Here is a 72,089-nt window from a genome sequence, read left to right as displayed (position 1 = left end):
CTGCTTGGAGCCACCTGTGTCTGATTAAGACTGTCAAGTAACCATAGCATCCAAATACATTCAGATAATAGGATGTTCATGGTTTGTAAATAAAGATGTCAGGTTTTCAGAGAAGAGATCATAACCCCTAGAACTGCAATATTGCCCTTTCTCAATGTTTTACTTTTTATTTTGCTTCCACACTGTTATTAAATTCATATGAACTCGAATGATATTTTTATTTGATGAAAACTTAAATTATAAATGAATTCATGCAGCTGGGAAGAAATCCTCTCATATAAGTGTCACATTTGAAGTATTGAAATATGGGAATTTGACCTCCCTCTCAAATGAGACAAAATTACCGAGAGATGTTCAGTAGTATTTGTAATACATACTAATGCAGAGAGAAAAGACTCACTGGGGCTCAGGCCTTTCTTCATACGGTATTTGAACTTGCTGCTCCTTTATCCTCCAGCCAGCTGAAGAGCTGCTGGTGTCAGGCTCCATACCTGTGTTTGGAAGAGCCTTGCCATTGACTGCTCCCTTGGCTGGACTCCTTGGCTACTGCTCCTGACGTGATTCCCTCTCCCCGGCCTGTCCTCCATCTCATCCTTTGAAAAGAAAGTATTTTCACCTTCATTTGAATGCCCTCATTGCCTTTAAACTTGCCTCATTGCTAAAACTGTCCTAATAACAGCATTTCTCTCCATTGTGCTCATGTGGTCCTTGCTGCCTCGAAATAGCAGGTCACGCAATATAAGGCTTCAACAGCAGGCTTAAGCACATTATGAGTGGACAATTGTGGCTGTCTCCAGACATCATTCAACCCCATAATAACTGTTAACAGTTAAAATGTTGAAGTGACCCATTCCCACCAGCCTAGGAATGGGTTTCAAGGGGAAACACTGAGCACAGACGCAGCAGAAATCTGCTGAAGCTGGTGACTTGGTTTTTTGAGCTGGTCTACAAAGCTCCCCAGCTGCTTGGGGAGAAGCTGGTTTGCCTCTGACAAGTGCAAGAAAAGGTCATGTTTTGTGTCTGTTGCGCTTTGCATATTTCTGCACCTCTCAGAAGCAAGCAAAAATGGGCCTCAATTACAAGTCTCTTGAAGAAGGATTTGAATGCTTTTCTCATATAATAACAGAAGAACTAGAGAGTGGTGTCATGGAAAAAGCATATACAAAGAGACTGCTGTTTCCCAACTTTTCTTTCTCTACTGAAAGACAATGCCAGAAATCACTGACATTTATGCTGCAGAGTCTGGGTAAATGGGTAAAAAAGAGTACTTATGCAAACAGAAGTGTATAGGTAAATAGAGAGAAACAGAAAGAAACAGACAGATGTATGCATGTGTGCATGTATAGTCTTGAACAGCATGTATGAAACAGCCAGATGTTAATCTTGATTTCTAGAAAACTGAGCTGATGACAGAATGGCATTTTTTTTCAGGGTCTGGGGAGAGGGTACTCCCTACATGCCAAATGTAAGACAGGCTAAGCAGGATTACTCAGAGGTGCTGAGCACCCCCATCTTCAGCAGTGACAAAGAGTGCTGTGGTATATCAGCCTCTCTCCTGTGCCTGAAGACCTCCATGCACTGCTCTGTCCTGGCATAGGCATCTGGTCATAGCTGATGTTGTTTGCAGAAGTAGGAGATCCCTCTTGACTCCAGTCTCCATTGAGAGCACAGGGGATGTCTGACAAGGAAAGAGGTGTGGGACCTCCTGTGTGTTTGCAGCAGGATACACACACGGTACCTGGCCATCAGGGACATCTCCAACAGCACATCCAAGCATGATGGGAAAAACACCACCTTTTGGTGTGCAGCCACTGAGTTGGGCAGCCTAACCCAAGAGCTGCATCCCTCTGTTGCTCCTCCTCCTCCCCAGTGAGCCCCTGACAGAACCTCTGGCAGAGACCAAGGCTGTTTCTGCCATTTGAAGGCACCATGAAGGGAGCACAGCCTTAGGTTTGTACAACATAGCAATAGTCTAATACAAGAGTTGATGAATCTGTACCATGGAGCATCCAGCTCTGCTTATGTATATAAGTCTCCTAAAGACAAACAGGTGTTTTCTTACAGCAATGCAATTTCATTTTCTAATCAACTGCAGCAAGTTATTATTTTCTAATCAACTGAAGTTTGTTAATGATACGGAACTTCATTCACTTGAGTCGACCCAAATTCTCCAGCAGCAAAAGTCCAGGTAATGCCATATGGGCCTTGTCACTATGCGCAGAGACATAGCATTATGGCCAAGCATGGTGGAAGTAAATGTGGTAAAGAAAATAAATCATGCTATTTCTACCCCTGTTAAAACATGGGAATTGATCGACTGTGAAAAGCTATCTTGCACGGGCTATATTTTACCCTCATCTTCTGCTCTCTGAATCTTAAACGTCTGTGCTCTCTAACACCTCCCAAAATAAGATTGATTGACTGATAGTCTCAAACACTTAGTTTACACGAGCAAAGATTACCCAGTTCTAAACTTATTCTAAGGAGAGACAGATTCCTACAGATACTAACTGCACTGCTTGCAAGGGCTTGTTACGGATGCCTAAGTCAGGTATAAAACCTGTACAAAATTGTACACAATGAAAAGAGGAAACAAGAAGTTGAATAGTTACTTCAGAAATCCTAAAATTCTTCTCTCAGGAAGAAAAAGCAGCCTATGGGTAATTAGCATTCCAAAAAGCTGAAATAGCAGAAAAGCACCCAGAAGATGCTTTCTCTGGGGCAGTGTCCTGGGTTCAGCAGTAGCAGTCATGTTTGTTTTTTTTTTTCCTTTGTGCTAGCTGGTGCAGTGCTGTGTTTTGACTTCCAGCCTGAGAATAGTGTTGGTGAAGTTGATGTTTTCAGTTGTTGCTGGGTGATGTTTACCCTGACCAAGGACTTTGTGAGGCTCATGCTCTGCCAGGGAGGAGGGGAAGCAGGGAGGAAGCAGAGATGGGGCGCCTGACTCGGGCTAGCCAGGGAGGTATTCCATACCACAGCACGTCATGGCCGGGGTGGGGGGTGACTGGGAGTTACCCGGAAGGACACGGGCTTCCGGGTGCAACTCGTCTTCCCTGCCGGTGGTATCGTATTCTCTTCCCTTGTTATTTTCCCTTATCATTGTTGTAGTTGATAGTAGCGGTGGTGATTTGTGTACATTGGTTGCTGGACTGTTCTTGTCTCAACCCGTGGGAGTTGCACTCTCTCAATCCTCCTCCCCGTTCCTCCGGGAGTGGGGGAGAACCCCGGTGGGGGGGGGACACGGACCTCGATTGTTGTCAGCTCGGCACCACTCACTGGGAGTGAGTGAACAAGTTACCTGACTGGGTTTAAACCACGACAGGCAGACTCAGTGGCACAGAGGATAAAAGTTGTTGCACAACACACAGCACCAGGAAAGGAGGGGGATCTCCATCAACCTGTGCTTCCTGTGCTGCTGCTCCAGGGTGGATGGAAGGGGACAGCTGGGATATGAGTCCTGTGTGTCCCCATTGTGCAAGGGCCAGCAGGGTCCATGATATACTCATGTGCAGCCCCCATAAAGGGCGTTTATTCTTTCTCACTTATTTGCAGCCATATTTCTGCACTTTGATATCCCCATGTAGCTATGAGTAAGCCCTTTACCACAGCTCAGTCCTTATGTATTAATCCCCCCAGCTCCTGCAATAAGGAATCTCTTAGTTTATGCACAGAAAGGCTAGGGGAACTGTAGACCCTCTGAGGGAATCATGGACCCTAATCTGGTCTCCATAGACAAAAGACCAGTGCTTTGCTGATGGGCCAGCTTTCCATGCAGTAAAGGTACATGTACTCACTCCTGATGCTGTGACCCCAGCTCTCAGGGATGGCCACACTGGATCAGAAGGGTGGTTCCTCCATCCCAACACCCTCCATTTGTCAGCATCTGCATCTGAGGCAGTGAACAGAAATTGTTTTTTTCTGCCTGTCGTGGGTTCAGCAGTAGCAGTCATTTTTCCCCTTCTTGGTAGCTGGTGCAGTGCAGTGTTTTGACTTTCGGCCTGGGAACAGAGCTGATAGCTATGTTTTGGTTTGGCCAAGGACTTTGTGAGCCTCATGCTCTGCCAGGGAGGAGGGGAAGCCGGGAGGAAGCAGAGACAGGACACCTGACCCAAACTGACCAAAGAGGTATTCCATACCACAGCATGTCATGCCCAGGATGTAACTGGGAGTGAGCCGGAAGGGCTGGGAGACTGCAGGGTTGGAGGAGGTATCGGTCGGAGCTTGGTCGGGCTTGGGGGGCGAGTTATCGGTCAGCTGGTGCTGAGGTGTTGTATTCTCTTCCCTTGTTATTTCCTTTATCATTATTATTACTGGTGGTAGCAGTAGTGATCTGTGTTATACCTTAGTTACTAAACTGTTCTTATCTCAACCCGTGGGAGTTGCATTCTTTTCGATTCTCCTCTCCGTCCCTCCGGGAGTAGGGGGAGGGAAAGAAGGGGGGGGGGCTGAGTGAACGAATTGCCTGACTGGGTTTAAACCACGACACTGCCTCAAAGTCCTCAGGCTTGGAACTACATGAATTACAGAGAGGAAAAGTTCAATTTTGTACAGTTTCTGCCTGCTGTCGTTACCTGTTGTAAAAAATGAAGGTGGTTTATATTGCTTTGTGGAAGTCTATATGTTTTTCACAAGAGAAGAAGCTACCTTACGCAGCATGGCAAAAGGCAGTCTTTCACCTAGAGAATCATACTAAGCTCACAAAGAAAAATATAAGTATCTGTGAGGAAAGCCAGCTTGTTTATCCACTCTTCACCTTTAAGCAGCTTACAGCCTTCAGTGCGTTCACTCTCCAGCAGAAAATTTAGCACTGTTTTTCTTAGGTTCTAGACTTTTAGAGGGCCTTTTTGTCTGACAGTCAACAAGCATTGCAAAGAAACACTCTCTTCCTCAGCTTGTCATTTTTACAAATCTCTCAAATGAAATGCCTTCACACAGACTTTCTTGATACAGAAGAGAACAATATTTAAAACACACGTGAAACTTTCTTGACGCAGTCTCCTGGTGGATCTTGCAAAAGTACTATTTCATTTTGGGTTTAAAACATGTCCAGTAAAACAAAAGAGTCATTTTTGCCAGTGACACTGGGTATCCCATCTGTGCAAATCCTATCTGTCTAATTAAGATAAAGCAACTTAATATTACTGGCTGCCACACCTTTCAGTTATTTTCTCTGTTCTTCAAAAATGTCAGAGCCTACTGTCAGAGCGCTGAGCAATGGGAGACCCAAAAGTTCTTCCATCATACCAGAGTTTTCAGTCTGACACTAAAGAATAAAGAGGTCTGCATGCAGTAGCATCACAATTGTTATAAATTGTGAACATCTAAGTGTCATGGTTTAACAGCAGCCAGCATCGCCCAGCCACACACTCGCTCCACCCCAACAGGAAAAGTGAGAAAACTTGTGGGTTGAGATAACAACAGTAAAATAGGTAAGAAAAAAGCTGCACACACAAGCAAAGCAAATCAAGGAATTCATTTATCACTCCCCATGGGCAGGCAGATGTTCAGCCATCTCCAGGAAAGCAGGGCTCCATCACACGTAATGGTGACTTGGGAAGACAAATATCATCACTCCAAACATCCCCCATTTTCTTCTTCTTCCACAGCTTTTATTGAATAAATATAAAATATACAACATTTTTTTATAATGGAGCATGACACCATATGGTGTAGAATCTCCCTTTGATCAGTTGGGGTCAGATGCTCTGGCTGTATCCCCTCCCAACTCCTTGTGCACCCCCAGCCTATTCACTGGTGGGTGGGGTGAGGAGCAGGAAAGGTCTTGCTGCTGTGCAAGCATTACTCAGCAATAGCTAAAATATCCCTGTGTTTTCAACATGGTTTCCAGTACAAATCCAAAACACAGCCCCATATTAGCTGCCATGAAGGAAATTAACTATTTCAGCCAAAACCAGCACACCAAGAAATCTCTGATTTGTGCTGACAGACCTCTCAACTTCATGAAAATGCTAGCGTACATGCAAGTGTAATCCTAGTTCTTTTCCAGGCTTGTGGGAAAAGGAGCTGAGAAGCACTAAACCCAGGAGGTTCTACTGCAGTGCTTGAAAATTTCATCACCTGCAAAAATATTTTCCCTTTTGTGGTAGTAAAATGACTATTATATGCAATATCGACATATAATGTTAATAGGTACAGTATTGGTAGAGCTCAAACTTTTTTTTTTTTTTGCATTTATTAAGACTTATGCCTTTTGACTGCTTTTGCTTTTCCCATACAATCAGGTTGCAAAGCAGATCTGATAGTACAGTCCAAATTTGCTTCAGCATGTGTTTGGAAAATTTGCTGTTTTTCACTACAGCAGCAATGGTACGTGCAATGTAGCTGTCTGGAACTGCTCTCTTCTTACAACAGGCACCAGCTTACCAGGCAGAGTAAACCACTTCCTTGTAATGTCAGCCTTGTGTTTTTAAGCTGATATGTTTGAAGATTATCATAACTAGCAATTACAGTGCAATTTACATAAGCCTGATGCAGAGCTATTAGAAAAAAAGATTGCAGGCAAACCCCTGCCTGGTATCTGCAGGGCTCCTCGTTCCACGCAGCCTCCTGCCTCTTGAGTTACAGACACGGTCAGCAAAGAGGTACCTGCTGCAATTTGCCCCTGTCCTCCATGGCAGCCTGCAGTGTGTGTGCCAGCCCTTTACTTCAGCATTAAGTGGCTACTTACAAGCATCCCATGGCTGAGCAACATGTAATAAAAGTGCTTATTATTTTTGTGTCAGGTGTTAGACAATTTAAGTCCATTACATTCAAGAGCCTACAATTATTTTCCACCCCTCCAGAACTCCAGAGTACCACCTTTACCCAGGGTCCTTCAGGTCTAAATCCTAGCAAGGTACTGACTTACACCAATCAAATATTTTCTCTAACTAACTCAATAATATTTTGACTCTATTATCCTCCAGCATTATGTAGCAAAGTATATTGGGAATTGTCTGTCAGCTTCTTCCACAGCTTCTGGAAGAGTGTGCCGTGAGGTTTCAGATACATTCTGAAAGGAAACCCCATGATAAGTAACAGCACAATATATCCCTAGCCCTGAAGAAGATATACATTCCTACCCCAAAGAAGTATGTTTCTAGATCCAGAGTTTGCAACTCATTTTTGATGTTCCAGAACTCTCTACATTTTTCCTTGAGGAGAAATACAGTCAGAAATTTAACTCAACAAATTTAAACTAAAAAAATATTTAATCTTATGCTTCAATATAGAATAAAAAACTTGAAATATCATTTGCTTATAGCTTTGGTCATCAGTTCAAAGAATATGGTTGAGATCAGTTTTTGGTACCAAGTTCTTCACTCAAGAAGAGGGTTGGTTTCAGGCATACATCTCTTTCAACAATTGAGGCTATTTCACACTATATTGATTTTAAAACTGAAAACTCCCATTCATATCAGTAGTTGGGCATAAATAATATCAGTGAAGGCACAACCAGTTCTCATAGTTACTAGTACTTTCTACTATTTTCTTTTTAGCTGAGATAGGTAGAAGACTCCTGTATCAATCCAGTGCTTACAGGTTTTGTGTGACTTGTTTTTCCTTATACACTGCAACCAAAACTGTAGTCCTCTGCAAGCAGGTTTTGTATCTAGTCAGTCTCTTCATTGATATCAGGGAAATACTGACAACTGGTGAGTTGATGACTAAATATTCCCCTATTTCTCTTTTTACTTCTCTTGAGTTCAAGTCACTATTCAGCCTAAAAATTTCCATATACATGTTATAAACGTATGAATGCCATTTTTGCTGGGATGACAGAGCTTTATTTGAAGCACCACTGCACTTCCAGGCTGAAATGTTTTGGGAGACAATACAAAAGCAGCTATCATTCTGGTTAAGCCAGGCTGCATTTTCAGAGCAGCGCAAGACAGGTGTCCTGTTTGCTGGCCCAGACAGGCTGGCAAGAACAGCCCTGGCATTTATGAACATGACTGAAAACAGCTAACATGTATTTTGATTTGAGAGCTGCCAAATCTACCTCAGAGGGCATTCACGTACATCTGACCATCATTACATTCAGGTGACTGATGGGTAACTTTGCTAGTCAAGACAACATTTTCATAGCATGGTTCAAAGCAATTTTCAATTTGGCTACCAAAGCAATTCCCACATATTTTTTTGTGACTACAGCTTTCTGGAAGGTGTTTCATTTGCCCCGGGAGGACAGTGAACTTAATTTATGCTGGCACACAGCAAATTAGAAGGTGTCTGTCACTCCTGTGCCCCACTTGTGCGAATTTGGAGGCCTCTGCCTCAGTCCTGCATGAGGCCATCAGACACGTGGTGCGTACTCCCTGCACAGGAAGCAAACTAGCACATCTGCTATGCGGTGTCTTTTAAATGGAAATTTCACACATGCAGGCAGAATGGTACTTGGAAAAATACCTGTAGACTCGAAGGAAAGTAGGAGTCTCTCTTGCACTGTGCTTAACTCCTCCAACATGTCATTACACACCAGTTACTCAGAGCCTTGCTCTATGCTACTGGAAATGATAGGAAATGGAATCATGTTTCATTTGAGATTTGAAATAAGGCATAATTTCACTTAATATCAGTACTTTCTTATAGGAGAAAGAACTTAAAGTACTATCCCAGGGCAGGTATTAAAATCTGAGTGCCCTGACACTCCCCTCCTTCATCTTTTCAAAGCATGCGGAGCACAGCAAGAAAGGAAAGGATTCAGTACTCCAGACAGCTACCTGCAGTCTGCCCTCAGGGGAGCATATTTCAAACACCTACCCTGGAGTCTGCTATTACAAACTGAGTTAGCATTTTATTTTCTTTGGAGGCTTATCTGTGCACCTTTCTCATTCCTGATGATTCATACGCAGCAATGTAATGCAAAAGACAAGCACATTTCATTAGCAAAAGACTGCAATCCTGTTTTGCTAAAGCATGACTCAGATCTAGAAAACTCTACCAACGAAACAGGTGCTTTGGCAAGAAGATATACATCTCCCCAAATTTCAGCAATGGGAACACTTCAAAAAGAAACTCTGGAAATTTATTTTCTCCTGGTTGAGTAGGCTGTAAGCTAGCCATGAAGTTTTCACCCAAGATACAGCATCTAATCCAACTGGAAGATGACTGCATTATTTCTTTATTCTTTGCAAGTTTAGAAGTACTTAAAAAGAGAAGTTAAAAAGGACCTGAACCACAGCATTGAGTATGACCAATAAATCTGGCCACTATTCAAGGAAGCTGGGAATACTGAGTCACCAACATGTATAAAACCATTTGCCCTGATTCTTAATTCTGCCTGCAAAATTAGAAATCATGTCAATCTGCAATATTTCCCAGAGTGCCAGGGAGTTGAGGGCTGAGAATGGATTTGATGAGGAATGGCATATGATTGACTAGCAATAGCCAAACTAGAAGGTGCTTTTTTGCTGCAAAGTTGGTAATAAGTTTATCAAGATCTTAAAACTCGTCTGTATTTTGCAACTGTAAGAGTCCTAAAAATTCTAATGCCTCAGTTAATAGGGTCCCATCCAACTGAAAATATTCTACAATAACATGCTTCTTGTCTCTGAATCTCCTGCAAACACAGGGTGGCTTTTCCACACATTCTTCAGTTTTCTAGGGATTGACAAAATCAACATTATATTTTCAATTACAGTAAATAATTGTAAGGAGAACTATTAAAAGGAGACATATTCCTGTTTTAAAGTTGCAGATCTGCAAGCTTTGTCATCCATTGGGCCAGAATGCTGTGAGACAGTATCTGCATGATGAAGGAACTCCACGTATATTTCCAAAGTGTAACAGCTAATGGAAGGCAAATCTCACTGAAAATGGAGAGAGCACAAAATCTATTTGTCTACTTTGTTTTTAGAATGTGCAGCTTAGAGCAGACAAAACCAAGATACAGCTCTGTCCTTGGCTACCTTTTTATTTATCATGTAAAACACTTCCAGCAGATGCATCTGCCCAGAGTTATGAAAAGAATTAGATGCTCTTTCTCTGATGCTTTTGCAGTTTCTCCTCAATTTGGGAAATTGCTGGCTTAAATCTACGCCCTCTCTGAAGTCTCAGAGCTCCCCATTTTCCCCACCCATATACCAGTATGGGACCGCCAGCACAGGTCTATTGGAGTATTTTAGTATGGGCTAGAAATAAATGACTTAGCAACTAATCCAAATTCCAACACAGATCCAGTGTGAGGAGTGTGAAGAAGTGTCATATCAATCACAATGTCTGCTAGGATAGCAAGAGCTAGGATTACATATACATCAACATATATTTGTTTATGATTGTATGTAAAATTTGCAACACACTAGCATGAATCCTAAACTGGCTTGGGCTGGAAGGGACCTTAAAGATCATTTAGTTCCAAACCCCCTGCCTTGGGCATGGACACCTTCCACTTAGACCATTGCTCCCAGCTCCGTTCAACCTAGCCTTGAGCACTGCCAGGGATGGGGTAGCCACAGCTCCTCTGTTCCAATGCCTCACCACTCTTGTAGTGAACAAGCATTGTTTTTTTCTGAGGTTTCCCACCTAAATCCAGACTGGACTGAGAAGCTATGTTTTCATATCCACTTTGGAGAACAAAGCCCACTAAACTGAACTCCAGAAGACAATGCTACTTTCTTTCAGAAAGCACTACAAAATCTTTTTGTGAGTCATCACCATCAGCTGTAAGTTTAAATTAAAAAAAAAAAGGGAGAAAGGAAAATATGATAAATGCTACTTGTGTACAAGAAAATTCACTTCAGGGCACGGGGTTTATAGAAATGAAGGTGCCAGTAGGTTAAGCATCAATCTGTAAGTGTTAGTGTACCAGATTAATGAAGCATCTGTGGTGGTTGCCCAGATTTGCTTTTCCTTTCAGGAATTTATCCAGTTTAGCATTCTAGAAAATAAAAGCTTAACAAATGCTGTTTATACTTCTTTTTCACACTACTGATGTAATCTGTATTTATTTAAATGGTGTTCCTCCTTTCTGAATTTTCCCTGGGGCCTGAAGTACAGATGTTCAGATACAGCTAAAAGCTGTCAAAAATGGAGCTGGCAGTGATTTTAACAGATACAGGGCTAGGGAAATACAAGAAAGTTGTAATTTTGAATAATTAAACACCACATAGAATTTGTAAGACTACCTCATATTACTCAGAGGATATCTTAATTCAGATTTCATCATAAACACAAAATGGGATGTTGGCCATGGTGGGACTGATACTGAAGACCTGAATTTGAGTTCTCTTGAATCATTTCTTTGCTAATCTAAGGAATGGATCTGAATCAAAACCTGTCAAGATTCCTTTTGCTTCCACTCCTGGGCCCAGAACTAAGGGAACACTTTTGCTAGAGAGACTGCTTAGCCTGTGGTGGGAAGGGTGCTTCATTATGTAGCATTGCCCCTCCTTACCCTCCTGACTTTCTGGACACAACTGGTATGTGGGATGAATCTTTAGCACTTTCTCATCAGATAGCAATGCTAGTTTGTTGTGTGGCTACTTCACACTATACACATGCATACTGGTATAACAAGAGTAGCTGCAACCTGTTAATTTGTAGTTAGGTCTGTAACAGAAGGTATGTATTCAACTATCTGTTCCTTGTGGTAAGTTTCAATAGGCCAAGTCTTTTGCTCCTCAAGGAGTTAAGTAAGTTTGTGAAGATTTATCTACTGCAAGAGCAAGGTCTGCTCAAAAGTATAGGAAAAAAAATGAGGGACAGTGACTTCATGTTTGGAAAAAAATAAAAATCCTTGAATACTTTCAAGGAAATCACTGCTTCTTGCCAGCTGAATCACCATCAAGTGTTGGCATGTCTCATAGGCTAATCAAGATGAATGAACGCGTAATTTAACACCCTTCCAACAAGATATTTTTAACAGGATGCAAGCCCTCCAAAAATATTTTTGGGAAAACTACCAAGTGACAGTAAAGTAATGAATACATTCTACTGCTGATCAATGAAAATAAAAGATAAATAAACAGAAGTTATTTTTTCCATATTCAGGTTTACGGACATCTCAACCAATTCCTGTACAGTGCTAATATAGCACAACTGGTATTAAAACAATTATAATAGAACAGAGAGGTTATTATTAACAAATCAAGAGACCCTGAACTGGTGGTAGGGAGAATGTAGCAGTCTTTTGGTTGGGCTACTGCTACACTTTGGATCATGGTGAGGACTACAATGACTGGCAACGAAACGTAGTTAGGCCTTTCTTTTTCCCCTAAAAGGCTTTGTTTTTGGACTTCACTATTAACTTCAGCAATACTGTCAGAACGAATTGCCTACTGCAATCTAAAAAACAAGTGCTCTCAGCTGCAATCATACCTCAAAAATCAAGCACTCTACAGCTGTTCGCTCAGTACTTCTTTCACTGTTCAGGAAAACAGAAGTGACTTGAAGCATGCCCGATAGGTAGGCTGATGCACCAGTCTTGCAAATGAAGTAAACCAGGAGCTGAGACGCCTGGTGGAAAAAATCTGGCAGGCTGCTCTTTGCTCATACAGCTCAGAAACTTCAGTATTTCTATGTGGAACTTCACACACTTCCTCTGCAAAGAAGGAAAACCTCTCACCACTGCCATGTTTCTGGAGAGGTGGGCTTTCTGTACTTTTTTTTTTTCAAGTTGCGTCTATGTGCACTACCGTACACATATGAGTGTAGAATGTTTAGTACTGTAAACATTCACCATAAGACTATTAAAAGCAAGAACAGTGAGGTTTGAATTGAAAAGTGGGACTGAAATGCTCAAGAAAACAGAGAAGAAGGTTACACTTCTCACCAGCTACAGGAAACACAGAAGCTGCTGATGCTGAAGCGTGCCCAATAGGCATACTGAATAGCAGCTAATTTGAATAATTAACCTACCATAAGGACATGGAACTGCTGGAACAAGTCTGGAGAAGGGCCACAAGGATGATCAGGGGACTGGAGCACCTCCTGTATGGAGACAGGCTGAGAAAGCTGGGGCTGTTCAGCCTGGAGAAGAGAAGGTTGCATGGAGACCTCATAGCAGCCTTCCAGTATCTGAAGGGGGGCTGTAGGGATGCTTGGGAGGGACTCTTTCATTAAGGACTGTAGCAATGGGACAAGGGGTAATGGGCTCAAATTTACACAAGGGAAATCAGGTTAAATATATGGAGGAAGTTCTTTACTGTGAGGGTGGTGAGTCACTGGGCTGCACAGGGAAGTTGTGAATGCTCCATCCCTGGCAGTGTTCAAGGTCAGGCTGGACAGAGCCTTGGGTGAGATGGTTTAGTGTGAGGTGTCCCTGCCCATGGCAGGGGGGTTGGAACTAGATGATCTTAAGGTCCTTTCCAACCCTAACTATTCTATGATTCTATCAGCATTTACCTGTGTTAACATATACACGTGTAGCAAGTGCCATAATACCGAGCCAGTAATTCCTCAGTGAGCCATCTTCCAGGGAACAGTAAGCCATGTGCTTCAGAAACCGATTTAAGATGCTTTGACCTCAGAAAAGAGCACTCAACCTGCTCTTCCTGGCTAATTAGAAATGATTAGCTGTTCCTAAACTAATACATATATTCCTAATAGACACATCGTGTCTCGAACACAACACCCTACAGAACTACTACAAGGTCTAAACCATGAACTCTTAGAACCACCTGTGATGCGCTTTACAGGACAGTGCTGTTTGATCAAATCAGTTACAACAGGGAATCAGCGATGAAATAGAAAGGTAATTAAACCCCCTGCTCTTGGTCCTATTTGATGCATCCAAATGCTATAACCAAGATTTCCCCCTCCTCCAATTAGACTAATCCCACATTTTTTCCTTAAAATACCTAGGCTTTGCATCTAATTAAAAAAAAAGAAACAATATGATTGCATCCTTATGCAAAAACTCCTGCTGCCACTATTAAAAAATGAAATCTTCCTGTGTAAAATATGCTTTTATCATAGAATTATAGAGTAGTTTGGGTTGGAAGGGACCTTTAGCTCATTTAGTTCGAACCCCCCTGCCATGGGCAGGGATACCTTCCACTAGACAAGGTTGCTCAAAACCCCATCCAACCTAGCCTTGAACACTTTACAGGGATAGGGCTCATTAAGCATTCAAACACACTGTAACATTAAACCACAGTAAATCATTTCAGGATGAACATGAGAGCCAATGTGAATGATGCCACTGGAATGCCTATGGTTCAGAGCTATCCCATAGTATGACTCTGGAAGTAGAGGAAGAGATTATGGACAAAGCACTATCTAGGAAGTCTTAAATTTAATCTTTTGCTTAAATAAAGTAAAAAACTCAACCCAAGAATTAGGCACAAAAATTGCTTGCTAGGAAAAGTGTATGTGTTCTTTTGGAGCAGAAATTGCTAATATTTAGAATTATAGTCATTGCTGCTGCTTAATTGTAAAATCCAAGATTAACTGCCAATCTACAATGAGGGAAAGGAAAATTAAATCTTGTATCTTGATACTGCAATCAAATCCTATTTTGTGAATTGGCAAAGTTCTAAAATGCCCCACATTTATAAACTAAGTCTCATGTATTATGAAAAAAAAAAAACTGGAAAGCAATGTTCTGCTTATTCTCTTAATTTTGGGTATCATATCACATGAATGCTGTGCACTCTGCAACTTCAGTGTGTCAGACACAAAACCTTCCAAAATGGACTGGCTGAAATCTGTGCTTCTAAAGGCTGGCAAACAAAACCTGCAACTACTAACAAGTGAAAACTGGGAAAATACTGATGGATCACCATATGTTTTAGGTGAAAGAAAAAAATTGCACTCTCAGAGAAGAAAAATAAAAAGTAAACTACTATCAATTTCTATTTAAAGTTACTTTACCATTCCTTTTTTCTTTTCTTATATGTATTTTTTCCATTTACTGTGTGATGTTACATAGTAGTTTTACCAAGATATTTATATGTATTTGTATGGTGCATCATTTGTGCCATGGTGGTGTTCACCTGCCAATATCATGTGCCATGTTATTATGTTAGGCACTCTGTGTAAGAATTCATGGATCATCTCTTTTACAGGTGTCTGACAAGTATTATCACAATGTCTATTACTATGAGTCATTACCAGGTTGACCCATCCTTCATCTTAAGTATCTGCAGACTACCAAGAAAACCAAAAGCCTCAGGGCATGCAGCCATTTTTGAAAGACTAAACATTCAAGACTATGTATTTCCTTATATTTATTTCATAACTGTATTTTTCTAAAACATATTAAAATAGAAAAGATGTTCATCTGATTTATCATACAAAGAAAATACCAGCATAGTAATAAAATACTGAAAATATATGAAAGCACCAAAACATTAAAATATTCATATTGGCAAAGACTGTAAGAATATATTTCTTGCAATTTTACAGTAAAGTGCTGTTCAATCCACTCAAATTAAGGAATCGACATTTTAATAGCACGGTCACTATTATTTTAAGGTTACAAATTACTTTGTTACCTTTCTCAACAAGACAACAACCCATTTTGTGGGAAGCTAAGCACATGAAAATAATTTAAACAACAGCCTCAGAGTAAGCAGTGATCAATATAAGCTCCCAACTCATTAAGAAGAAGCAAACTGAACAGAAATGACAACAGTGACAAATGAAGAAAATGCAGATGTGGTAAAACATTGTAGAAAAGAAGTCTGTGCACCAAGCAGCTCTGTAGCCTTGCCTTTTACATGGTAACTTTTTTAGTAAGTGTATCACTGCTTTATTAATGTGTTAATTAATGCATTTTTTTAAACTGCCCTTTGCTCTAGAGATAATACTACATCTACAATGCACCGGAAAGATACTGTAAGAAAAAACAGAAGCAGAGCATGACCTTTATTTTTCCTCAATGATCTCTTCCTCTGCTGTAATCAGCAGACAAAACTAAACAATCTGTTACAAAGCCAATTTGTAGCAAAAATTAATTCTAGTAAAGAAATTATTTTAAATATTTAAACATCATCAAGATGAAAATTTTAAGTGTATGAAAGATACAATCAGTCTCTTTTTAGGTTTATCATTTTAATAAACGTATTTACAGCAATGAGTACAAAGAATCCTTGTTAATAGTTCTCACTAGCTTCATACACCGCTTCCACCAGTTACTGAGAAATGGCAGATATAACACTTTTATGTTGCCTTCAGCAGTATTTAATCTTCCTTGCTTTTTGACTTGACTTGCTTTTTTCATAAATTCATATGTAATTTAAGCATATCGCACATCTCGGGATAAGTTTGTATACTGACTATGCTATTAGCCTTTTATGAACCAATAATAGGTCATCAAAACTCAACTCTCACATTCCTTCCACAATTTGACAGTTGCTTTCAAACAAACAAAAACCAGGAACTGTGTTTTATCATGATGATTTCATTAATATCTTTGGAATCAAACAAGGGCTGTATTCCTGGTCAGTATGACTGTACGTTGTTTGGTAGGAAATATTTACAAGAACTCTGCATCCAGAAAAAGCACAAAAATAAGGAATTTAACCAGTGAAAGAAATAAGCCTGAATTACCAAAATAATCAGTAACAGCAAATATCTTCCTTTACATAGGCATGTATACAGATTATATTAAAAATCTACCTGTAGTCTACATCATTTCTGTAAATTTTCTTGAACAGGTTAACCTTTTGAATACAGTAAGTTGACAGCACCTTCTGTGAGAGCAATTCTTAATGTAAGAATGAATATGATGAAAAAAATTAAATACTGTATTTAAAGTAGTTAAGAAAAAAACAAACCCTAAACAGTCTTAACTTATGTTGTATTTGGTTTTCTCCTTCCAGTTCAGTAGTATTTATTGAGTTGTACAGTGAAAATAGGTCCTAGCTCTAACATCTTCCTAGTGCCATATTCCAAGTGTCAACTTTCAGTAATTTCCTTTGCTGGTTATTAATTTTTTTTTTTTTTTCATTCAGCAAATTGTACCATCATTCATTATTGTGGGCTCACAACCCTCATTTTGGCAGTTCCAGAATCTGAGCGCAGCACTGCAATCTCTTCCACTCCAACCAGTCACGACAGGCAAGCGCATCCAGTGCACAGGAGTTCTTTTTAGCTTCTCTGGGTATACATCAGGTAGAAGCAGAAGGCAACAACAGTAATTGAGAGTAATGATAAAAGAATTGACAACTGCTGGAACCAGAGGCAGCGATCAATCTGCTCTTGAAGTCTTTTATTAATTTGTAGTAAATGAGTTAGCTGAAAACAGAAATAGTTTCACTTAATTAGAATTACTGCACATGAAAGTACTTGTTAGTTATTTAGCCAGTAACTATAAACAGGGGGAGGGGGGAGAGGGAACACACACACACGTGGACACAAAAAGACTTCTCTTTGTGATCACTTAATGATACAGTTTTTATCACTACATATTTCAGGAACCAATTGCACTACAGGAAGTTCAAATTTTAAGTTATGGATAGTCCCTACTGCCTACATCAAGCAGGTGACATCTTTATACTAGGAACCAAAACATACCACTGAGGTTCACCAATACCCCAGATCTGTAATATACACAAGAGGAATGAGCAAACTGCATTGAAAGTAGTGTTTTATTAAAACATAACCAATCACAAAATTATTAAATCATTATCACAGCTTCAGTTACTTTCTGTTGCTGAGCTTTTAAACTAGTGTAATATACATAGCACCAAAGAGATTTAGTACAAATTCTTGTATCTCTATCGTATTCTATAATTTTGTTCAATATTCAAGACAAAGGAATACACTGTTACCTGTATATGTAAATCCTCATTGGTTTTTGCTGGAATACTAAATGCATTCTCTTTCAATGTTAGGGAAAAAGGTTTACTACTTTCTATGACATGACACCTGAGCCTGTGAAGAGGGAAAAAAAAACATGCACCAAGCATAAATTTAATGTAACATTATATCATTAATAGTAAACAGTCCATCTCCAGTTATTATATGTGTTTTATCGTCTGTTCTGGTCAATTAGTTTTCTAAACGACTATTGCAATGATGGTCTGAAAAGACTTCCTCAGTCCACAATTACATTTTGACAGCTTTTGATATAGAAAACAAGATCAAGATTGTCTGCATGATCAGTTACAATGTATTATTTTAAATTCATAGCACAGGATGTGCTGGGCTAGTCAGTCAAATATTTACTACCAATTTATCCAAACCAAAAAAATCTAAGCAAACAAAATCTAAAGGTTTTCTTTACATTTTAAACCTCATCATCAATGTTTTTTTAATAGAGTCCACCTTTTCCACAATTGAAAATGCAGGAACAAAATTTCAAGCCACAGTTGAAGGTAGCGGAATCCTACACAACTTATAAAATACAGCAGAAGCTCCTCTAATAACATGCAAGTCAATCAGGATGGGAATTAATTTATTTGCTAAAGAAACTGTTAAATGGAGGCTGTGGCATTTTTCTATTTTCAGGGAAGAGAAATGCTAAAATTTTCCAGCATGACAAAACAAAAAAGGGAGAAATATGCATAATACAATCTAAGTAGACTCTTCAGATAAAGTACTTGCACATATAATATTACAGAGACAATAATTATATTCTCCACTAATCTTAATCTATGTTTAATCAGCTAAAACAGAGCAGAAGCCTCAGCAATACATTTCAGTCTGCAAGCACACAACTGGGTTTGGAGAATCCTTCACTGATTATGATATGCAAATGCTATAAATCAGCCAAATGATGCTGACTGAAATAAAATTGCTGCCAGTAGAAAACCGTATGCTCACCTATGTTCCATCACTTTGGTCCTAGGGACTTCTTTCCAAAACTGCGTCAGCTCTGGTACACCTGCTCCAGAAGACTGGTCCATTTCTGCTGCCATTATAAGGAAACGATCCTGCAGAGAAGCTGCAAAACCTGCCCTCAAAGACAAAAAAAAAAAAAAAAAAAGGAAAGCAAAAGCGTCCTTAGATAAAATGACATTATTACACAGCTTACAGAAGCATTTTGGGAAAAAAACAAATGAACAACCAACCAACAAACGAAAAACCCAACAAAATGCTTATTGCAGGACATCAGACACTGAAGTAAAAATAAATCATTATGTTAAGCTCAATAATTTTGATTAGTTTCCCCAAATTCTAGTTTAATTTTACAGAATTAGTTTCATCTGAATGATTCAAGCACAACCCAGGATTCTGTAAAAAATACTTTCTCCAGCAAATTTACCCGAACTTGCAACAATTCAGCGAACTGATTTACGACAGATAAACTCCAACTATAACAGAGCACAAGTGAGACACCTGCCACTGTGCCTTTTATTTTTTGAAGACAAGAAACAGAATGGGCTGCCGACAACAGCCGCTTATGCATAAGTGGAGCAGCTAATCAGTACAGGCAGTTACTCAAACGCTGTCTGACACCCATGTTTTTTTTACAAAGAGGAACATTCCCATACAAGAGGCAAGGAGACACAGGTGTCTGTCAGTCTTAAACCCCAGCAAGCACATACAAATGTTAGTATCTAGAGCATCAGCCTGTTAAAACTCGCCTGGACATCTGAAAAAGTCTATTATAAGCTTTTACTTACCACCATGAAGAGAGACTATTATATCCAATGATGTGCCAGGTTCACAGCTGCTGTTACTGGGTTTAACTCTGTATTTTTCAGGAGCAGTTGTTCTCACCTAAAACCAAGAAATACTAAGCAAGCATACAGTAAATGCATGTACAAAGTATTAATGTTTCATTACCTCATTCACTCTGCAACAATTAAAAATCCCCAAAAGCTTAAATATTAAGACAAATATTAAGACAAATCTTTAAAATACTTTCTTCTGTAGGAGTAATCAGATACTGGTATTTCACTTTTTCCTCTCTCAACCACTTCTATATCTTCTTTTCTGACATATACCATTTTTTTCCCCTCTTATATACATATTTAAAAAGAGCCAAGAATATTAAATGCACTATCTGTTAAAATTTTTGATATGAAAGTATGGAAACTTTAGTTATTTGTTTGTGCAGAGAACACAAAAGGTGTGATGGAAAAACAAATCAAGATGCAAGTGAACTCAGTATTTCTGAAGCAAACAAAACTGCATTGATTCCTTTGACAGTGACATCTGCAGATTGATTTGCACTGTTTCAGAGTTTAGACTCTTAGGTTACTAAAGAAGTAACCATTGCCATAGCTCTTTCTCAGTCAGTGCTCCAAACGTTTTTATTACTGATTACTCTCTTCAGGGTGCTACGTAATAGGCATAAATTCAGCCGGATTTCTTTGATCTACTCCAAAAATCACAACAGAATAAAAAATTTAGACTGAAAAATCAATTTTAATAGTATTTTATCCTCCTTACTCAAAACAAGTTACACATTAAGTGAAGTAAATGAGGCCACATATAAAATACTTACCTTAAAAGCCACTACGTTTTTAGTGACATTTGTGAGAACTATCAAACATTTTTTCTCTCCAGTTTCTTTGGATCCAAAATATAGCTCTTCTGCTGGGCTAATAAGACATTTAGGAAGAGTTAGTTTCTTCAAATTATCTATACAACATACCATAGAAAAAATATGACCACAGAGGAAAAAAAAAAACACTTTCAACCCTGCAGCTACAGTCACTATAAACAGTTTTTCACCAAGAAAGCTGTGAAAACAAAATGCAGAAATTCTGTAGTGAAGCTCAGGGTTGACTCATGAGCACTAGCAGATCTAGCTGCCTCATCTGATTGCTGCCCTTGATTTCTTCCATCTGGATGAGCTGTGACCACCTGCAACACCAAGAATAGCTAACAGCTATAAACAGTCAATTCAGCCACTGCATCTTAGAGTGGCATATTAAGGAAAAGCATCATTAATTTTAATTCATGCTAATATTAAAGAGTACAAGGTGTCACAGCCATGGAGTAATTACCATCTCATACATCTATCCTTGTAAGGGATGTAATGCACACATCAGAGGAGCAGGCAGATAGATGTGAGTGGCAATCATTTCAACGCTAAATCTACTTGTACTTATGAGTCAATCTCCACGTACTTCTGGTGACACATGCATAAATAAAAGTTATTGCTTGCTTTTAATATTCTTGTGCAATTAGGAGAGTCATGCATGAAATCTTTTAAACCACATCAAACTAACACAACTCATTTTGGTATAAGCATTCAAATGAATACTATTAGGCAGAAACTAGGGCATGCTCACATACTACAAGTTCAGAGGAAACTCAAGTAACAAGTGAAAAACTGGTTCTTTCCATGTCACATTAGGAGTACACAAAGAACTCCCATACTATACAGTATGAGAACTGCGTATTCTTTTGACAGAAAGCTTTGTCAAAGGTGTTTTTTCCCCTTTCTCCCCTTTCTAGAATGCCAATTTCACATTAGTTTGACCTCCTCCTCAAAATGCCTCATTTTACAGTACCAATTCTTCTTTTCTCTCCCTTAAAGCAGTGTATTACCTGAGAAGAAAAATTGGTGATATAGCGCAAGCCTGAAAGCCCATGCTAGAAGCAGTCTGGCAGTGACTGTATGGGGAGGTTAAGAGGGGTTGTGGAGGGGGTCTGCTTTACAATGCATTAGGCAGTCCACAAGATTTTCTTTCTTAGTGGGGAAGAAAGTGTGCAGAGTCAAAAAGCAGAAACTGATGGGTTTAAAACAGATTAACAGGAGAACTGTATCCCCTTCTCTCAGGTTTGATGCGGCTTTTTGTGTTTTTTGTTTTTTTTTTTTTTTTTTAATTCATTCCCAAATTCTCAACTTAGGTAACTAACATCAGTAAGGAAATGAAGAACTGTTGCTACAAAGTATTTCGGATACCTTAATACTGGGCTACTTCAGTTGCCTGTTACAGCAATTGCAAGATGAACAAAAAAAATGAGGCAGGAAAGCGTAACTAACATCAAAACAAGCCAGAAAAAGAGCTCAGGGAAAGGAATGTTCCACCATAGCCTGATCTTTCTTGTTCCACCACTACCTGCGGCTACTGACAAACAAACGAAATGAGTGAGGCTTGGGGCCACTGCTGTATGCCTGACGTTTATGCAGTCAACCAGTTTCAAGGCATTGGAGGTGGGCGGGATGTTTAAACTTAAATGAACACCGAAGCTTTATAATTTGTCTAGAAACCCTACTTTTTCACTTTGATGCATGTGGAGTAACCATTCCAGCTTGTACTAGAAATTCTTGTCTCAAAACATACCCACAACATGAGCTACACTTTTGCCAGACAGTGCAAGCAGACTGCTGCTTTTTTTTGTCTTACCAAATAAATTCATTTATTGAGGAGGAAAGCCAATAAAGACCAGCCTTTTATAGTACGGTATGCAAAGCAAATACAGTTGTGGTCTAAGTTAGGTAGCCAGCTGATTAGTATGGCTACAAATACAAGAAAAAGAAGACCACAAGTACCACACAGTGACATGTAAAGAGTATTCTTGCAAGGGGTTCAAAGGAGGCCTCACTGCGTCTTCAGCTAGTCACAGAAAGGCTTGCTGGTGATTTCATGGTGCCAGAGCTGCTGTGCCTCAGCTTCCTAGTCATGCTCTAAGCTGCTCCCTTCACAGGACAATGCTGCTATCCAGCAAGGATACAAGCTAATTATACTGGCAGGGTTTACAGTCTCCAAGAGAGGTACATGTGACTAGTCACAAATCATCTGGTCAATAAATTTTGGTTCAGTGAGCTGAAAAAGAGTGAAGGAAAATAAAATCCAGTTCTAGCTTCTACAGAGTTAGAGTATTAATAAAGAGCAACAACTGCACATAATTTCAAGAGCTTACTCAAGAAAAAAATCAACACACCAAACAGCAAGGAAAATGGACACACCAGTATTTTATTTTCCATGATAGCAAGACTAGAAATATTAGCACCTCTAAACTTGACCAAGTTTACTCTTTCATGTAATTTACATTAACTCCAGCACTTCCATTTCAATGGTAGAACTTGAAATACTCTGAGAGAAAAGAAGGTACAGTTCATGTTGGGGTTTTGGGTGTTTGAGATTTTGTTCGTGTTGTTGGTTGGTCATGGGTTTTTTTGGGTTGTTTGTTTTATGCTTGTTTGGGTTTTTCAGAAGTGGATGGAAGATCAAGGATGCTTTTGGCTTTAAACATTCTTCTAAAAACTACAATTATGCAGTCTATGCCTTTGTCCTGCCATAGGAAAAACTAACTCTATACAGAGGAGGTTTTCTGCACAAAGGGGTATAGAGTTTTAGTTTCAAAATCAGGAAAATTTGTCTTTTTTTATGAAATGAGCATGTCATTATTCAAATTCATTCCAAAACTAAGTCAGTACAGCACTTACAAAATTAGCTAAGGAATTACCTACAAATTAGATATTTTCTTCATTCATCTAATAGAAAACTGGAAGTGAAAATGAAAGTTAACACCTAAATCAATCTCTAAAAAATCATTTTACCCTGAAAGGCAGTGAAAAGAAAAAGTGAAATTGTTTAATTGTTCTCCCCCCTCCCCCCAGTTTAATGATAAAAGGCAGATAAACTGCAAGATGTAAGCACCTTGGATGACAAAATCTTCTGAACAGATATGTTATTTATACAGAGCACTTCCCAGGCAAGATAAATTGAACCCTTTCATTAAGTTTAATTGGTGCAAACTACTAGCGTACACATTAAAAGTATTCAGAGATTTAACAGTGAAAGCTGTCTTAGAAAACACAGTGGTTTTTGTTAAGCCAATGCAATCAATGTCAAACCACTGCTCTCATTACAGCTAAGCACAAGTTTAACTAAATCCAACAACAAGCAATTTCTTAATATAAAGGAAACCATGAAATGTTTCTATGATTGTATGAAATGAACACCTACTAAGCACGCCAATGATGACACCAAAAGATTCACTAAAAGCATATAAACCAAAAAATATTCTTTGAGCTTTGTAAAAATAAAATAATTCTTAAATAACTCTTTGAGGGATGTTTGCAACTTGCTTTCCTCTAATAGCCTGAAAAAAAAGCTTATTTTGAAAACCAACTAGTTCAGTACTCAAGTGTCCAAGATACATTAAAAAAAAAAATTATTACCTGATATGCAATAAAGATCCTTTAAAAGTAGTTAATGCTTTCTTTGCATTTTTTGGTTTGATCTCTGTTTTGTCAGTTTCCTCTGATTTGGAAATTTGTTCTACAGAATTCATCTGAGTAAAAATGACAGTTATAATGATTAACTAGAAACTTGGGTTATACAGGTTACAATATCATGCAGGTATTTCAGAGAATCTAGGGAGGTTTATCCCAACAATTTACATACTGCAGGCCAAGCTTAGTAATTATTAATTCCCTGAAGCTGCTTGAAGTCCGCTGAATAAAATGATTTGTTATAGAAGTTACATAATGTATTAAACACGCATGAAACAAAACTACAGTTTTGTTTTTCCATGTATTTTCCTGATGTTCATGTTGGCTATTTTTGAGAACTCCAGACACTTTAAATTACTAGTACTTCAAATATTTAAGATTACAAAGCACTGATGATATCCCACTGCAAAAACTTTTCAATTAAAGCAAACATGCCTGTACAATCACTGTGACACTGAACAGAAAACACAATAACAATTGCAGACTTTATTGCATTGCACAATTCCTAAACATATCTTCACAGCTTTTAGATGGAATTCTGAAGTATTGAAGAACTTGTAAGAAATAATCCTGATTGAATTGGTGAATCCAAAATTGCAGATATTTACATTCCGAGATTCTTCCTCTATTAAACTAAGAAAACAGATGTCAGCAGGCCTGGACATCTTATTATATAAAAAAAAAATAGAGAAGTCTGGAATTACGTGCAAACAGGGCCAGGAAGGAAGAAATACAGGAGACTGAAAAAATTAGTGACATCATAACTCAAAATGAGCTGGCTGAACAGTTTGCTTAGCTTTGGTTTTATTGCACTTAAAATACAAAGAGAAGACATGAAGAGAATTCCATTTATGTAAATTAGAAATATGGGAATGAAAGGAACACAAAATTTTATAGAAAATAGATTTTATAAAAAGAAACCACACAGCAATTTTATTTCCTTTTTATATATCTATAATTATAGTAAAAAGTTAGTGTGTAAATACACTGCACTAGTTATGTGTTGGGTTTAATTCTATATAAATCTAATCAAAATTACCAGAAAAAATATTCCTATAGCCACCAACACATTAAAGTCAGAGGCATTACAGGACAGGCACTTATTAACGAAGTTTATCACTCATGGTTCCCTCTACTCTGTGGAAAGAAGTAAGTCCTTCTGTGGGATATGGGGAAGCACATATATATATGTGCACACACACACACATATATATTTATATGGATATATATCTATAAATATATCTAAAATAAAACGTTAATTCTTAGTGATGACAAGAGTCTGTATATAAAGACTGGTAGTGCAGTAAATAATGAAGACGATATATCACAGATCACTTTAAATCTGCTAGTTTGAAAGCTGGCCTTATTAAACAGTATTTGAATATTTATATTTAGACACAGCGAAGTAAAAAGATAATTAACTTAGAAATAAGAAATGCCAACCATTCAGAGACAATGAGGGAGTACTTCTGAAAAACAATTTTAAAATAGTAAAAAAACAACCCCCAACAAACAAACAACATAGGGCCTTAAGCGTGCCTTATGATAGCTACATGATAAGCATGAATGTCAATGTTAGTTCATTGAAAAGATGATTAGCAGTTTGATTACACTGTATAAAAAAAGAAAACACCATGAACTAAATCAGATTGTTTTTTACATTTTCACTCTTAAAAATAATTGCATAGAAAGCTGAAGTCAGCCAAGCAAATTAAAACACATACTGAGGTTATTAAGCACCAAAGCCAACTTATGCACTGAAAAAGGATTTTCCACACTTCTGTATCCGAGAATCAGAGCTTGGAAGATGTGCTACAACCAAAACAAGCTACTGAGTCTAATTGTCAGGAAGTTGCCATGGTTATGCAATGCTTCCTTTTTACCCTAAGGTCAGTGAAATTACCTTATTTTGGATTGCTGGCCAAGCTGCAAAGAACAACTGGACTAAAAGTGAGCTCTGCGTTTCAAAGTATTCTACTCCACTAAACAGAAGCTTTGCAACGCATATTCCAAAATTAATTATGGCATAAAAGTAGTGTATTTCAGATTTTTCCTACTATTTTTAAGAGTAGTATCCTCACTGACTACCATTACGTAGTCCTAAATAACACTTCATATGGACTTGCATAAAATAATGCCTTTATATTTCTGGACAAACACCACTGCAGGAAGATTATGCTGTAAAACAGAACTGATGGATTGGGGACACAATTTCTCCTAGGACTAAATGAAAACTTTCATATGCTGAGGTTTTATCAATAATTTAAGAGAACAAATTAATATCCAGTATAGTATAAATATTTAAACTGTTAATATTTTCTCATGTACATACTGACTTCAACTTCTAAGAAAGCTGTATGTATTTTAAGATTTACCACTAGATAACCCAAAATTAAAAATAAATCTATTAGACAAACTTTGAAAACAAATCACAGAAAACTTTCAAATTTTACTGAACAATTTGCTGTATTCCAGAGATACATACACTAAATACTTGGTATATATTTTGCTCAGGTCAGAAGCATGAAACTGGTCTTAAAAGAAAACAAGCAAGGTTGAAACTGCAAAGAATAATCTTCAGTTTTAATGGTTCTTTCGACAAAATGAAGAGCAGAAAAAAAGAAGAAAAAAATTCAACACACAAAAGCCAGACAAGAAACAAAATTTGTACGACTCCTGTCCCCCTTTGTAACCTAACCATTTAACTAGGCTTGCCTCAGCCTTCAGAGTTAAGATACCTTTTTCTGATTAAGGTTTTGTGTTTCATTCAGCTCTCCAGTCTCCTTGGTGTCCACATCTATCTCTTCTTTACTTTCATGCTCATCTTCACTAGTAATGGGCCCATTTTCACATAAAGGAGTTTGAAAATCATCGTCAACCAATGGAGGATAACTGTACTTGAAAGAATCCTAAAACATAAGGAGATTTTTACAGGACCAGTTATTTGGGAGGATGAGAAGTACCTTCTCTAGTATTTTTTAAATGAAAATACTATATTTTTTTTTCCTCACATGACTTGTATGTTTCATTTATCCATTCTAAGTTGGACTCCTGTGTAGAAAGGTGACACTACCAATAGTTTTTGTCATCATTAATAGCCAAATAAATAGTCACCCAATGAAGCCACTAAATTTTAACTACTGTTATTTATAGCCACAGCACAACTGCAGAATCTGGTCTTATCAAGAATCAGCATTCAGTCATAATATTCAAGTTTCTTTTTAGCTGTAGGAAACATGGTTTAGATATGACAACTATTTCTAAAGAAGGTTCCAAATGTGACAAAAAACTTTCTTTGTACTGTAATTTTGTAATAACCACAAGAAAAGAAAAAAGTTCCCAAGCTATGCTAACCAGCAAGGAGTTAGAAAATATTTGTTTCAAGAGAGGTCTCCACAAGCGTGTTTTTCTCAAAACAAAGACTAACATGATGTTAGGAAAAATGGAAAAACCTTAGATGGGAAATTTATGAACACTCTTAGAAGACGGGTAACATGGATCCAACGTGGTCAACAATCACTAACTGGCAATGAGACCAAGGCAGGATAAAGAATAACTCTAAAGACTATACTCAGCCAGACACTTCAGGACGATATTTAGCAATGCCAGAAGTTCTTTCTTTAAAGATGTAATTACCTATGAGGCAAGCTGGTCTAAAAAGCAGACAGGAAGTAGCTCTAAGAAGGAGGAAAAGAAACTTCCCCTCTGTTGCAACAGGAGTACAATACTGCGGGAGCTAGTCCCAGAACCCCTACTATACCCCATTCAAATCCTTACTGAAGCCACATCGGACATCATCAGCCCTTCCTTCAATTCCCACTCCTGAAGTTCAGCAATTTCAGCTTTCTTTAAAGTGAGAAAGTTCTTATGTGAGGCTGGGGAGTCTGGGCAGCAATTTTCCATGGAGAAAGAGGGTATCTTTTCTTCAAGAGTCTCATGCAAAAGCACTTTTTAAAGGCTGCTATTTTCAGTAGTAACTTACGTACTTAAGGTAACTTAGTCCTTTACGTTCCCAATACAAGTTACATATTCTGGCTACCCTGAGTTTATATACAAATGAACATGGCCTCTCCTATTATTGCTACTCTATTCTGATGCTCCCTATTATTCTATTAAATTATGAAGATTATGTGAAGTGATTTACCAGCTTTGTGAAAAGTTAAACCTGATGTACAACATGCTTGCACTGTTTTGCTATTTAGATTGCACTGGAATAGGATTCAGGTTCTGTTAGTGGGATACTGGATTGTGGCATAGTCTTTGCAGCAATATTGTACCCTTTTAAAAAGAATCTTCTACAGCCATGTCTTAAAATGCAGCCCTAGAGACAGCAAAGACAAAATAATAGCAATATAATTATCTTTAATGAATAGCAGCTTTGGAGCAGGATCAAAACTGAGGGCCACGAAGCCTATTTTCTGTTCACAGAAAACATTTTATTAAGCAACACAATCTCAAATTCATCAGGTGGGAGGGAAAAAAAAAAAAAGAACAGGAGGAAGAATGACAGTTAAAATGGATTTTTTTTAAAGGTCTAAAAAGCTACATGGTATCCAGTGACTTAGAAGTGGGCAAGTGATTCAGAAAAATTATTTCTGTACTTAAGACTGCCAGATACAAAATTGTCATTAATTACTTTATATTAATATGATTTACAAATTATCATTGGCAGAACAACTTCCAAGAAAATTCACATCCATGAAGCGCCAACTCTCAATCCCACATATGTAATTTATATAGGGTCTCAGTCTACCACAAAAGGACCATGAAATGTTAATATACTTACAGTTCCACCCATGTGAGGTGGCAGATACTCTCCACTAATGTATTCCTGTACATCACTCTTGTTTGTGAACTTTAACATGCTTATTGCATCTGGGCCAAGCCAACCCTTCACAATTTTAAAAGCAGCTTTAAAAAAACAAACAAACAAAAAGGAACACATAAGTTGTCCGGAAGGTTTTTTTTAGTGTTTTTTTTGTTTTTTCTTTTCCAGTGCATTGGTAGACCTTACTGAACACAAGAGAGCTACATCCCATAAGATATGGCAGGACCTGCTGTGAAATTATCTATTACCATAGGGATACACAGTGCAAGGAAAAGAGTATTATTTACAGAGAAAATATTTTATTGACATATACTTTTCCATAGATGAATGTAGTTAGATCACAGGCCCTCACAGAAAGAATATCTGAGTTAGTAACTTGTCTTGGAATTTAGCCCAGGAAGTACTGAGGGAGCAAAACCAATTATATTTCCAAACCTGAGGGACAAGAGATTGAGAACGATACGTATACACTCTTCTTTCTGGATATGTTTTGCTCCTTTAAAGGACAACTGTTTATGTCTACATAGGATTTTCAAACACCACAGTTATTTCAGTGATGGTAAAACATGAATATACAGAAATACATAAAGCCAGCACTTAAATATGTATTCATATAGTAAAAATACAGGAATAACATGTTTCTCATATACATTATAATTAAAGATAGTTATTGAAGTATACACATAAAAACATATGTACTAGTATCTGTACCCCACCTCAGGCATCTATCTTAAATTATGTTTCTACTTTTTGGCTGGTTACAAGTGTACATCATTTGTTGATGACAGTATTCCGACATTATGAACAGACCTAGCTTTGAAAAGAAACAGTTTGAAACATTCAAGGAATAGACTAAATATCAAGATTTCCCAAGCTTTAAAGATAACAGGTTGAATACAGACTCCATTTGAAGTATGATGCAAAATACAATGCTAGAAGGAAAAACAAAAGAAGTATGCAATCTAATAACCGAAAAATTTAAAGGTAAGTGTTTAACAATTCTCATCATTTGGTGGTATCTACACAGAGCAGAAAAGTGCTTCCTATCTATGCAGTAGCATATAAAATAAAAAAATAATCATCAGCATCTAAAACACAAACACCCCAAAACCAAACAACTCACCATTCATGATCCATGGCATTTCAAAGATAACTATCTTTGCTGAAAAGACAAAAAGAGGAAAAAGTCTTGAATACCAAGTGTCATTATTTTCCTGTTTAAGAGAAAGCACAGCAATAATGGTCATGTAAAAAGTGAATACTCATTTTTAGAAACTTCCATGTTCACCTCCCAGTAGAAGCAATTTTGTATAACTGTATAAAATGTATTTCTATTATCATATAAAAACACCTTCCAAGGAAACAGCTAACACTTAATAAAATTCTAAATTATACACAGCTTATACACTTCTCTGGGATACTACTTCTCTGACATACTGTTACTTATAATTAATCTTCCCAAATAAGTCAGAGAGCAGTAGGATTCAGCCTGCCCTTGAAAAGCAACTACTGAATGGAAAAGGAAGTTTGACTCGTATATTCAGCACCCCTTCTTCCTAAACAAATAGGAAGTGTCTTTGTAAATCTACATTTTTTCTAAGCTTTCTTTGTTTTAGCAGAAGCCTGAAAAGTCCTCTGGCTCTTAAGTGTCCCAATATTTCTCCTGAATGTCAAAAAAACATGATGTTGCACTTGTCTTTAAATTTGATATTTGATAAAAGTTTTGAACTTTGATCAGCAAGGTGAAATCTAATATTCAGACTTTAAGCAGCTGCTATACAGATTTTCAAAATTTACAGACACATTTTCACCTAAAATTTATGACTCATTTAAGAAGATAGCGAAAGCTAATTGGTGTTTGCCTATCCACTAAAATAAAATAAAATAAAAAATAGCAGGCAAGTATGCAAGTTTTTCCAAGCACACACACGAACTTGCCTAATTCCTGTCAACAGTAAACAACTGCTCCCTAAAATTTTCTATAGCTGTTCATTCTTTGTTCCCTGAAGACTCATAATGGATACAAACTGTTATGCAAGTTTGCAAAGCCTCTAACCAAGTAATAAGTAGCAAATGAAAAAAACGGCCAAATAAATTCTATTAGATTTTTAATCTGTAAAAACATGTCTTAGATTATTATTTCATGAAAAGCCAGTTGATTCTTTATGAATCTAAGTTTATTTACAATACAAAGTTGTGCTCATGAGCACAAAAATACTCCTTATCTGTAACGTCCATGTATTTTATGTAGTTACCACATAAAGCACATGCAAAAAGATGACACCCCCCCCCCCAAGACTTAGTTTTCCCACCATCATCTGTGATATTATGAAATGCTATTATTACACAAGTCTCCAGTGCTTAAGAGCTAATACATGTTACTTACTGAGAAAGTTTGGGTAATAATCTGTAAAACAGTTGACAATAAACCGAACAAAATCCAAGTCCTAAAATAAATGCAGAGAGTGAATGCAATGTAAATCAGAACATGAAAAGGGCAGGCTTAGTTAAGCTAAGGCATTTACTGAATAGCATAAAATACTTATCTCCTAATCTATATTCAAATTGTACACATACTACAAACATCATCCTAACTCAATGCGATGCTTTTCACTTCATTAAAACACTGCAGGATTGTGGTCAAACTTAGCTTTATGATCTAAGAAAGAAGTTAACAGACTTAATCTCAGTGGAGTAAATTAGGTATCTAAAGTACTGCAATAGTATCAGTGGAATTTAAGCTGTACAGGAAAGATAAAGGAAAAATAAACCATTAGCACTAGAGAAGCCTAACAGATTATCTCAAAGCCTTCCAAGGGAGAGCATTAAACATTTCCCTTCAATAACTTATCTTACATATTGTTACATATTGCATTAGTTTGTGGTATGCAGAAAAACTGTGGCCAGAGGCAGCTCTCAAAAGAGCTGCTTGTATACCACCCATTTTCAGGGTGCTTCCATCCGATGAGCAGCAGCACTGAAAGAGTACAGCCAAGTCTCCATTGCAAAATCCAGGTATAATAGAATTGACTACACAATAAAGGGCAAAAAAAGGAATTTTATGAAACAGATATAAAGAGATGCTTTAAAACAATAAGGTACTTTGGTTAGGTGGGAAGCCTGATATGAGTACTTTCCCCAGTGCTTCTAATAAGAGTGACCGCTACTGTTAACTTTAATAGTACAAAATATATTGTTGACAGAGGATCCAAAGCCTGTCATAACAGTAAAAAATGCTACGGTGAACAGGCTCCTAAAGTGATATAAACAGGCTATTACAGCATTTGCAGACAGAGAGGGGAAAAAAAAAAAACAACACCACACCACCTTGGATAAGAGGATTACCCACAACCTGAAAGGTTTATTAGCAGCTTCATTAACTGAAAACTAGCTGAAAGCTTATCTTTAGAGAGACGGTAGCCTTAATACAAGTATTTATCTCAACTGGCTGTTGCTTTTACTAAATACAGTATCTTTCATTTAACAGCATAAACACAGTGATAGATTCCCAAGAACTGATCAGAATCTCCTGTGCATTAAGAAGAATGCTGCTCTTTATTCCACTGCCTATCCAAAAGCAGCACTATCAGATTTTAGGAGGATGGATCCATTACTGTGATCAAGGACTGAAATTAGAAGTACAGACTTCAGCAGACCATTCAAGAACTGCATCTATTCTAGTTACTTGAACTGGTGCAGCAAGTCTTGAGCTATTAGAATTTACCTGGCTGCAGAACAGTGGTGAAAGCTGACCTACAGAGATCTATGGAACAAATCCAAGTTCTTTCAGGAAAAATTTTTCAACTCTCTACATGGGTACAAACAGCCATTAAAAATATATTTCTGTTCTGTAAGACATGTTCTAACTACACAGCAACACTGTACAATGGGACACTTATGGACAGCACTTGCTGTCTCAGTGTTATCTCTGGGAGTCCCAAAGACATTAGAAAAAAAGTTGCTTCAAGATATGCCCCATAAAACCCAAATCAAGCTGCTTTTTCACATCAAGGAAACTATTAAAATCCTCTACTCCTGTTATATAAACATGGCTCCTGTATCATCTTTAGAACTGTGGATAGTACAGATAAAAGCACCAATCCTGCCTTGCAAAACTGAATTAAACCATATTTATTTGTTAAAATATCTTCTCAAAAGCTTGTGGCCCTGTATTGCATAGCTGCAAGGTCCTAATGCAACATTAATCTTGTCAGAAAAAGGCAGAAAGGGTTTTTTCCTTATATTTAAATGCATTCCCACTACACTACAAAGAAGGAACAACAAACAAGTTTCAGCCATTGCTGTAGAAATGGCAGGATAGCCAAGATTCTGTGGAAATAAGACTAATTTTTTTAATCTATAGACAATCTGGGAGATTTTTAGCTATTAGATTAAATCTATAAATATGTCATGATAGGAAAGATTTCATCTTTTCTAAACCAGCTTAGATTCTTCTTCTTAAAGCGAGTCCTAAAAATGTACTTCTCTATTGAACTCAGCTGAAGAAAATGACAGAACTCTGTAGATTTTCACCTATCTACATTAAAATTACTCAAATGTCACCTCCTGCACTGTTCCCCCAAGTTACAACATGTTCACATAGGATGCAAGAACCACTGAAGCAAAAGCAAATACTGAGTGTCCTCAAACGCCACAAAATTCCAGATGTCACATAAAACCAGATAGTTACATGCTTTGTGAAAGCTTTAGCAAAAATTAAAAGATACTCAACTACTGGCTTTCCAAAGTACGAACATTCCATGGGGAAGACTTTGGGGGATATTTTAACATTTCACAGCATTGTTTTCAGGATCAGTTTATGAAATATTATGGCCAAAGAAGCAATAAATAAAGGTTTTGAAAATTCAAAACCCCACAGATCACATTCTTTAGATCTTCCACTTTTCCATACAGACACAGAACTTAACAGTTCTTAAGACTATCAATTCAGGAAGATTCTTAAATGCATTTTTAAGTTTCATGTAACATACATGAACTTTTTCTAAATTCCAATGAGCATCTAAACTTAAATATTCTCTGAAGTTTACCTCAGGAAAGGTATTACACAAAACCATGTGTGACTACAACAAATCTTTAAGTAATTCCCAAAGCAGACTACTGACTTGACATATGACTAACTGGTATGAAATTATTTTTATACACTTATTCCAAATACCTAGAAGATGGAATTTCATGTTGGTGGAGTTGCATGCAGGGACTTTAGAAATGACCACAATTTAAATATACAGGAACAGCATACATAGCATGGAGGACAGAGAGGCAGGACCAGGATCAGAACTGTTAACTGAAGACGCTGGTTTATCAGAACAGATTATCATTCTCAAAAATTTCAGCCACTGCATCTTTCACCACTATCCCCTTTTTCCATCCTTCACTCGACTGACTGGTTTATCCAGAAAAGAGGATGACAAGGAAAACGAAGCTGTTGAAGAAGCAGCAGCAACTGTACTCACAATAAAAGATGGCTCAGGCTACTGCATTTTGGGTGCTTAGAAAGTAAGTTCTGCTAATATCATATATGACAACCGACAAACCAAGCTGGTAAACTACTATATATAGTTATTTTGGCCTAGCCACCAAACTAAAAACAACTTTGTGATGCACAAGACTTGAAGTTTAATATATAACGAATGATTTTGGAAATTGCTCATGTCATGCGGAAAAAGCCCTATATACCGCTTATGTAAGCAACTCTTATGATATTGTCGCGGTTTAAAACCAGGCAGAGGGCTCGTTCACTCACTCCCCCCCTTCTTTCCTTCCCCTATTCCCGGAGGGACAGAGAATCAAAAAGAATGCAACTCCCACGGAGTTGAGATAAGAACAGTTTAGTAACTAAGGTATAATACAAATCACTGCTGCTACCACCAATAATAACAAAGGAAATAACAAGGGAAGAAAATACAACATCTCACCACCAGCTGACCAATAACTCGCCACCCCCAGCCCAAGCAAGCTCTGACTGATACCTCCTCCAACCCTGCAGTCTCCCAGCCCTTCCGGCTAACTCCCAGTTACCTCCTGGGCACGACGCGCTGTGGTATGGAATACCTCTTTGGCTAGCTTGGGTCAGGTGTCCTGCCTCTGCTTCCTCCCGGCTTCCCCTCCTCCCTGGCAGAGCATGAGGCTCACAAAGTCCTTGGCCATACCAAAACATCATTGCTATCAGCTCTGTTCCCAGGCCGAAAGTCAAAACACTGCACTGCACCAGCTAACAAGAAGGAGAAACATGACTGCTACTGCTGAACCCAGGACAGATATTTAGAGGTCAAGGACTGCACAGCGACTTCTATTTTTCTAGAGACACAGGTTACATAATTCAGAAAGCAATCAGAAAAGTACAATAAAAATACTTACTATGTGACTGATACCAGTTTCGGACATATCAAATACCACTGTTAAGGGCTTTCCATGATCTCTCTTGGCATAATGTTCTAACCAAAAAGCTACCAGTTTCTTTTTCTCAAGCTGCTGTTTAGGATCTCTTACATGATGCTTCACTCTGAACCAAACTTGTGAGAAGAAAAACACATAAAAATTGAAAAAACAGATCCATATTAACAAAAAACACTATGCAAATAACTATACAAGATGCACTGAAATTTGACTCCTCTGAGTTTGCAGTCCACATTTCTACTGATTTTATGGCCACTGAACAGCCAGAGAAGCAACTGCATTTTCCCCACCGTTTCCTTGCTCACATTTTAATAACAGAAATTTTTAAAAATTGAAAATAAAAACAATTACAGCACAAACAGAGTAAAAAAATACTTTTCATGTTTATAAAGGCTACTTTTTTCTGGATTATAATAAGGTAGTCCTAATATTATGTTCTGCATATATTCTAAGTATTGTTGTGGTTGTGAAATCACTCAGCATACTAAGTAGATACTGTAAGTTCAGAATTTCAAACGAATTTCAAACACAGGGCTCTTGTGAAAGTAACTAATAGTTCTTGAAAAACTTATTTATACTTTGAAATGTCTGTTTTATACAGCAGAATGAGAATGGAGAATGCAGACTCAAATGTTAACTAACAAGGAGCTCTTCACTATGACACAATCTGAATTTGCACATCAAGTCAGATATTCTGACCCAAGTAACATTCACAGAAGAAACATTTCAGGTATGGAAAATTGAGACATTAGTTATGTTGCAATGAAAATAAAATTATATAGCCAGCCTTCACATTCTTGTCATGAAATTTTCTCAGCCCAAGCACTGATGCAAGGAACCAATGTTTTTTCCTACTTCTCTTCCCTCCCTATCTCACCAATTGGAACCACCCAGTATAATCACACACAGATTTCCACGTGCTATAAAAAAGGTATCACTACCACTTATCCTTGAACACCCTGGAAGACAAAAGAAAACCATGAAGCGTAACAGAGCAGCCATTTTTCATACAGCACTTATAATGAGAAGAGGCTGTTTGACAAAACACAGTTATAGCATAAAAACTGCATTTTTCTGATTTTTTTTTAATAGAAAATTGTATTGGTGTTTAAAACAGTAATTTCTGTAGAAAACTGGACTGTTAGCGTATTTCGGGAAGTGCACACTAGCCCATGGAAACCAAGGAAAAGCAGAATTTCAGATTTAAATTTTTGGTCTTTTTCAAGGTTCAAGATCACTGCTTGGAAAGCCTCATGAGACATTTGCTTAAAAAGCCTCTTTTGCCTCACAGGATTTAAGCTTAATTAAAAGTAAATATGTAACATATTTTCTATGAATTGATCTGCTGTCATAATATTGACCATCTATTATATATTATTAAATACAAATTTGGGAGTATTTCAGGCAATATTTACTGGTTCCCTATAAATCTAATTTTTTAATTACTAGAAATTAATCATACAACTTGAGACTTGAACAATCCTGAGCTGCCCACGCTGTTACTGAACATTCCAAGGACATCAGAAAAAAAAAAAAAAAGGAAAAAAAACAAAGCCACCGCAAAAATGTGGGCTGCTAGAAAAGCAATGACAATGCACTGTAATGAACACTTATACTAGTCACATATTCACCACAGTAGGAACAGAAACAATGTAAAGGAAAGTTAAAGGTTGCATTATAATTAGGACAGAGTTTCATAATTTCATTCCACTTCTGTAATCCAAAGACATACTAAAAATTACCAATCTTATTTTTACTAAAAATTCTCATTTTTAGTAAAAACCAGTTGTCAATTTGTACCTTCTTCTGGTTTTAAAAAGTTTATTTTTCAGAATAGATGGTAATCTGCTGGAAACAAAAAATAATGCTCAGTGACTGAAAATATTATATTTTGTGTAACTTACATAATTTATAGCCTTCTTTATCATATCCATGCAGAAAGAGAGAACCATTTTCCAATAACCATTTTGGAATGACAGATTCTGTCAAGTCTGCAAAACCAAAAGAAACACTACCTCAGTAACCATATTAGTAATCGCATTGTAACTTAATAGATGTCGCTAAAAACGCAGACGTCTAGCAACAAAACACAAAAATGTCTTTATAACCCACTTTCCAAGGCCATTACTAAACAAATACAAATACTGAACTCTTGAAATCTTTACTATCTTCTTCCTCTCATGCTGTAGAGTAGGATCTATTTAGGAAAAAGCAAGGAAAAAAACACCTGACTTACTATAAAAATACTGCAAATGTATATTTTTGTTCATATCTAAGCCCCTCTTGCTCTAATCTTTAATTCAGATTGTGAAGTCCTGTATATAGAGCTCACCTTCAACATACAACAATATAAAACTCAGACCTATTCTACTTAGGGTGACAGACCAGTGCTACTATGACAACAACAGAACCCTGGTTTCTGTGGAGGGTTTTGTTGTTATTTGCTTTTTTTTAAGGACTCCATTCAGTGCAGATAAACATTAAAAGCAATAGTTCTAATTCCCACCCCCCACACACCCACCCTGTGGTACTTACAAAACTTTAAAAGGCACATTATGAAACTACATAATCAGTTGTCGCTCATTAGAAAAGCAACAAACACCATCAAAATCGTTATTTAGCATAGCTTACCATTAACTGTATACTCCTTCCTCCACTGAAAGCTTTCATCAATCATCTTTAATGTATCATCCACAACATCATGACGCCAAATCAGATAATTTTCAATCCATTTATCATCTTGCTGAAGTCTTTCCACATCTCTAGAATCATATTTATCTGACTTATCTACAAATAAATCAATTATTGTAAGAAGATAGCATTTGCTATGAAAACATTGTCAAGTTTCAATATAAGCATCTGGTACGTACATAGATTCTTTTGGAGTCCCAAACTTAAGCAAAGCACAGCACGAGAAATTGATTAAAAATGTTTGTCTACTGTGGTGACATCTAGGCACACTACAAGATTATTCTCAAAATATTTTTTGTGATTCTTCTTAAAAAAAAACAAACAAGAAGGTGTGTGAAGGGAAAATATAATAAAAAAAAAAACAACAAAAAACCAAACCGACACCCAGGTTTCTATAGTTAACATAAAATTAGTATACAGTCTAAGAATCTGTGTACTGATGAATGTATATTGTATACAATAAGCACCATTAGTTCAAGCTTGACTTCTCAAACTTATAGGCATCAGAAAGCCAGACAACAGATGTTAAAATGACTATTTTTGATCACACACCATACAACACTGCATTAAACAAAATTGTTTTTCTTTAACAGGACTACACATTCTACACTTCTTAGAAATTGTTACCTTATGGACACAAATTACATGCGATGCTAGAGCAGTACAAAATCCCCAAGGTTCAAATTCTTCTTGTATCAGGTTAGCAGCAGGGTAATAGGTTAATGTGCTTTAGGAAGTACTTTGGGTGAAATAGTGCTGCTGCTCCTTACTTTATTTTCTTCTTCTTAACTATTTTTCAAACATAAAAGTTTGAAAAATCAGATGCCTAACTGGTCCTATTTTTTATTGTAGATATCCTTAAACAAAGGTTCAGCTTTTAGATCAATGCTCCTCTCTGTCAGAGAAATCTGCATAATTGGAATGTAAATCAAGTAAGAGCCCATGATAGAAACAGACTTCTGAAAGCAACAGACACTGGTACAAATCTCTTTGCTACCTACTAAAAACCACATAAGCTCTTAAACTACTCACTTAAAATTCTTTGCTATTAGCATTGAAAAAGTTAAGACTGGTCGTTAATAAAAGAGACATTAATTTTAACATACTGGAAAGACTGTTCCCATGTCAGTAGCCATAAATTCAAAATAGCTACTTTCAGAACCATCAAAACCTAACTATTTAGAACCACAACCAAACACTTGTAGGAATGTGCGTTTCAGACTTTGTAACTCTGAGAAAGATGTTAAGAAACAGACACCATTAAGTTTTATTACTATTTTTAGTTTTACTGGCCTACATGCAAAGGTATGACCTATTTTACTTACCTTTCTATTTATACTGTTTCCTGGCACAAATTAGCTAATATAACCGTAAGAATACACCCAGTTTAAATGCATCCATCCACTAGGAGTTATTATAGTTGCACTCCCCCAGTGCATCTCTTCCCATCCAATTGCTTCTCATATACATTACCTACTTGATTCCTTCTTCATTAGGTCTCTAATTTCTCCTTCCCTGGATCCTATTCTACTACCTTACCCTGTACCTTAGCCAAGCCTACAGTCAAATCCCACCTTCCCTAATTTTAGAGTCCTACTTTCTCCTCTCAGGCCCAAAATCTCCAATCCACTAAAACCTCTCACTATTTCAGTCCCTTCTCTCATAACTTCCATATGAGAAATGTCTGCTGCACCAGACAGATCATTCCCTGTATTCTGACAAAGCCCATTAGAGTGAACACTCAGCATAAGACTGAAATGCTGTGGCTCTAAGTCAATCACAGATAGAATAAGTTGCAAAGATTTTGGGCATTAAATTTTGTAAAGTCTCAACTGCCCATTTGAAATTTGATTATCTCCCTTTGAAATTTCATTTACTATCCCCGCCAGTGATTTACTATTTGGACACTTCTGCCTGAGAAATAATAACAATACCTAGTTTCAAATTGGAATCATAAAAAAAAAAAAAAAAAAAAAATAGGAGAGGATTTCTACAGGCCATATCAGTCCCAACTCCTGCCCACAGCAAGGCTAACTGCCAAATTCAAACAGGTTGCTACGTACCTTTTCCAGTCAAGTTTTGAAAACACAAAAGGGCAGAGGGATTCTAGAGCCTCCCCTCATGTAACATGCATTCCAACCCAAATCCTCTTCAAAGATTTTGTCATATACAAGTAACTAAATGGCACATTCACAGTCAATTAAAGGAAGAGAAGTACTTAAGCACTTGCTTCTCTTAGCCATGATATACTAGCTGTTCTATACTATATATTATTCAATACAGTATATTGACTATTAAAGCCACATATTGCTACCCATAGCCACAGTAAACTAGGGCTTTGCAAGAACAAAGACTTACTTTAACATCAGTATTGTATTGTGTCCCAGACTGCGCGCCAATATGGCTGCCTCCAGAAAGAGAGCTTGCAGTAAGGTGACTACAGCAACTCAGACAGAGACCCCGTCCCAGACCGTGGCTGTTCAGGTCTCTGGGTGCAGGGAGTGCCAGAGCCTGCTGCTGCCGGGGGAGGGAGGACAGCATTCCACCTGTGTGAGGTGTGAGCAGGTAGAAGATCTGCTTAGCCTGGTGGCAAGACTTAAGGAGGAGGTTGAGACACTGAGGACCATCAGGGAGTGTGAAAGGGAGATTGACTGGTGGAGTAACTCCCTGGCGGGCCAGTCGAAACGGTTCCAGGGAGATACCCCCCAAAAGGGGAAGGACCCCCTGCCTTCTCACACAGAGGGGGATGGCCCGAGGCAGCCCCTGCCCTGTAGCTGTTGCGCAGAGGTAGGGGACCAAAAAGACAACGAGGGTTGGAAGCGAGTTCCAGTTCGAGGTCGTGGGAAACCCTCCCCCCTTCCTGCCCTGCTTCCCCAGGTGTCCCTCCGTAATAGGTTCGAGGCCCTGGATCTTGAAGGAGAGGTAGGTGAGAATGTGGTGCAAGGCCAGCCCACAAGGCCACATAGGAAAAGGGGGTCGACTTTGCACCTCAAGACTGCCTCTGTTAAGAAAGAAAGAAGGGTCATTGTAGTAGGGGATTCCCTTCTGAGAGGAACAGAGGGCCCGATATGCAGAGTTGACCCTCATCATAGGGAAGTGTGTAGTCTGCCTGGAGCCCCGATCAGGGATATCACCAGGGCGCTCCCCAACCTGGTGCACCCGACAGACTACTACCCGCTGCTGGTCTTCCAGACAGGTGGGGAGGAAGCTGCTTCCCGCAGTCTGAGGGGGATGAAGAAAGACTACAGGGCCTTGGGGCGGATGGTGAAAGAGTCTGGGGCTCAAGTGATCTTCTCCTCTCTCCTTCCATCTTCCACTGATGTGGGAAGGAATGGGAAGATTCAGTTCATGAACAATTGGCTTCGAGACTGGTGCTACAGGCAGGGCTTTGGATTCTTTGATAACGGCTGGTTTTATAGGGCACCAGTCTGGACAATGACAAGTGAGAAAGGTTTGTCTCACAGAGGGAAAAGGATGCTGGGGCACGAATTAGCAGGGCTCATTTGGAGAGCTTTAAACTAGATTCAAAGGGGGATGGGGTTGTAGCTGGGCTTGCCCCAGTGGGGCAGCGCTCCAGAATTAATGAAGACTGGGAGGCCTCCTACAATCCTAGGGTGAAATCGGTGTGCTCAGCTCGCTCCCTGAAATGCCTGTACACCAATGCGCGCAGCATGGGAAATAAGCAGGAGGAGTTGGAAACCTGTGTTAAGTCAGGAGATTATGATCTGGTGGCAATTACAGAGACGTGGTGGGACAGCTCACATGACTGGAATATAGTCATGGAAGGCTATGTCCTTTTCAGGAAAGACAGGCCAGCCAGGCGGGGTGGTGGGGTTGCTCTTTATATGCGGGAGGAACTACAATGCACCGAGTTCTGTCCAGGGACAGATGATGAGCGAGTTGAGAGTCTGTGGGTGAGAATTAAGGGGCAGGCTGGCAGGGGGGATACTGTTGTAGGTGTCTGTTACAGACCACCGGATCAGGGTGAGGAAGTTGACGAGGCCTTCTACAGGCAGCTGAGAGCGGCCTCACAGTCACAGGCCGTGGTCGTCGTGGGGGATTTTAACTTCCCTGATGTTTGCTGGAAGGACCACTCGGCAACCCAGCCACAGTCCAGGAGGTTCCTCCAGTGTATGGATGATAACTTCCTCCTGCAAATGGTGGATGAGCCGACCAGGAGAGGAGCGCTGCTGGATCTCATCCTCACTAACAAGGAGGATCTGGTCGAAGCAGTAAGGGTTGAGGGCTGCCTTGGTTGCAGCAACCACGAGATGGTGGAGTTCAGGATCTTGTGTGGCAGGACTAGTAGAGTAGCAAGTAGAATTGCAACCCTGGACTTTAGCAGGGCAAACTTTGGCCTTTTCAAGCAATTGCTAGGGGAAATCCCATGGGCAGGGCTGCTTGAAGGTAAAGGGGCCCAAGATAGTTGGTTGACATTCAAGGACTGCTTTTTCCGTGCTCAAGATCGGAGCATCCCGACACGTAGAAAGTCAAGGAAGAGGGCCAAGAGACCTGCGTGGCTAAATAGGGAATTGCTGGGTATGCTCAAGTGGAAGAGGAGAGTTTACAGGTCATGGAAGGAGGGGCTGGCCACTTGGGAGGAATATAAGGTTGCTGCTAGAGGATGTAGGAAGGCAGCTAGGAGGACTAAGGCATCCTTAGAATTAAACCTGGCAAGAAGGGTCAAGGACAGCAAAAAGAGCTTTTTCAAATACATGGCAGACAAAACTAACACCAGAGGCAATGTAGGCCCACTGATGAACGAGATGGGTGCCCTGGTGACAGAAGATAAAGAGATGGCAGAGTTACTGAATGCCTTCTTTGTCTCTGTCTACTCTGCTGCGGGCAGTCCTGAAGAGCCCTGTACCCCTGAGACCTTAGATGAAGTCAGGTCGACAGAGCAGTTTGCCTTAGTCGATGAGGAATGGGTTAGAGAACAGTTGAGCAATCTGGACATCCATAAATCCATGGGTCCAGATGGGATGCACCCGCGGGTGCTGAGGGAACTGGCGGAAGTCATTGCTAGACCACTCTCCATCATCTTTACCAAGTCTTGGGAAACGGGAGAGGTGCCTGAGGACTGGAGGAAAGCAAATGTCACTCCAGTCTTCAAAAAGGGCAAGAAGGAGGACCCGGGTAACTATAGACCGGTCAGCCTCACCTCCATCCCTGGGAAAGTGATGGAACACCTTATCCTTGGTACCATTTTAAGGCATATCAAGGATAAGAAGGTTATGAGGGGCAGTCAACATGGCTTCACCACGGGGAAATCATGTTTGACCAATCTCTTAGCCTTTTATGAGGAAATAACACGGTGGATGGATGATGGCAGAGCGGTGGATGTGGTCTACCTTGACCTCAGCAAAGCATTTGACACAGTCTCCCACAGCATCCTCACGGCTAAAATGAGGAAGTGTGGACTGGATGATCAGGTAGTGAGGTGGACTGCGAACTGGCTGAAGGAGAGAAGCCAGAGAGTTGTAGTCTATGATGATTAGGGGAGTGGAACATCTCCCTTATGAGGAAAGACTGAGGGAGCTGGGTCTCTATAGTTTGGAGAAGAGGAGACTGAGGGGTGACCTTATTAGTGTCTATAAATATATAAAGGGGGAGTGTCACGAGGACGGAGCCAGGCTCTACTCAATGGCAAACAATGATAGGACAAGGGGTAATGGGTACAAACTGGAACACAAGAGGATCCACTTAAACTTGAGAAGAAACTTCTTCTCAGTGAGGGTGACGGAACACTGGAACAGGCTGCCCAGGAAGGTTGTGGAGTCTCCTTCCCTGGAGACATTCAAAACCCGCCTGGACGCATTCCTGTGTAACATTATCTAGGTGTTCCTGCTCCGGCAGGGGGATTGGACTAGATGATCTTTCGAGGTCCCTTCCAATCTCTAACATACTGTGATACTGTGATACTGTAACTCCAGTGCCTGAGCTACCTTACTCCAACTTGGTTTAATAGTATCTAACACACACTAGCTTCCAGCTAAGAGTGACTGCTGTTAACTGATCAGCCAAGTATTTTTCCGAGATTAGTTCCATGTATACCCTATCTGTATAAGGGCTTTGGGCTCTGTGTAATTAAAAAGCCACGCACCAACAGGTAAAAACTAAGAGGATAATATTTCTGGACATTTTCTTTGCTCCCAATATCTCTTTGGGCAGAACTGTCAAAATGACAGAATAGTAGACTTTGTATCAAACAATAACTTAAAAATATTCACACATCATTACATGGAATGTGTCTCAGAACACACGTACCTGGGCCCCTAACAAATGTTCCCAAACTCTCAACTTAGATAATACTAAAAAGTAATAGAAATATAACTTTGTGAATATTTGAAGGAAATGAAAGTGAAAGCTGAACAGAGAAAGCGTTTTATCCAAACTTTCAGCATCAATGAAAAGTAAGCTGTATCCACACATAGGAACAGCTGAAAAAAAAAATAAAATTTTCCTTTATTCAGCAACTAAATTCTCAAGAAGATGACACACATAATCTAAATTTACATATATACTACAACACACGCTAAGTCAGGAACACCTAGTCAAAATCTACCTCCTAAAAGAAAGGTGTTTTATCTCACACATATAAAGCAGAGTGACATGAAATTGCTGGAGTCCTACCAATAATCCAGTCATTGAAAATAGGCTAATTCAAAGAAGGAATTCCTCTTCAAAATTGTGCATTTCCCATAATTCTGCAGGCATCTGGAAACTTTTTTTCAAACAATGAAAATTTGAGTGAGCAAGAAGATTGACCAGATCTCAGACATAATTTTAGAGGTATCAAAGTTTATAGTTTTATTTAACCTTAATTTAAAAACAGCTACTTAAAGTTACTTTCATTTCCTCATTAAACATTTGAGGTCAAGGGAGAAGACTGGGAGAAGACAAAAAAAGTTCTGTTTGAATGCAGCTTCTTCCTATTAGTTGCCTGCCTTCTTTCTTGCTTAAGAGAGAAGTTCAGTTCTTTCTTGCTTAAGAGAGAAGTTCAGTCCTTTCTATGACCACATTCTCCCCTTCCAATAGTTGTCTTCAAGCTGTGAAACTTCCAGTGGAACTCTATGACTTAATTACTATCTTCCAACATAAAGTATCCTGTATAACACAAGACAACAGCTCTGAAAAGAGCTATAGAATCATGCAGAACTAAATGAAAACAAGTTTCACTGCCACAGCTTCACTGGAAGAATTAATTAAATTCTTTGACACACAAGTTGTAACATCCCTTCACATTTTTTTTAAGCGCTATCTACATTACGAGGAGACCAATGCTGCACTGCTGTGCTTTCTTCTGGCACTCATGCATTAGGAAAGCTAATAGAAATTTGAGAATATTCAACAAGAATAGAATAAAGACTACAAGACTGAAAAGCAGACAGCACAGTTAAGTCCCACACTAAATTAATCCAGAGAAGTTCAGAATTCACAACCTGCAGGAATGACTCCTCCCTTCAGAAAGAACTCTTTTATCTAGAAATGTTATAGAACAAGTCATACACAAAGCTGAGAAGGGATAGCAACTCCATACCTTTGAATAGGGAAAAAAAAACAAACCACTTCATTGTACAAAAAAATTACAGAAAAAGTAAATTAAAGAATGTCAAGTGTTTCAATTACACAAAGCCTCTCAATTTAACTACTCCCTTAAGCTATTTCAACCAACAAGTCTTGGGTCTGAAACAGTCATAATTATTCCTCTGGCCTTGGCTAGAGAAGAGAAACCCATTTTAACTGGCTGTACATGCTTAATATGTTAAGCTAAGCCCTATAGCCATTCAGATATGTGCCTCCAAGTGTTAGATGAGGAAATCAAGAAAGCAATTTAGAGGTCAGTAGCCATACAAGAACAGGGATGAAGAAAACGTAAGTTATTTCCCCCAATAAAGAGTTATTTCAACAAAATCAAGCAGCATTAAACAAAATATCTCCCTCCACAAAACATGATAAATTTAAACTTTTAGCAAGACTGAACACTCTCAGTGACACTAAAGACTAACTTCATTGGAGAGCTCAAGCATATCACATAGCTTTCTACAAAAGTATGCGGTTTATTCTACCTGTGTTTACTATTTTATCCTTCAAGTATTTCTTATCCTGAAAGCCAGGAATTGGGGAAAACAGATTTTTCAGATCACAAATAAACAAGGTATCAAAAATATATCACTATATCATATACAAAAGTCACATCACTATGCTTTTTCAGGATACCCCATGTCTAAAACTATATGCAACCGACCAGGATGATTAACAAAGCACATTTTGCTACCAGCTGAAAGGAAGTCATGATGAAATTTAATCTTTTAAATTGGATTTTGAAACCTCTCTTGCAAAATCTTTTTCTTTTCAATTAAGCTTTGCCTACAAGAGAAAGGAAAGGGATACAAATGGTGAGGGGCAGGGAATACAGGCAATACAAAATAGTAAGTATGCAAATGGATGTATAGATTTTTCCATTCAGGAAGTCTTTTCTACCAAGATTTGATTATAAATAATTTCCACCATAACATTAAAATGGAAAGCCAAAAACCAGAAATAAAAGCTAATTTTAGAAATCCTCTAAGGAATGAAAATGCACTAAAAGACAAGGCTGTTTGCTAGAAAACAGTTAGTACCAGTCAGTACTAGAAAATAATCCTTTTGTTTTCATTGTTCCTGTCACCACCCAAATCATTTACATCACCAACTCTCACAAAGAATCCAAACAGACAAAACAGAAATTAGGCCCCCACACCGCAAAGATAAAATGCTGTCCACCTACCATATCCGATAACATTTGCTGGTCTACTGGACTAACAGGAACTTTTCAGTATTGGAAATACGCCTTTTAAATAAAAGCAACAAGTTTCATTACTAGGGATATACATTCCTCACCTGAACTGGATTTGTCTTTCAAATACAGCTAGAAAATTAACTGAAGAGCAAAAAAACTACCACTGCAAGATCTCAGTTAACATTAAACACTACTTTGCACCTAAGATCTCACAGTGGCCAAGCGTTCGTTCTAGAACTCCTCAATGGCCACACTTGCTGAACAACTTACACAAGAAAGTTCTCATGAAAACTTCATGGAAATGAATCAGTAAGGTTCTCTGACTCCAGGTTTTTCAAACTGTATCTATTAAAACAATTCTTTGATTTAGTCACATAAATGAAATAACTTTATAATTCAGAAAACATTTTTGGTGCTTTCAACTCCTTAAACTTTTCTGATCCTACGCTGAAAACAGTCAAAACTAATGTATTATTTGTTGTAACTTTTATGTTAAATATTCCAACACGTATTAGATGTGGCATTAGATATGATTTAATACTAGACTTTCCTTAACTGGCTATATATATTTCTGCATATTCTACTTCAATCTGAAACATTGTATTCTGCCAATAAATAAACCAAAAATCAGGATTTCAAAGGCCCTCTAAGTTTTCATTTCACAACAAAGTAAACATTACTGAAAGACCATCACAGCATTTGCAATCATTAGCAATCCTTTTTCATGGGAGGGAAACCAGTAACTATATATATATATATATATATATAAAACTATATATATATATATATATATATATATATATATATATGGAAGAATCACTTCATAAGACAAATGCAAAGTTTCTAGAATAATCAGGAATAATCCTTCCTCAGAAGGAAAATAAAACTGTAACAGCTGAAGCCCCCAGAAACAAAAATTCCTGAAAATTTTACTCAAACTTTAATACCTGCAGCTCACCCATAAATGGAATTAGGTTCATTCTGCAGAGACCCAGTTCTATGACCACACTAAACTTTCACAGAAAGTATCAGTTTCTCAGAGTGCCCCAACAGTGGCCCTAGTTTTTAAAGCAAACTAAAATTGCTGGAGATTAAGCATTTCTACCTTTACAACACAGAAAATCACATGTTTGGTAGTGACTATCTTCACATCATTTTTCAAGTAAGAGGAAGCATAAAAGATGTTAGAAGATACATAGCAAAGGCTGAAAGACCACATTAAACTAAAATAGTGTGTTTTTCATACTTGGATTGTGCACGACAATATTAATTTGCTTGAGGCATTCCTAAATTCGAGGGAGGGACTTCAGAATGTAAACTCACAGAAGTCCTAATCCTATTTTCTTGAAAGGGCTAAGAGTCATAAATCATAACCCAAAAATGGGGTTATTGAGAAAATACATTCAAAATACTGCAAATAGGATTATAGTTTACCTTGCAACAGTATTCAATTGTTTTAATGGCTGTAACAAGCAGCCCAACAGATACTTCACTGCAACTACAGAAACTTGCGGAACTCTAAGACTGTAAGGGACAATTAAATTTAAAAGGTAATAAATACTCCCTTTTAGCAGCAAATGTCCCAGAGAAGTTCTAGGCTTTCTGAAGCTACTGTTTACGAGTGCAACTCTCGGATAATAGAATACAAAACAAGATGAATCACCTACCATAGGAAAATATACACATTAGCTGAAAACATGAACAGCCAAAATAATTTATAATTTTAGATGATCCTCCACTCTGCTGAGCCTCAGCTTTAAGAATGCCAAAGACATCTTTATTCACACAGAAATATCAAATGGTAAAATATGCTCTCCCTCCTTCAAGACATTATTCTAATAATTTTGTCATCTTGCTAGACATATAGGTCATCTCTAACCAAGACCAAAGAGATTTCCTTTACAGAAGTTAGCAGAGCAATCATATGAAACAAAGCTGTACCAACCTCAAGATCCTCAAAGTTTGCAAGAAAAATACTACAGCCAATTACAAATAAGTCACAGAAGCATGCAACCCATACATAAAAGGGATAGCTAGGTAACCTCAATAATTCTGATCAGGAACATCAAAGCAAAGTATGTGCTTGCAGGACTGGGGCTTATATTAAAGGAGATATATGCAACTCCTAAACTACCGAGCTCTTACTGTATTTGCATTAAGAATGGATAAAAGCATGTTGTTAACAGATAGCCTTTGGACAGTCATAATGAAGTGTACTCCTTACTGCAGTTGTTAGCATACTCTACTACTCTTCTATCATAACCAATGCAAATAAACCTCGAAATGAAGGACATGCCCACCCCCCCTCCCCCCGGCTTAGCCCCAGGCATACCCAGCAACCTCCCTACCTTCATTTACAAGTTTAAAAGCATTTGCATTTGCGAGTTGGATACGCAGCATATTTTAATTAAGGCTATCATGAATGTGAAGTGAAACTTACTCTTTCCTTGACAAACTGTCCGAAGTCAGAATTTTTTCCTTCACTTCCCCCCGGCTCCAACACCTCATGTTTTATGCTCGAAAAGCCCAAGCATTGCAGCGTGCCATACCCCATACTACAGCCAAGCAAACATGAATCAACAGCACCCGGACCTTTGCCTTAGCATGTCTTGTTGCCCAAGACGGCGATCCAGCCGAGAGCACCAAGAACCCCAAAAGAAAACCTCGGCTTTATACAGCATCCCCACCCGGCAGCTTCGGCCACCAGAAGAAAAGGCTGAAAGATCCACTCACTGAGGAAATGTGGGACACAGGAAGCATTCAGGGGAAAAGCAGCGACACCGGACAAGCCCCTGAGACCACAGCCACAGAGCTCCCATTCCACCCCGACCTCCACCGCCACGGCCGAGGTGCTTACCTGGCAGGTACTCCGCCTCGAAACGCCGCCGAGTCTCGCTTACCAGAGGGGCCTTATCCTGTCGCTGCTGAAAACAAACACGAGACAGAAGGGGTGTAAAAGGAAGAGAAAGGCTGCGGCCCGACATAACCCCGGCACCTCCAGTGTATGGCCCTCACCATCCGACCCCCACCTCTTCCTCTTCACCCCCCAACCTGCTACCGGCGGCCGGGACCGGCTGGGGAAGGGAGGCCAGGCGGGCTGGCAGCCGTTAAGAGGCATCGGAGCGCAGGTACCCACCTCCGCCATACCCCAGCAAAGCCGCCACACCACGGCAGCAAGGCCTACGACTGCCGGGGAAACAGAAACGCGGATCGAGGCGCTGCGTGACCCCAGTAGGGGCAGGGCAAGGGGAGGCACCGGCGCTGCCAACCACCCACAAGTCTCACTCAGCCGGCCCCACTCACTTCCCGGGGCTGAGCCGGTGGCCCCGCCCCCTACCCCTCCCGTCATGCTTCCCGCGGCGGGAGTTTTGGCGCGCGCGCGCTCTCTTCTGATTCCTCCTTCCCTCCGTTTCTCTCTCCCCAGCTAGGATCCGCAGCTGGTGGGAACGGGTTTGGCGGCCGCTGTGCCTCTCGGGCTCGGCTTCCTCCGGTAGGAGATTGTGTGTGGCCCCCGTTGGGCCGGGCAGCTGTCAGCGGCTTTTGGGGGGCGGAAGCTAGGCCGGGGCCCGCTGCTGCCTCGGCCCGGCTGCGGCTGTGAGGACCCGTGGGTGGCCCCTGTGGTGCCTTAGCTGTCCGGGCACCTTAGGGATGTGCCCTTTGCACCCCTGAAGTTGGTGAAACTTGGTGAGAAGGCTGCGGGGCGCTCTGGAACCCGGGGTCTTGTCAGGGGAGAGATTGAAGGGGGAGAGGAAAAGGGAGGGAGCCAACTTGGCAACAAAGTGGCTGGACTCTTCTTCAGAGAACTTTTTGCTTGAAAAAAGTTTATAATTTTAACTAAGAATGAGTTGTGTTTATTAACGAAGCCTGTACCTGAGTGAAAACTCTTAAATTTAAGAGTTCAAAGCACGATTAGTTTCCCTGTGGAGCTGACACTTTCAATTCAGTCACACAAACTGCATACATGGGTTGGGATGGTTTCTTTCAACTTATGGTATGATGTGTACCTGTATCACGCTGTGGTAAATAAATTTATTTATTATATATATATATATTTAAAAAATGTTTCTGCCACTGAAATATCTCAGTATAAAGTTGCTTAACTTCATTTCAAGGTAAAGCACATACTGGAGTCATGTTCTCAAATTAGGCTGTCATTGCTTTGCAGTGTGTAGTTTTTCTAATTCTTAAGGATCTGTTCAGCTCTTCCCAAAATTACATTTTTTTCCTCTTCGTCTTTGTAGGTGGAAAACACTCAGATAAGTTAATTTTTTTCAGAGAGAATCCTGACAAAAATGGAGGTGCATACAATCCTCTTGTAGAGGAATATACATGAATAAAGATGCTTCTGGATGAGCAAGAGCAAATCTTGTCCTACAACGGCGAAGTCCTTCTGTTTCAGCTGTCAAACACAAAACATGTGGAGGGCACTGCTGATAAAACAACAAACTTGTGTGTCAGAAGAATGGCATTCAACAGAGACACTAAGCTGTTTGTTCAGAAGTCTTCTGGAGCATTCAGCATGCGTGCCAGTCACTTAAAAATTGAAATAATTTGTTGTAGCTGCACAACAGATTCCAGAACAGGGATTATTCTTCCCTGCATTTTGATAAAAAAGAGAAAACGAAACAATGTTATCAAATACCTTTTGTTGTTGCTTCACAGCTCAAATCAATTTGAGCAGTCCTTTTATTTTAAATTGGATTATGAGCTGAAAGAAGACATCAGGTTGTTTCCTGGCCCTTCAGTGTTGTGGAGGCATGCCAACAGGCTGTTCTACATCTCTTCTGACACCTGCACAGTTCTAAGTGCTCCTGTTCAGCTTTCTTCTGTTGTGTGGACAGGTGAAATGGAGGATAAAGGCACAGTTGTCTTAGGGATAAGAACTACTTGCCTGCCAGATGATGAAGATGAGGATGAGTTTTCCACTTCAGACAGAGCCATCTGGGGTAGTGAATTCTTTGGCTATGCAATAAAAACACAAAAAATGCTAACTGGCACATGCTTTATGCCTCATGCATACAGCAGAGTGGTATCTTCTGTCTATGTCTGCAAGAATGAGATGCTGAAAAAACAGCTCCAAATATCGCTTGTTGCAATAACCCACAGGAATCAGCTTATTTGGTTCCAGGATGGTCTCCCTAAAGGTGTTTGTGAGCTTCCTTATGAGAAACCATGTTCAGTAAAAACAGCTGTAACCAGTAGCAATGATGTGCTATTTATTGTGTCGTTTGCTTCTGGAAATGTCTGTGTCGTACAGAGGAGAGACAGCTTACAGGTATTTGTGGCTTTAAGCAGCTCCCTTTTACTACTATGTCTTTATTTGTATATATTCTGTTATTAGAAGTTTCTGCAACCAAAAAGCTGCATGTTTTAAGTTTTGAACTTTTTTTTTTTGTTATTGTTGTTTCTGTTAAAATAACCTACCTAAAGTATGAGATTGTTTTGCTTTCACTGCTTGCTTATGTATCTGACAGCAAACCCTGGATTCTGTTATTTAATAATACATTTCATGAATCTGAGCCAAAGCTTCTGTTTCTAATTGAAAAATTCCATAGTATTGGAACCTGAAATTGTAAGATACTTGTGAGTGTGATTGCATAATTTGTGTTAAAGCGAAAGTAAGCTAGCACCATTGCAGAGCATAAACTTCTTGCTGAAATTTAAAAGCGTTTTGAATCTCACTTCCTAGTAACAAGAAGTATTGTTTCACGAAAATGACAAGAGGCCTCTCTTATGTTTTCTAAACTCAGGACAGACAACGTTAACTGTTAGGCTTTTGTGACACTCTTATCAAGACAATTTACATAACTGAAGAAATGTCTTTAGTCTTATTTAGTCCTCAGCATTATTATATATATTTGTCTTTACCTTTCAAACATATTTGAGTGCTTAATGCAACAAAGGTACTTTTGAATATCAAAGGTTATCATGTCTTTAACAGATCTGCAAACATTATTGGTTCTAAATAATGTTACAGCACTCAGCTATTCAGCTGTTTGAGTACACTGAAAAGTTATCATCTTCTCTGTGTTCTGGAAAGTAGCTATTTTTTCCCAGAGTTACATAGACTCTAATGATAGAGTGAGAGCTTGAAGCTTCTTAACATAACTATATTCCACACACTTGAACAGGCTGCCTCTTTATGAAAAGCACGCTTCACCAAAATTAAATTTCAAATTGAAGATTTATTAAAAACTATGTATTTTAAAACCTCTTCTACTGTAGGTGGCTTCCAAATGGCAAAGAGTGAAGTCTGTTCTGGTGGATGATTTTATTGGGTCTGGAAGTGAGCAACTGTTACTGTTTTTTAAGGATGACTCCAATACAGATGTGTTAAGTACATTCAAAATAACAGATCTTGGAGAGGTCGACTATGCAGTAAGTTCAGCTTGCTGTTTCTCAGCTGCTCAGTCTGTGCTTACTAAATTAACAAAACAGCATAAAATCGCTGAAGGATTGGTGCAAAGTGAAATTTGATGTGTGTTGTGAAATGCTCTGAAGTTTGAATCTAACCTTCCTTGCTGTAAACATAAAATAATTTATTGAAGAGATTATTCTATTTCTTTGATAACATCAGCCTAATTTGGGGAAATTAAATTAATGCAGTTGCAAATGCTTGACATATGTATGCTACAATGCTTACTTTTTGTCGAAGAACTCTTAATTAAGGCCATAGTGCTTGTTAATTATCTTCTTATAATTGGTTCGTTCCGTTATGTGCTATCACACTCTAATTGCATTAAGAAGATTTTTCTTGTAAAATGCACACTGTGATTTTGCTGTTTTTTTCTATTTTCCCTAGATTTTTATAATGCTTTGTAATAGCCTATGCCTTACCTTCAGCTTTTTAATTAATTCAGGGGGTTGTTTCTTTTTTTTTTTTTTTTTTTAGAGTGGAATTAATTATAAACATGATGCTCCTGCTGCAGAAGGATTGCAAGAGAATGGTTTGCTTACTGTCCAAGCCCTTGAAACACGATTACAGGTTTGTACTTGATAGTTCTGCCTCTGTTATTTTCTCCAAATTACTTTTCTGTACCATTACATTAGCTGAAGGGAGAGGTTAATGATACTGGTTTTATTGGAGAAGTGTTTCAGGGAGAAGACAACATTGTTAGGTATCCGTTCTTGAATCAATGATAGTTTGTGTTTCAGTTCTCTCAGTTGTTACAAATGCATTTGGGTAATTGGAAGTGCCTAACTGAATTTTAATGAAAATTTTGTAACTATGCTGAAGCTATCCTGTCAAAGCTTCATAACACTCATATTACAGATATTTAACTATCAATTTAGCAAAACCAGAACATTTACTACTTTTGCTCCGCATTACATACTTTGAGATAGTGTAGAGCCAGATCCCCAGTGAGTGCCAATGAGAGTGCCAGTCAATCCGGAAAATAATGAGTGTTATGGTCTGTTTCTTTGTCCACAGACTTCAATCAAATTGATTTTCACTTTTGCCTCTATTAGTGACCATGGTTATTTCACCACCTACTGATGTTTTTCCTCCTGTTACTAGCAATTTTATAAGCATAATTTTGCAGGGATAATTTTGTTAAGTACAGTAGGTAAAGCTAAAATGTATCCTTCTTTTAATTAGCATCATTTATAAAACAAGCTGGGGGGGACGACTTGCCATAGTCCAAGTGATCAATGGGACTATGGCATTGCCTGCCTTTCTACCTAGGGTAGTAAGCACCCAGCATACTCTCAGAGATGTTCTTCTGCAGTGCTGTGTGATGGCCTATACCAAGTAAGTAATAATTGACAAAATTGGAAGATTGATTAAAACAAAAAGTTTTAGGAGGTTAGCGTAAATCTCAAATTGAGCCAATGATGTGAGGCTATTGTTAAGTTTGCTAACAGTGCTTATATCTGAGATAGGACGTAATTGTTCCTGTCATTTGAGAATTAGTGAAACCTTAAGTAGGATATTGTGACAGTTTTATCTACAGTCTTTAAAAATTAATCAAATTAATTGGCGGAAGTTTATTACTGGAAGAAAAGGAGGACTATGGCATATTATGAAAAGTCTAAAAAAGAAAAGATTTTTCTAGGTTTAATTACAAACAAGATGTCTAGTTATTATACAACTTCTAAGAGATAAAAGCCGTTGTTTGGAGAACACTGGATAGTAGTTTATGGTTTTGTTTTTTCTTAATTTTCCTTCAGTTTTTTTCAGAAACTGGAAGGTGTAAGAAAGGAGAAGTTGGTTGAATTTTGGGGACCTCTTGAGGTCCCTTCCAACCCTGCATTTTTACAGTTGGTCAGTTTGCATGTTGTTTTAGTTGTTTCTGGATTCTTTTAGGTAATTATCTATTTTAAAACAGCTGCGTTCTTTCCCTACTGATTACATTATTTTCCTCTCTACAACACAGAAGTTAGTTTGTTGCTCATTTGTTGTTGGTTCCACTGTTGAAAGGAAGATTTTCCATTGCAATTGACAGCTGTATATTTTGTGTAACTATGTTCTGTGACTGTTCTTTTAGTACACCAACTGGCTTTCAGCGGTACAGCTCTGTGAGTGTGTTAAGATCAAATGAATAGTCTGTTTTGTGCATTCTACTGGTTCTGCCAGAAACAAGCACTGGCTGGAAATTTCATGTAGCGTCTGCTGATAAAGTTCTTAGACACAGACTCCTCCATAAGACTTTCATTTGTTTGTTTAGAGATCTTTTTGATCTCTAGTTTTCAATGCACAAGCATTGTAAGCAAGTCGGAAATCTTCCTGTGTTTTAATGCTGTAAATCTTTGCTATTGTTATGCTGATGAATTTCAAAGTATATGCAGATATCTCTTTTTTGACCTTACTCTTGCTTCCTTGTTGAGATCTCCGTTGTTCTGTATGTTTCCCTGAATGATGAAATACTCTTGCTGTTTTTTTTGTCATCTGATATATAATTGAATTTCAGTGATGATTGTTTTGATACCATAGTGCATGGATCCTGCTTAGCTTCCAAAGTTTTTTTTAGCCTTTATCATCAAAATTTAGGTCTTCCAGAAATCTGCAATCAAAACACGTTTTGACAGTCTCTATGGAATCTTTTAGGGCAAAAAGAAATAGGAGATGCAGTCCTTTTTCATATTTTGTTGCTTAACCCTTATTTCACATTTGCATAGCTGTTTTCTAGCCGTGTGAGAACTTCAACAGGGCTGAATTATGGTCCACTGCATTATAAGGAGGTTGCATTTAAGTTGTATGCAGTAATACATGTAAGTTGCATTTTGCAGTAGGGAAATTTAAAAATGTATCAGCCTGTGCATTTTTTAATTGTCCTTTGCCTGCATCCAGCCTTTTCTCCTCTGAAGACTTTTTTTCTTTAACACTCGTTTTAGTACCCTCTGAAGAAGACTTCCCTTTGATAGAGTACTGCAATTATGTTACAAGAGCTGAGGTTACAGGGTTTCTCATGGGTTTGGTTGTTCTGGGACTTATACCAGATATAAAAAGAAGTGTCTTTTTACGTCCACTGGCCTGTTCCCCCCACAAGTACTTAACAGTTGTGTATGGATTGTAAGGCCAGATTCTTTTTCCTGTGATTAACTTGTTTCCTTTGACTTGGTTTGCCTGGTTTTGGGCAGGTATTTTTTCAATCCTTATTGGTGCTAACGTTGAATTGCTGCATTGTCAGGTTGTTCTGTTCTCATTCTAATAATGCTGATTTAGTGGTGGGTAGAAATTTAAGAAATGTTCTATGGTTTAATTTTTATTACTATTTTTAGTGTCAGTTTTAAGTAATTTTTCATCTGTTCTGGATTGGCCTGTTTTTTTGGTGTTTTTACATAAGGGATTTTAGTCACTTGAAAAACACAGACCCAGTTATTTAGTGCATGAGCTGCTTCAGCCTGTAGATTTCTGAATTGCTTCTCTCTGGCTTTTATTTTTTTTTTTCCATTTTACCTTTTTTTTTTCCCTGTATTTTTTAGTCTTAACCATCATGAATGTTCCTTTCCGTTTTCTTTGCTTTCTAGAAGTGCCACAGTTCTTGGCTCAGTGGTTTTAGCTTTGTATGTATGGGTATTAATTTATTTGTTTATGAATGCTGCAACTTTAAATGGAATGTGTCAAAGCACTTGGCTGTTCTGCTTACTACTAAGCCTCTGCCTTAATTTGCTTCACTTTTGGCAGTGATTCATCTCTTCTGCTGTTCATGCTGTTTTACAGCTATATTGTGTTTGGGTCTAGACTGCTTTATTTTTATGCTGATGTTTATTTTATATTTTAAGGTGATCTAGTTTTATTTTCTTAGTTTCCCTGTGCAGAGATTGTGACTTCTACTGGTGCTTTGTTGCATAATATATCTTGGCATATGGCAGAAAGGATGTGCCAGAGGGAGCTGATGGAGGCACTACCCAGTCTTGGTTTGCCATGTGGTAGATTTTGGGTCTTTTTTCTTGTTTGCTTTGTGAGGAAAAAGGGCTAGCAAATGTCAGATTGATAAGCAGGCATACCTCAGTGAATCTTTGGCCATTTTGACAGTCTGTGATTCGCCATTTGCTTTTTGTTTCTCAGTTATTTATTCAGGAGTTGCTCATCAATGGCAGTAAGAAAATAGTTCAATATTCTGATGACCTTGATTAGGAAGGTGTTATAAAAGCATCCTTGTTCTTAAATCTTCCTTTTCTTCTCCTCTCTCAAGTCTGGCATTGTATTATTGCTTGGAATCTCGTACTTGCAATGCATGATTAGATAGATAGCAAATTAATTTTTTTACAGAACTTATAATGATGAGTGCTGCTTTCTGTAAATGGTCTTTACCATTGCACCTTGAGCAGAGGGCATCTCTTTGCTTACATGAAGTGGTCTTTATTCAGGCTTGTCAGTTGCTTATGATTGATCCTGATTATTTGTTCAGGTTTTTTTTTTTTTGGGGGGGGGGGGGGGGGTGGTGAGAATTTTGGGTTTGCATTCCAGTGGTGAGCTTTGTTCTCTCCACTCCTTGGCAGCATAGGACTTCTCAGGATCTTGCTTTCCTGATAATAGCTTTTGAGAGCTTTCTTAAAATCTAAGCAGCTGGTGCTGGCATGCTGCTTTCTTGCTATCTTTTTGAGGTTTTTTTTTTTTTTTCTCAGTTTGTAAAACTGCCAACTGTTCAATATATTTAGTTGACCAGTAATCAGTATGAATCTTGAGAAGAAATTGAAACTCATATCAATGGAAAAGGGAAGTAGGAATAATAATGAAAGGGCTGAATATCTACATAATTAAATAAAATTGACCTTAAAAGTTCATATTAAACTTGAGGTTTCATATCAAGAGGCCAAGATACTCGGATTAATATTCTGGATCTTGATTGCATAAAAATAGAAAGCTGAAGAAATATATTGGTACCTTCAATATTGGTTCTTATTTGCAGTAGACCTAAGCGTAAGTGTAATGATAATTTTTATCTTTTGCAGGCTGGTTACGCTTCTGTCCGAGAGCTACAGCAGCATTTAAGACTCAAAAAGAAGGTTATTCTTGAATCTTGCAGAGCATTAATAGATCTCGTTGAAGAAAGAACTCATATCCTACCAACTGCAAAAGAGGTAAATTGCAGAAGAGATCAATTCTGAATTCTGCCCAGCCATTTGTAGAGGGTGCTTCTCTCAGCCACTTGTTACTTTCATCAGTAGTATTGTCACTATCAAAACTCATTAATCTGCTTTTTAAGTCTGGTTTATTACCTTAACCTGTCAGTGTATGTGCATAAGTTTGGGTTTCTTGAAATTGATTTGCACAATACCAGCTGACAACTGAGTTGCATGGATGAGTAACATCTAACACAGAAGTGGATTGTGCAATCTTAACTGGCACAGTTGCCTAGATATTGAATACCTATCTACGGCTGAACATGTTAGGAAAATTGAGCTGTCATAGATATGTATAAGCAAAGTTCATTTTATAATGGGAACAGAGTGAACTGTGCGCTGAGAAGGCGGTTGAGCTTGGGAAAATGTTATCTTAATGTGTTGCTCAAAAGAAGCATCCTAATTTACTTGAAATGGAGTTGATCTTGTTTACAAGGAGAGAATGAGTTGTACTTTTCGTGGTATAGTGTTTTAAGAAAATGCAATTTTATCTTTTGAATCTATTGTAGAGAATAAAGTAGTGTATATAGACTTCAATTAGGTATTTTAGAAGCACTTCCAGCAATCATTTGTGGTAAAACGAGAAGTAATGCAGTTTAAAAAGAAATAATGTCTCCACTTTATCTAAAAGACCCAACGTTTTTCTGTAAGGAAGGTCTTGTCTCTCTCTGGGATGATGTAGAAAATCCTCCTCATTCTCTTAGTAAAGAGACCTCATTGGCATCCAAAGTCCCAGAGCACTTCACAGAGAAATTGTGGCAGCGTGTTGTTGGTGACAGCTTGATAGTTGGAGTAAAACTAACCGAATCATTTTACTTGTAAGTATATAAATTTATATCATATTTTTGAGTAGTTTTATAGAAACTGAATTTGCAGGTTAAGCTGTGCAGTAGCAAGAGTGCACTTTTGAGCTTTGAACTTTCTCATTTTGAACATCTGTATATAAAATTTTTCAAGTGTGTCTTTGTCAGTGTTGTGGCTGCTGCTTATATCTCTCCAGCTCTGCGCAAAAAAAAAACAAACCAAACATTGTATAGTAAAAAATCAGTTGTGTCAGTATAAACACATCATTACTGGAGGCTTTTACGGAAGAGTTTTCTTCATAGTCCATGTTGACTGACATAGCTATGCTGATACTAGTATGGGGTGTAGATAAAGCTTTGTCTTAGCTATATAGTTCTTGATGCCTTACTGTTAATATCTTGCCATTCCTGAAGAGTGATTTGCTTTAAAGAATCACAAAATAAAGCATTTTAAATTCACTGATCAACTTAATAAATACTCGGCTTTTGAACTGAAGTGTGCTACAGCCAAGTGTCCATTCAAATAAATATTTGCTAGGCTTATGTATTGTGTAACATGTGGAACAATCAGACATACAATACTTAAACCTTCAAAGTTATTTGTTTATTCTTATTATTGTCTTCAAATGTATTCATTTATTCTCTTCATTTTAATTGCTCAGATGTAAATACTGCATGTGTCATTTCCTCCTTGCAGGGAGCAAATTAATTTGGAACACATTTCAGCAAACCAGGATTACATTACACAACGCACACTGTAAATTTCTGTTTTAATGTAAACTGTGGTGGAGTCAGAACTTTCCTTTTGAGCTGTATCTCCACAAGTAGTGTAGCTGATACTGTGTTAGGGTAAGCTTAAAGACTACTGATGCCACTGAAAATCATTCAGGTGGTGGTGAGAGAGCTGACCTGTTATGCCCTTTGGCCATTCTGCTGGAGCTGTGGGTATATTATTTCTCAACCTCCAGACTGCTGTAACTTTACAAGAAAGTTGACTTCATCTTGGTGACAGATTCTGTTAAGAGCCACTGAGGCAAGAGATTGTTTTTGCCTTTCCAGTATTCATTCTTCTAGCTTTGATGATGATGACTTTATTTTTGAAAATGAAATACTTCATTCCTGTATAGCTTCAGAAATTCTCAGAAGATTTGGAACCACCCCTTATAAACTAGCAGCAATATTGCTCTCTCCCCCATTTTTACGGTTGAGAAAAGATTTGTGAAGATGAAGTCATTTGTCAAAGGTTTCCTGGTAGGCTAGTAGCAGAACCTAGGTCTGCTGGGCTCCAGTTCAGTACTGTTCACAAAGACCTGTGTTTACGGGGAAAAAGGGCTTGCTTTCTCTCCATCCCAACACTGTAAGTCTTTATTGATTACTTTTGTGCTTACTAATAAGGCAGGATTGCAGTGAAGCTTTAGATTGCATTACGAGGTGGTGATATTTCTCCCTAAAGAAAAAGATAGTCATAAGACTTTCAGATGACATCTTGAGACTGAATTGATTGACAGAATAAAATATTCATTAAGAGAGTATCTGAAATAGTAATATTTGCATTTCATTGAAAGAACCCTGTGTTAAATAAATCAAGTACTTTGCGTATTTCAGGAAATTACTGCATTTTAAAGGTATTTAAAACCTTTTATTTTACTTCCTACCTTCAATTTTGTTTGGGTATCTATAAAATAGAATATCAGAAAAGCTTTTAGTCCCCAAAAAGGGCAGAAGATACTTTCTGTAATTTTTTTTATTAAAAGTCTTTAAAAATAAATTATAAATGTCATAGAGTATCTGCATGGGCTATGTGGAATTTTCAACATTTTCTGGGTGAATTAGAAATCCAAATTTTTTCAGTTGAAATGAGGCATCTAACTCCTAGAAATTCAGTCTACGTTTTGAAAATCTTTATACTAAGCTTAGATGAAATAGTCATTTGAAGGACTTACACTCTTTGCACAGTCTATGAATTAACCTGGAATGATACTGAGTTTGTGGTAGTCTTAAATGTTTGTGCGTGTGTGTATAGATAGATAGATGCACACACATATATATTTCTGCAAAGTTCTGGTTATTTGTCAGAAAACAAAATACAAACTGGGGGTGCAGTCATCTTATATGGATTTTCACAGGTCACTGAGTGATGTCAGTTTATCTTTAGTGGTGGATCAAAAGTTCTCTTCGATTTCTCCAATTATTGAGTGTCGAAATAAGATCATTAAGCTGAACAAAACCTTCTCAGCATTGACTGTCTCCTCCTGTCAAATTGAGCCTCCTCCAAAAAAGATGAAACTGGACTTGCATGGCAAGTATGATATGAAAAAAGAGTTTCCTCAGCTGAGTGAAGCAAAGTCAGTCATTGCTGTTACCGGCCTTTCACCATTACTGGCGTTTCACCGTGTATGTTGCATAGTTCTTCTACATGCGAAGAAACAAAAACATCAGACTGATAGTTTAGAGGAGAGCAAAAAGATTACTGTACTCTGTGGGAAAATTTCGTTAAGTCTGGAAGATGTTTCAAACGGAAAATATTCAGTAAAGATGCTAAAGGATAATAATTACTGTACAGGTAAATGGATTGATACATTTTGGATTCATAAATACATGGTTGATTCTTCTGTTCACTGTAAGTGATGCCAAGCTGTTTTGAAGATGTAATCACATCTGTCTTTGAACATGAACTGCATAGACCTGTTGGGAATTAAAAGCTGAGTGGAATACAAGACGGAACATTTTTCAAAATGGAAAAAATGTTCAGTGATTTCCTGTAGGGGTTTTGTGCTTTCATTGGTGCTGAAATGTCTCTGGATAGGTTAATTCCGAAGATGAGTACAGGTTGCTGAAGGCTGTTTTTTTTTTTCTCCTACAAGAAAGATACTTAACTATTTATTAGATACAAGAATATTTTCTTTTCTGCTATAGTATTACCTCTTAGATAATACCAAAGTAATTGAAGCTTTTCCTCATCTACATGTCTATTAAGGTCATTTACTTTTGTTTCTTTTAGTTTTCCTGATTTAATTGATTTTGAATTGTGCTTCTGCTCATGTACTGAAATACCCTTTGGATAATTTGTAATGAATTTTAATTTCTTTATTCCTTTAATGCTGTATCATGGGCTAAAGCCAGCATGTCATCTTACTGTCTGCAGAAGGCTGTTAATAGTCTTTGGCAAGGTGGCATTTATCTTTAGAGCTTTCATTAGATAGGTGGGGCTTTATTAATCAGCTAACTCATTTGCTTGATAGAAATAGGTATAAGAATTCAGGTGAAAACTCCCCAAAAATGCCTGTATGCAGGTGCAAACTACATAAAACTGGGGCTGTAAACCCAAGTTTTTGCATAAGCAAAGCTTAATGCATACTACATGATCAAAATGTTCAGGCCAAATATTTTGTTACTGTATTTTTTTGCAGGCTCCTTGGAAGATATACTTGCTGTCCTTGCAGTATCTGTCAGATTCTCCTTTCAAATTGTGTCTTCTGATTGCACATTGACTCCGGTAAATTCATGGTTACTGGGAGAAATGGAGTGCACACCATTTAAGGAATGCCATGACAACATATTCTGTCATAAAGCAGGAATTGTATACGGTACAGTTTTTAAATGGACCCTGAAAAATCCATTCGAAGGGCTTCTAATATTATTTTGCAGGTAAAATTGCTTAAAAAGAGTTGTATTTTCAGTTTGCATGCACACTTTTTTATCCTTACAGTATTTCTTACAGGTACCATGAACAACCGCCAAAACCATAATTAATAGGCTTCTAATACTAATGATATGACAATCACCAGCAATAACAGATTAATTTGAAATCAGAGCTATGACTGAACAGTTGTATTGTTTAATCTTGTCTAGGCTAGAACATTGAATTACAGATAAATCTAGTCTCCAGTTAATATCTGCTTGGTACTATTTCTTTTGCTCATTTTGCTGTGCTTGAATGTTATTTTTTTTTTTACATTATTCTTAGTCTAACAATTTTTCTTCAATATGTGTTGATTTTAAAAAAATATCTTAAGGGAATATTAAAAACAAATAAAACCCCTAAACAAACAGCAACAAACCTTAAGTTATATTAAATTTTAATTTATTGCTGTGTCATTTTGTAGTTTGGTACTGCAACATAAATTTAGTCCAGTTTTGTATGTGTTTCTGAAGTATTTATTTCCTACCCACAATGTCTTTGAAAAGTAAATAATTTGAAGAGTCTCAGTGATTTGTTTTTCTTACGTAGATTCTTGGATGTATGTCTATAAAATTTCCTAAAGCAGGCTATACAAGTTAGTTATACTGCCATGATATATCATTTAGCTGGATATGGCTCACAACATAAAAATATGTTGTACTGACAAATGTTGCCTGTCCTGGAGACTTCTAGCTTAAAAATAAAAGAAAGAGAAGGTATATCTTTAAGCAGTTTCTAATTTATGAGTTTGAATCTTTTACTCAATGTAGGAGTTTTTTCCCCTCTTTTATCTGAGAGGAAAGGCTAAATTGTTTAAGAAGTCAATCAGTAAACTTTTAAGCCTAAAGGCTTTTGATTCCTTTTAAAATGTTAGTTGATACTATACACTTCTAATCCAATTAGTATTAATAGTGAACTGCATGTTTATGGTGTAACTATGATGGTATTTTCTATGTCTTTGTTTCCCATCTTTGGATTAATCTTTTATCCAGCTGGGATATTTCTGTGATTGGTGGGAACTACAGACTATTTTTTTTTCCACAGCCTCTCTGAACTAACATAAACTACTATAGCTGTTATAAGTAGTGGAAGGTTCAAGATAAGTAAATTGAAATAGGCATTTTTTCCTGAAATTACTCCTTTCTGAGAAAACTAGCTACCTAAGGATGCTTGTAGGGTTTTGGGGTTTGGTTTTTTTTTTGCTTGGTTTTATTATTGTGGATGGTTTGGGGTTTGGTGGTATTTTTTTTCTGGGATTTTTTTTTTTTTTTTCCCGTCAAAAGGTATCATGGCAAACACTGGAAAGAAGACTTTGGACAAACTCTACATTCCTCTTAGAATAAGGGCTATGTCATTGTGTCATATATGCTACACTGGTGTCCAGGAGAGTAGGTTCCTGATGATTACAAGCACTATTTTATCTTGCTTTCTTAATAATTTTGAATGTCTGATTTTTAAGTGCAACTTTCCCTCTATAATGACCATTTAAATAGGAGCTGTGGGCCACCTGATAGCCATGCTGTGAGTTGATCATGACAATCTATGAATAAAAGTGACTTTTTACTCCCCCTAAGTGCAGACTAAACAATGCATTTCCTTTGTATTATTATATGTAGCCTTCATGTACAATGGCTTGCTGTTTAAAGAAACAACTAATGCTCATGAAACCTTAATTGTGCATATATATTTTAACATAGAATAGTAATGTTCCTGAGGTTTGCTTAGTGTCAAAGTGGTGGCTAGTGTACCATTAGAAAACCTTTGCTGACTCTTGTATGTACAGTATGCCTAATACTTAAAAGCATAATCAGCATATATGTTTCCCTGTTTCATATTAAGTAATTTTGTTTTATTTTCCGTGATAGAATTTTGAAGATACAAGGTAGTTCTAAGAATAATAATAATTGTCATCATCTTATTTTACAGAAATCTGACTGTTTTGTTCCAGTGCCTTTATAGCCTTATTAGAGTTCTCCCACCAAGCTGTGATGTAGAACTCCTGAAATGTGGAAGCAAAGGTATACTGACTGAACAGTTAGCACTGGCTTTGGAAAAAGAAATGCTCACCTCTAGGAATTCTTTCTTCTCAAAAGAAAGTAAAGCTGGAAACAGTTTGACATGGGGGAATGAGTCTGGCAAGACAATCACTGAAGCTCCCGTGGCTTCTTTACTGGACAGTGAGGAAGAGGTTCAGCAATTCAGAAAAAAGCTTCGGAATGAAGGGGAAGAGAGTATGCTGAGTATGAATCAAACAATGAATGGTGCCCTTTACCAGGAAATTTCTTTGAAAATCGCAGCTGCTCAGCGCAGTTCAGATATGATTGCATGGAGACTGAGCAAATTCTAGAAACTATTTACTATACTTATCTTGAAGACTATTTTATAAAAATTATACTATTAAATATTTATATTTTCATGGGTACTTTTTATTGTATAGCTCAGTTATTTCTACAGATAAATACTGGTATTTTGGTTGATGACTTGTAGCTGGTGTGGCAAGAATTTAATATTAAAGGTAGCTGAGTTGTTACTTTGTTACATAATTTGAAAATACTATTTTTAAAGTATTTTCTAATAATTCCTCTTCCAAAATTATATTTCATGAATCACAAATGATCTGTATTGGAAAAAAGATAACAAGTATGTACAGTTTAAAATAGTCCTTTTAAACTTGAAAGATGACCATTTACACAGGTAAAACTTCAGTCTTAAGACAGCTATAGAAACGATCAAAGCTGAGTAACAAAAAGTAATTAACTATGGGGGGGGTTGACAAATTTAAAGAAGAGGGATCTTATGTTTGTGATATATCAAATAACTTGTAATGATACTACTTGAGGAAGAAAACTCTGGTTGTACCTTGCAGCCCTATCTTCTAGAGTCCACCCTCAGGTCTGAGTGATTTTGAAGTTTTGGAGCTGGAGAACCATATCAGGCCTTTTACAAAATTTCAAGAACTCATAAAGTTTCACTCTGTAATAAAACACCTTCAGGTTTGAGAGGTCCATTCCCACCTAGGATCTAGTGCTACGACTAATCTTGGAGGAAGCTGTCTTTCCTTGGACCTAGCTTCAATGACAGAAGATTTGTTTGCTCATTCCCTGAGTCATAAATGGTTATCTGCTGATACTAGCTGCTCACCGGTTTTGGCCTATCTCAAATATTTTAAATAATGGGCAACTCTTTGTCTGTTATTCCTCCCTTCTCTGGTTTAACCAAGATACTGCCTATGCATCCAAGAAGAGAACTGCATGTGATCTTGCAGGTACTACTTGCTTTTTAATCATTTTTTCCCCACCATTTTCCAGATTTGTGAGGGGCAGAAAGCTTAGAGAATCCCAAATCACAGTAATTTGCTTCCCTTTATCTCTGCTTTATGTAAGCAAAACATTCCTTGTGTTTGTCACCATTTTTCTAAAGTTGTCAATATTTTGCTTTTCAGTTTTCCTGTAAACACAGTTTTTAATAGTTAATGCCTACAGCGTGCACTCTGGCAATAAAAGATACTTAAAAGATATTTATTGACTCAAAGGAACACTGGCATTTCATCAGAAAGTTCAAGTTCTGTATATATGTCTTCTAGAAGCATTAGTGATGTTTTCCAGTCCAAGGTGTTCTCTCATATTGGCAACAGGAGTAAAACAGTGCGCAGCTAAATGCAAAACACTAGCTAGAACAACAGTAAATGAGAGAACACTGTGCTGTATAAGTTCAACCCAGTTTAGTGATGCAGTCTGGCTTTTGAGATACTCAAAGTATTAAATGTCTCCTTTTGGGCTACTTAGAAATGAAATTTTGCATTAATATGTCTAGAATGCTTTGAGAAATTGTCATGGGTATTTGAAACTTAGTATTTATTGAATGAGAAAGTGGGGTTTTTCAAACAATTCAACTTCCTTTGTTAAGCTACAGTTCTTTTCAACCCATACTCAAAGTTTAAGAGCTTGTTGCCAGGGCTTGGCAGTCAGTTGTCACTGGACTTTCCAGAAGAAAGTTCCTGGTTATAAACACTTAAGTGAAGTAAAAAATCTCCAAGTGCAGTTCTGTAGCTTGCAGCTAAGGGCAGGACCTTGGTGAACCAGTGGAGCAGAAACTTTCAGAGCAGCAAAGCTACTATTCAGCTCAGGGCACTTGAAGGAGTTTACACAAAGCAGTAAAGAGTGCAGCAGTTGACTTTTATTAGCACTACTGTAGCAGCCCGGTCTCATGTTGTAACTACCTATCATATGTACGTCTTTAAAGAGACAATTTGACCTGTGTTTCCATCCCGTTATTGAACTAGTAGAGTGGGACAAATGAAGAGAGGTTGTGAAAGAGAGAAGTTGCCAGTTTTTAATTTCTACTTAACAGAAGCAAATAGTGAAATCACAGAAGTGTCTAAGTGAAATTATTAGAATAGAATAAGATATACAACAACATATTCCTACTAAAGAGTCTTTCCAGAAGCATGAATTTTTAGTTTGCATATCACTAGATGAGATCACTGAAAGCTTTCCTAACAGCTCTGAGATTCGTGGGAGTAGTTATGTAGCTGACTGGTAATGCATAATGACATGGCAGAACTTTCAGTGGTAGTGATGCAATTGGTAGATTGGGAGATATTTTTATGTGCCAAAATATAAAAGGTCTGCTGGAAATACTTGGAAGCTTTATGCTGGTATGGGTGGGTTTTGGTCGGGATTAATGGAAAAATGGAGCAGGATTGAACAAAGGTTCAGGCTGTCTAGCATCTTCAAGTGGCAGCAGCAGTAACTTTGTTTAGAGATATTTGCTTTCCTAAACTTGCCTTTCAGAGGTAAAAGCAACTAAAGGTGTTAGCCTTCAGTTTATCTGGTCTGTCATGATGATTGATCTCAGCACATGCTGGTGTTCAAATGGAGAGTGAAAATTGCATGAGCTAGGCAAACAGGTTAGGTTGGCTCACTAGGTTTCTGTCATGAACAGTTGCAGTCACATTTTCTGGACTTCCAAGAAGGTCTTGGTAGTGAGTTCTTGCACAGAGTGAGTTCTGCAAGTAATTTATTTATTTTTTTTCTTTTAGCAAGCAATTTGAGAAATTATATCAGTGGTAACAGCAGCAGTCCTGCTTACTGATTAGTATTGCCAAGAAATGACTGATAAAATACTTGGATGCTTGATTCTGTAAATTCCCTTTTCGATGATAGCAGATCAAGCTGGTAGAAATACAGATCACAAACCAACAGAAGGCTTTTTGTTACTAAAACTGTTACTGATAGCAGGTAACTATGCACACAATATATTCACTTACTTGCACACTTGTAATTACTCTGGAGCAACAACTGGGAGGCCAGTCCCAATCCCTGGGTTCTTCAGCTCCTAGGTAGGTAGTTTACGAAGTGTCTCAAAGAGCCGTTTGCTTTATCAGGTGTGAGTATGTAATCCTGTAGATTTTTTTTTTGTCTGTGTATATCAACTGCTATCTGCCTGTACATGATCTAAACTAATGCAACCCATGGTGATACTAATGTGGGTAGTGGCCTTGTACACAGCCAGCAGGCTCTTGTTCTGAATTTGTCAGTTCTGGTGGTTTTGAGCCAGTCTCCAGAGTTTACCTGAGAGACTTTGCCATGCTGCTGCTCATCATATAATCTGCTCAGCTGTAGAACCCCTTCACACAAACTCACACAGAAGGGACCTTTATCACATACAAACTTTTAACAACATGATAAAATTATGCCCAGAGCCAATTTGTCTTGACACCAAAGGGTCAAGTAATTGTACTTTTGAATTCTGAAAACTAGCAGATGTCAGTGGTTTCTGTCAGGTATCTAGAGGAATAGCTCCAGTCCTCTGGCCAGGGCAGTGATCAGCATGTAGATGTGTACTTTGTCATGGCCCTGTTAGCACCTGCTTTGAAAGACTGGAGTGCAGAAGGGAAGTCTGGCATAGGAAGCATGAGCTGTCATGGCTAAATGCACTCATGTCTATCTTGGCCCTTTTAAAGTCAACATGATTTAAGGACCTATGAAGTGGGATTTGGTGTCAAAGAACTCTGGGTTTTCAGCCAATTTGGTATAATAAATAAATTTACTTGTAGTTCTTTTTCTCTGTTGTTTTCAGGCAGGAGAAACCTGTCTGCTCCTGTCTGCTCCAGAGCATAGCAATAGACAGTTTTAAGTTTGTGTGGGTATTTGCATATTTCAGATCAACCAACAGGCTGCTAAGTTGCTTATGGTAATGAGAGTTAAGCCTTCTCCCTCAGCTGCTGACTTTTGTTTTCCCACAGCTTTTGGCAGTTTGGGAACTGTGACAGTCTTATGACTGCTCTCTTCTGAATCATGCTGACTTTGCTAAGACAATGATAACGCAAGCATGTTTATGAGGTATTCTTTAAATACTATGAACAAAGATGATAGGGTAAGCAAAAGGAGTATCCAAACAGTAATAGTTTTCTTCTCCCCCCTTCTCTGCTTCCCTTGGAGAGATGAAATTGTAAACAAGCGGAAGGTAAGTGTTGATGTAAAGATTTTAAATCTTGACTAGATGTAAAAGTTTAAGCATTACTTTGTTGTTGCGTTTAGTTTCTTTCAGGTTTTGTTTAGGGTGTTTTTTTCAGTACTCTTTTCTCTGCACTCTAGGCATGCCGCTGGGTAGGAACAAGGTGATCAACTTGCATAGCAAGTACATGGCAGGAGCTTCTAGCCAAGAGAAGAGCTGAATGAAACCCTCCCAGGGAAAATGCAAAAGAGTAGGAGGTTTAATGCTGCTGTTCAGTCATGCTAATTATTACTTTAAAGAGGTGATACTACTATGGCCTTTCCTGTGACCTCAGGTTTCTGGTATGTGACTTACCCCTTGACTGCATTGAGAAATTCATAATTTGTAGGCGCAAGATGACAGTGGCACATTCATAAATCATTTGGTTAGAACAAAAACTGCCAAAGTGTCAGGTTTGTAGCAATCCAGTTCGTGCCCAAAGCCCTACATTCATAAAATTCTGTTGCTTAACTGGTATTTAGATCAGATGCACAGGTTGGTAAAGCAGTGTCAGGTTAACAAATTCCTCTTCTTATTGTCTAAGTGGAGAGGTGGTGAATCATTTGCCAGCTGCAATTCTTATCTGTGCAGAGAGGTATAAAGGTAAGTGCTTTGTAGTTAAGTCCTTCAAAACAGCATGTGCTGCCTTGGAACTTGCCCCTTTCCTCTCCTCAGAGCCCCAGTTATGGTTTTGAACTGAACATGTGATGTCTTCTTTTGTAATCCTGCCTTTGAAATGTTCTCAAGTATGAGGGGAAAAGTGGAAGCTGCCAAAATCTTCCAAAATTCATGGTTAATGGGAATCTGCTGTTTCTGTACAGCCTGTGCTATTCCCTCCCCACAGGCACTAGGGATGGTGCACTTTGAGAGCCTTCACGTTTCCCTCCCCCTCTCATCCCAGTAATGAAATACTGAAGACCAAAAAGGCAGTCACTTCTAAATGAAAAAAAAATAACTTTGCCTTTCTTTACCACGTCAGAAAGAGGTATAGTTTCCTTTCCAAGGGATATAGCTCTGCTAAATTAGATAATCTACAGAGAAGTCCTGTCCCTGATGCAAAGCATACCTTAATGAAGCTTTCAAGTGCTCCAGGCACTCTAGCAAGTTAATTGTGCAATACAGGAGAAAAAAAAAAACCAACAACATTTCCTCCCCACACCCTTCATGAGTACTTCATCACTGAATATGTTGGCTTGGTTTTTTTTCCAAGATTTTTGCAATTAAGGCTCATTCTTAATTCACCTCTACTTATTGGCAGTGGATTTTAATGCTGCCTGCAACATTTTAAGCCTCTGTTCAAGCTTTGACTCTTCTCAACCTCGTTTAAGAAAATTCAGCACTCATTAGATGTGTTAGTATATTACTAGTTTTTAATCTAGAATTGAATGTGAATTTTTAGTACAGAAACTTTGTAAAAATAAAGATGGGGCAAATTTAGGGTGGGGTTGGCAAAATCTCTCTTTTTCCAAAGTAGAATGAAATTTCCTAATGATCAGGTCATACAGGTGTGTCCAAATGCAACTAATATGTGCTGGTTTCTTTAATCACCCCAAATCAGTTGTATAAGTTAAATTTACAACAGAGAAAATCATGTAACATTGTATGTATGTGCATTTTTCAACACAACTGTAAGATCATCTAGTTCCAACCCCCCTGCCATGGGCAGGGATGCATCACACTAAACGATGCCACCCAAGGCTTTGTCCAACCTGGCCTTGAACAATGCCAGGGATGGAGAATTCCCAGTCTCCTTGGGCAACCTATTCCAGGGCCTCACCACCCTTACAGTAAAGAACTTCTTCCTTATATAAAATCTAAACCTCCCCTGTTTAAGTTTTAAACCATTACCCCTTCTCCTGTCACAACAGTCCCTAATGAACAGTCCCTCCCCAGCACCCCGATAGAAACCTTCAGATACTAGACGGCTGCAATGAGGTCTCCACACAGCCTTCCCCAGGTGGAACAGCCCCAAATTTTTCAGCCCATCTTCATACGAGAAGTGCTTGGAAATAGGAAATGGTGAGGAAAGGATGCATGCTGTCTCTTTGCTTTCTGCAAATTTCGTGCAGAGGCAACCCAAACCCCTTTCTTTCCCCTTTGGGATGGCCACAGTCAAATGACTGTATGTGGTTGTCGTGGTTTAAACCCAGTCAGGTAATTCGTTCGCTCACTTCCCCCCTTTTCTTGCCCTCCCCCTGCTCTCGGAGGGACGGAGAGGAGAATCAAAAGAATGCAACTCCCACGGGTTGAGATAAGAACAGTTTAGTAACTAAGGTATAACACAGATCACTACTGCTACCACCAATAATAATAATGATAAAGGAAATAACAAGGGAAGAGAATACAACACCTCAGCACCAGCCGACCAATAACTTGCCCCCCCTCAGCCCGACCAAGCACCGACCGATACCTCCTCCAACCCTGCAGTCTCCCAGCCCTTCCGGCTAACTCCCAGTTACATCCTGGGCATGACGTGCTGTGGTATGGAATACCTCTTTGGTCAGTTTGGGTCAGGTGTCCTGTCTCTGCTTCCTCCCGGCTTCCCCTCCCCCCTGGCAGAGCATGAGGCTCACAAAGTCCTTGGCCAAACCAAAACATCGCTATCAGCTCTGTTCCCGAGCTGAAAGTCAAAACACTGCACTGCACCAGCTACCAAGAAGGAGAAAAATGACTGCTACTGCTGAACCCAGGACATTATCCACCCCTTATTCCATACCATTCACGTCATGCTCAGATCCCACATTTTCAATATACCATCACTCTTATCTCAGTGCACTCTTATCTTA

The 72,089-nt window shown here is 38.3% G+C and overlaps 2 protein-coding genes across 2 annotated transcripts; one reads left to right on the top strand and one right to left on the bottom strand.

Annotated features, from left to right (window-relative positions):
* Positions 1-15,737: 15,737 nt before the first annotated feature.
* On the bottom strand, positions 15,738-49,750 carry MOSPD2 (motile sperm domain containing 2). The gene is made up of 14 exons (XM_061453139.1): positions 49,607-49,750; positions 37,908-38,063; positions 37,181-37,267; positions 35,238-35,392; positions 31,246-31,306; positions 29,983-30,021; positions 28,818-28,942; positions 26,770-26,940; positions 23,978-24,090; positions 20,342-20,438; positions 19,515-19,611; positions 18,712-18,841; positions 17,718-17,820; positions 15,738-17,181 (listed from the first exon to the last, which is right to left on the bottom strand). Exons 1-14 carry the CDS (start codon positions 49,731-49,733, stop codon positions 17,035-17,037), a joined length of 1,608 nt encoding a protein of 535 aa, XP_061309123.1. The 5' UTR covers positions 49,734-49,750; the 3' UTR covers positions 15,738-17,034.
* A 1,218-nt stretch (positions 49,751-50,968) lies between these two features.
* On the top strand, positions 50,969-65,227 carry FANCB (FA complementation group B). Its single transcript, XM_061453138.1, has 8 exons — positions 50,969-52,024; positions 52,975-53,127; positions 53,642-53,734; positions 58,150-58,278; positions 58,972-59,138; positions 61,250-61,686; positions 62,534-62,771; positions 64,732-65,227. Exons 1-8 carry the CDS (start codon positions 51,089-51,091, stop codon positions 65,150-65,152), a joined length of 2,574 nt encoding a protein of 857 aa, XP_061309122.1. The 5' UTR covers positions 50,969-51,088; the 3' UTR covers positions 65,153-65,227.
* The last annotated feature ends 6,862 nt before the right edge of the window (positions 65,228-72,089 follow it).

The sequence above is a fragment of the Pezoporus flaviventris genome, unplaced genomic scaffold, assembly GCF_033815535.1.
Source record: "Pezoporus flaviventris isolate CSIRO_AGI_PZ_B2104156 unplaced genomic scaffold, CSIRO_AGI_Pfla_v1 ptg000015l, whole genome shotgun sequence".
In the NCBI taxonomy this organism is placed as follows: domain Eukaryota; kingdom Metazoa; phylum Chordata; class Aves; order Psittaciformes; family Psittacidae; genus Pezoporus; species Pezoporus flaviventris.
This window is presented reverse-complemented; position numbering and strand designations above follow the sequence as displayed.

What these genes read in the sequence shown, in the direction of transcription:
- FANCB (XM_061453138.1), top strand. Translation starts at nt 51,089, where the DNA reads ATGCTTCTGGATGAGCAAGAGCAAATCTTGTCCTACAACGGCGAAGTC. An exon ending in CCCTTGAAACACGATTACAG is followed by an intron (nt 53,735 to 58,149) that starts GTTTGTACTTGA and finishes TATCTTTTGCAG; the next exon opens with GCTGGTTACGCTTCTGTCCG. An exon ending in TCCTACCAACTGCAAAAGAG is followed by an intron (nt 58,279 to 58,971) that starts GTAAATTGCAGA and finishes TTTTTCTGTAAG; the next exon opens with GAAGGTCTTGTCTCTCTCTG.
- MOSPD2 (XM_061453139.1), bottom strand. Translation starts at nt 49,733, where the DNA reads ATGTCGGGCCGCAGCCTTTCTCTTCCTTTTACACCCCTTCTGTCTCGT. An exon ending in GAAGGAGTATACAGTTAATG is followed by an intron (nt 37,268 to 37,907) that starts GTAAGCTATGCT and finishes TTGGTTTTGCAG; the next exon opens with ACTTGACAGAATCTGTCATT. An exon ending in GGATCTTTATTGCATATCAG is followed by an intron (nt 20,439 to 23,977) that starts GTAATAATTTTT and finishes ATGTCTTATTAG; the next exon opens with CCCAGCAGAAGAGCTATATT.